The following is a 72,089-nucleotide window of genomic DNA, read 5'->3' on the forward strand; positions in this document are numbered from 1 at the left end:
GCTCAAGCTCTTCTTTTGCTCTTTTACATTTACATTTTCAACTTTTCATGAATATACCATGGAGTCTAAGGCAAAACAGTCACAGTATATCACCAGCAAATAGTAGACCCCACAGTTTTTTGAGCCACTTTGGGGACAGACAGACAGTACCCTGTTAACCTCTTGGTCACAGGTAGACATTAAGTTGATGTCCTAAAGCATTGAAACCAAGGAACTCATAGAGAAGGCAAATATTCACCAGGAGGGCCATGAATTATTTTTTGTTTTTTAATGATCTTTTCTGAAAGCTGTGAAGAGACCTTTTCCCTATAGATCATACCATGTACATGTGCACTAACAAAAGCATTAGTGATTCTTCCCTGGTACATGATGACAGTTCTTCATTTTCACCATGTATTCTGTCTCTAAGTTCCCTATGTATCCAATCATTTCATTTGGCAGTAACTGCCAAAGCCCCTTTGTACCTGGTTCCAAGTTTAATGAAGATGTTACCATCCATGTAGAACATTGCATCAGAACCTTTCTATAGGATGTGGGGATGTCCCAGGTCTAGACAGATTATTTAGACCATGTTGGTTTCCCCATACAATCATTGATGAGCATGTTTGGGTCAATATCCAGTAAGAGAGTAGCAGGATTGATGGTAGTGGCCTTTGCAACCCAGACTCCAGGATGATTCAGGAGTAGAACCTGCTACTGTTTCATACATCCAATAAAATCCAATTTGGTGTTGGGCAAGGAAGAGTGCCCCAGCTATAAGGTTATGTGGCTTAAGTTCCTGACCCAGAGTTAACTTAGTTACTTTGACTAATGATGCTAGAAACCACAGCTCTAGACAAGTGGGCCAGCCTGAGGCCGTAGGTTCAAGAGTTGAACCAGTGCACTACACGGTGATCATGCTGTCACTACAGTGAGTAGTTTTTCATAATCTTTACAGGAAATTTTCTTTCATGGACCCATGAAAAGTTTGAGACATCTGGAAGTACAGATTGCATCCAAATCACCTTGTCTAAAGTCCCTAAAGGACTGCTGAGCATCTTCCAGATCAGACTTATTGCCCTCATATGTGCTGGGCCTTGTTTGAGAGGGTTTAATGACTTTACTGCTATTTCCTTAGATGTTTTGGGAGTGGCTAGATAGTTTACCTGAACTTGACTTACCTTGGTTCAAGTGGTATTTGGCCTATAATATCATACATTTTTTTTCTAGATTTTCCAGTTCAGTTTGAGTATGCTTCTTTTCAGTAAGACATGATTTTTTTTAAATTTTTCTTTATCTGTTATTTCTCCCCGTTCATTACTGATTTTGTTACTTTGGAAACCATCTCTTTGCCTTTTAGTTAGTTTGGCTAGGGCTTTATCTATCTTGTTGATTTTCTCAAAGAACCAGTTCTTATTTTTGTTCTCTCTTTGTATCTTTTTCTGTGTTTCTATTTGAATGATTTCAGCACTGAGTTTGAGTATTCTCCCCTTCTACTCTTCTTGGGTGTTTACTTTTTTTCCAGACCTTTTTTAGATGGGCAGTTCAGTGGCTAGTATGGGATCACTCAAGTACTAGGAAGCACTCAGTGACGAGTTTTCTTTCCCTATATATCTGCATTATACATATGTGCAGTAGCAAAATCATAGTGATTTTCCAGGAATATGATGATAGACTTTTCCTTTTCAAAAAAATCTGACCATCTGAGTCAGAGTAATAAATTCTTCTCTCTGGTCCAAAGATACCTGGCTGTAAGGGCTTGGGTCCAAATCACTTCAGTTACAATAACTGCTTGAGCCCATATGCATGTGGTTCTATGTTTTATGAAGATGCTGCCAACCATGAGTAAAGTTTGCATTAGAATTTTTTCCTGGGGTGGTAAGTGTCACTAGGTATAGACAGATGCCTTGACCATGGTTCTTAACTCATACAGTCATTGATGAGTGGTATCCTTAGGGCCACAATAATCAAACCACAAGTTAGTAGGATTGTTGTTGGTGGGTTTTTCAAACCAGACCTCAGGATGCTTTTCGAGTAGAAACTGCTACAGTTCACACATGCATTAAACAACAGGGTTCCCCATGTTCCTTTGAAGCACAAATGATCTCTATGGGGTGATATGAGTTTAATATTCTTACCCAGACCCAACTTCTCTGCTCCTTTCACTACTGGTAGTAGCCAGCATAGCTCACACTGAGATACATAGGCCATGCTGAGTTATAAGGTTTCAGGGTTTGGACAGACAATGCGGGAAGATTCCATGGCTCTAAAAGTGTTTGTTTAAACACCCTTTGAGTACCTTTGTTTCAATGGACCAAACAAATCAAAGGGTTTAGGAAGCATCTGAAGTGGTAAGAGGGATCCAAAATCCACCTCTATTAAAAAGTTCTAAGCACGTTTTGTCGGTTTAATACTGTTTTGTGGATCAGTCCCCCCATTTGTCCTGGGTGTGTAGCTTAAACATCCTAGCAAAGCCCTAAAACCATCCAAGGTGTACCATACACAACCACATGTCAGTCAAACCTTATTTATTCAGGTGTTGGCCTCTCTTGACTGTCAGGGTTCCTTTTTGAGCTCCTTTGCTTCCCTCTGTTGGTATCTAATATAGGTATCCCTTATGAGCAAACTGGACTTTCTCCACAGGGTGGGCGCTTGTGAATGGTCACCCCTGTACCCTCTTGCAGCAGTTCCTCCCCAGGCCCTTTTAGAATAACTTTAGGATAAAAGATAGGGGGAGATCATGTACATACAATAAGAGATTGGTCATTAGAAACTTAAGATAAGAGGGCAGGAGGTCAGCACTTAGTGTCTCATCAAACAGGACTGGAGGAAATTTAAATCTTTGAGAAAATAGGTTCTAAGTAAGTTCCTCACTTTAACCATACTCTGATTCTTTCATTCAAAATGGAATTTAATCACATTTGCCTAAGAATAGTTTGAAGTTGAATTTTCTGGATGTACATAATGCAGAGGCACATGGTTTTTATGCTTTGTCAGAAAGGTGTTTGCTGAGGCCAGACTCTGGGAGAACATGTTATGTCTGGAGAAGGTATAAATTGGCTCGTGGACATTAATGGGGTGCTTGCATAGCTAGAATGGAAAAGATTCCTTGGTCTTTGTCATCACTGTTCGTCACTTTTTTGAGAGAGGCAAGGCAGAGCACTTCTCTTGGTTTCTCAGCTCATTCTACTGCTCACAATGGCTGGTACAGACTCAAACCCCTGACTGTCTCTGCTGGATCATGCCACTGCTACTGAGTCCTGTTTAGTGTCCTGACTCTACTGAACTGGTATCCTGACAATGGAGACTGGAATTGCCCCCAAAGAAATACTTCTAATCATGTCCACACCACCTTGTTCTGTTTACCTGTCTTTGTCTCCACCCCCATGAGTGGTGGGCTAGAAAGTGGCAAAAACCATTGAGAACCCTTAGGAAAATTAGGTTTTGAAAATTTGAAGGCTACACTGGCTGAACAGTGCATGTTTCAGGTCCAAGACAGACTACACCTATTTCTTTGGGAACTCAAACTCATGAGAATGTACATTTGGATCTATGGGGTGGATGGTCTCAATCTTCTTATGTACTTTTTTTTCAGCTCTTGGACATTCGATAATCAGAGGTCCTAAGCTAATTCACAATTTAAGTGATTCATTACGGTAAGGCCTGAGGGCATCATTATGCCTGTCTCTCTGAGAAGGGCAATATGGACTCTAATACCTTCTGTTGCTTCTAGGTCATTGCATTAATCTGAGCAAGGATAGCAGGACTCATTACTTGAACAATTATAACTTAATTATGGTTTACATCCTGTCCTGGAGTGTTATTTTCTACCCAAACCCCAGGGAATCTTTACTGCAAATCTTAGAAACAGTCCAACTCTATCTTCTGATTGGTGGCAGAACTTTCGGCCAGACAATGCCTGGTTTTTGGTTATTGGAATTCTAATCTGTGCCTCATTATGGAGATGATGAGTGTTGCTTTTCTGTTTAAACAAGAGATCTCATGCTGGGGCAATCAGACATGATCAATAAAGGTGGGATATTGTGTCAGTATCCAGGTCCATGCAATATTTTTGTTGTCCAGAGGTAATAAAAGTAGTTTTCCTGTTGCCATTTGGACAGCAATCTTTTGATCAATAATTGACCTCAAGATTCTAAAGCAACCAGTGGGTCACCTTGGTGTTTGGTTTGGCAGAACATGGGTCTACTTCAACAAAATGCCCTTCATAAGTCTGCCTTCCTCTTTAACCTGTGTTTTACTTCAGGTAAACACTCCTTCATGAGTCTACCTTAGTCGTTCACTTGTATCCCTTCAGGAAAAACATTCATTCATATGTTACCCAGGTAAATACTGTCAAAAGACAACTGACTTTCCAAAGAAGCCTGAATTTCTATTTCAAACAGTAGAACTAACTGAGTCCTAACAATAACTCTACTATACTCATAGGTCATTGCCTTCCTCACAATCAACAGAGAAGCTTCCTCCTGCAGTAAATGGCAGCAAATACAGGGACCCTCAGAGTTAATATATATAGAGAAATAAACTTTGTGTTCCCCATCGCAAATCTACCATACTGGAGTGCTGGCTTATCCATGAAATGTTACCAGGTAGATCAAGCTGCCACTGCCGTCTCCTGTGAACTGAACTTCTGATTTCCTGACAATGCACATAGGATTTTGTTCTCAAGAATTCTTTCTAAACAGATCCATTCCCCTTGTCATATCTTTTCTACATCTACTTCTCTACATCTATGTCATATCTACTACATCTGATGGGTGGTGGACTAAATGAAGGTTAAAGCATTTAAGAAACACCATTAAAAGGAAGTTTTGAAAAAAACTAAAGTAACAATTTTCCTTAGGCAGAAAAAGGAACAGTGGGTTTTCCTTTTGACCCCCAGGCCTATCCAGTTTCAGGTTCATGGTCACTCCAGTAAACATTATGTATGGGTTTGATCTCATGGGTGAGATTTTACTCAAGTCAAATATTGGTTAATTACTTCCACAAGGTTTGTTTCACAATTGCACCAACATATATCTTGGTCACCATTGCAGCAAGGTTAAAAGGTTTTGGCTAGGGTTGGTGTTCAACTTTTTTCTGCTTTGATAGGAGCAGATTACCTTCTAGTACCATGAGCACCAATCCCTTTTGGGTGGAAGATGTAGGAAGGCATTGGCTTGATTTCCCTGTGTTAAAGGAGTGATTCATCACCATATCAAATAATGAGTCCTTCTTGTCTGTTTATGGAACACAGCCATAGGCTTGCAGTGGATTGGGTTTTGGGGCCTTCCCATGGGACTCGACGAAAAACTTAGTTAGATGTAATGTATTGCCACATTAAATGATTCATTTGGTGACAAGTTGTGACCAGTTGGGTGTCTGTCTCCTTGCTTTTAGCAAGACAATTTTAGACCTCATTAATCTATGTATACACTTTGAAGTGGTTCTAAACATTAAACAGAAATTATGAACCAAGTAGGTTTAACAGATATCTACAGAACACTTGACCCTAAACAAAAGATTCTTCTCAGAACCTCCTGGTAGCTTTTCCAAAAAAGCACACAATGCATGACTCAAAAGATACAAAAGATTGAAATACTGCAATACATTTTTATATAATTTCCACAAATTTTTTCTGTATTCAATAACAACAACAGCAACAAAAAGAGAGAAAGAAAGAAAGAAAGAAAAGAAAAAAAAAAAAAAGAAAAGAAAAAAACCCAAAACTAAGCATAATCATGGAAACTAAGTAAGTCTGCATTCAATAATCACTTGGTCAGGAAGGAAAAAAAAAAAAAGAAAAAAAAAAAGGCTTTATAAAAGTTAATGAAAATTAAGGATAGCATAACCAAACTTTGGGGACATAATGAAAGCAGTGCTAATAGGAAAATTCATATCACTGAGTATCTTCATAAAGAAATTTGGGAGATGTTAAACTAGCAACTTAGCAGCACATTGGAATCTTCTAGAACAAAAAAGCCAACATACACAGAAGAGGAGGAAAGCACAGGAATTAGGGTCAACTCAGAGCTGAAATCAACAAATAGAACCAAAGGGCTATATAAAGAATCAACAGACAAAAAAGTTGTTCTTTAAAATCAACAAGATAAATAATTATTTATCAAACTAACTAACAGGCAGGAGAAATGTATACAAATTTTACAAAAAAAATGGGAAGAAAAGGGGAGACATAACAGCAAAACCGAAGAAGTAAAAAAGAAATCATAATCTACTACAAAATGTATACTCAACAAAACTGGAAAGTCTAGGTGAAATGGTTGAGTTTCTACATACAATCACAGTATGAAAGTTAATCAGGATCAGTCCCATAACCCCTACAAAAATAGAAAAAGGCATTGAAATTCTTTCAACCCTCCTGGTTTCTGCCTGATCCCAGAACTGACCTGGTCCCATGAATCTCTGTATCCAGATCACCTGGGGGAGAGAATGGGAATCTCAGATGTAGAGACAATCCTGAGATCACTGGAAGGAACCACCACTTCTTCTCACATTTCTGACCCAAGAAAAACCCAACTGGAGCCTTCTAGACACAGGAACTAAGGAGCAGTCTGGAACAGAATCCTTTAGATTTCTGCCTGCACTTTAAGCTGAGCCAGTGACACAGCTCTATGTACCCAGATTTTGCTGGGAGAAAGCTGGTTTCAGGAGTGTTGACACACAGGCATACAGAAGGGCCAAGCCACTGTCAGAGAGCAAAGACAAGCTAACTTGAGAGACCACTAGAGGTTGAGAGGCAAGTACAGGAACCTAAGCAACAGGAACCAGAAGACTACTTGGCATCATCAGACCTACTGAACAGATCTCCCAAAAAAGCAAATACTGGATATCCCACACACCAGCAATATGTGATGTAAAACCACATCTCAGGATGATGATAGAGGACTTCAAGAAGGACATAAATAACTTCCTTAAAAAATATAGGACAGCACAGGTAAACAAGTAGAAGCCCTTAAAGAGGAATCACGAAAATCCCATAAAAATTACAGGAAAACACAAACAGATGAAGGAATTGAACAAAACCATCCAGGATCTAAAATCAAAAATGAATCAATAAAGAAATCACAAAGGAGAAAATCCTGAACATAGAAAACCTAGGAATGAGAGAGCAGGAGTATTAGAAGGAGCATCATAAACAGAATACAAGAAATAGAAGAGAGAATCTCCAGGCAGAAGATACAATAGAAAATATTACACTACCATCAAAGGAAAATGTAAATGCAAAAAGCTCTGAAAACATCCAGAAATCCAGGCCCACAATGATTTAAAAAACTAAAAATAATAGATATAGAAGAGAGCAAGATTATAACCAAAAAGGGTCAGTAAATATCTTCAACAAAATTATACAAGAAAAGTTCCTAATCTAAAGAAAGAGATGCCAACAAACATCCAAAAATCCTACAAAAGTCCAAATTGATTGGATCAGAAAAAAACTTCTCCCATCATATAATAGTCAAAACATCAAATATTCAAAACAAAAGAATATTAAAGGAGTAAGAAAAATGGTCAAGTAACATGTAAAAAGCACACCTATCAGAATTCATCAGACTTCTCACCAGAGACTATGAAAGCCAGAAGATCCTGGGCAGATGTCATACAGACACTAAAGAGCAAAAATGCCAGCACAGGCTACTACAAATCTCTCAATTACCATAGAGGGATATACCAAGACGTTCAATGATAAAAAAATTTACACAATATCTTCCTCCAAATCCATCCCTACACTGGAAAATCGATGGAAAACTCCTACACAAGGGGGAAACTACACACTAGAAAAAGCAAGAAAGTAATCTTCTTGCCACAAACTCAAAAGAAGAGAACCACAATAACATAATTCAACCTCTAACAACACAATAACAAGAAACAACAATCACTATTCCTTAATACCTCTTAACAACAATGGACTCAATTCCCCTAATTAAACAGCATGACGAAAAAGACTGGATATGTAAAAGAGGACCCAACATTTTGCTGTATACAGGAAACACACACCTCAGTTACAAATACAGACACTACCTCAGATTAGGCTGGATAACAACTTTCCAACAAATGGTCCCAAAAAAATAAGCTTGAGTAGCCATTCTAATGTTGAATAAAGTTGACTTTCAACAAAAAAGTTATCAAAAAAATAAGGAAGGATGCTTCATTCATCAAAGAAAAAAAAACCCACCAAGATGAATGCTGAATCCTAAATATCTATGCTCTAAATGCAAGGCACCTACATTCATAAAAAGAAACCTTACTAAATCTCAAATCACATAATGCATCTCACAACAAAATAGTAGGAGATTGCAACACCTCTCTCATCAATGGACAGATCATGGAAAGAGATATTAAAACAGAGACATAAAAAACTAACAGAAGATATGAAGAAAATTGACTTCACAGATATTTGTAGACCATTTTCATCCTAAAACAAAAGAATATACTTCTTCTCATCAACTCATGATACCTTGTCCAAAACCCTGACCATATAATCGGTCAGAAAACAGGCCTCAACAGATACAAGAAGACTGAAATTATTCCAGGATCTGACAGGGTTATCAGATCACCATGGACTAAGGATTGTCTTCAATAACAAGTAATAATGACAGGAAGCTCATATATACATGGAAGTTGAAGAATGCTCTAATCAATGATAACTTGGTCAAGGAAGAATAAAGGAAGTAATTAAAGACTTTTTAGAATTCAATCAAAAATATAGACAAAACATACTGAAACTTATGGGACACAATGAAAAGCATGATTGCAAAGATTTTAACTCAAATCTCTGAGTGCCACCAAAAAACAAACTGGAGAAAGCAGCCACTAGCAGCTTGATGACACACCTAAAAACCTCTATAACAAGAAGGAGCAAATACACCAAAGAGGGTTTACAGCAGAAAATAATCAAACTCAGGGCTGAAATGAACCAAGTAGAAACGAAAAGAACTATACAAAGAATCAACAAAGCCAGGAGTTGGTTCTTTGAGAAAATCAATAATTGAGATAAACCCTTAACTAGACTATCCAGAGAGCACAGAGAGATTATACAAATTAACAAAATCAGAAATGAAAAGGAGACATAACAACAGAAACTGAGGAAATACAAATAATCATCAGATCTACTAAAAAACCTATTTTCAACAAATCTGGATAATCTGGATTAAATGGACAATTTTCTAGACAGATACCAAGTACCAAAAGTTAAAAACAGGATCAGATAAACCAGACAAACAGTCCCATTACTCCTAAAGAAATTGAAGCACTTATTAAAAAGTCTCCCCAGATATATAAAAGCCCAGGAGCACATGGGTTTTAGGGGAGAATTATCAGATCTTCATAGAAGACACCATGCACTAAGAATAAAATTATTCCAAAAATAAAAATTGAAGAATGCCTTGCAATTCTTTCTATACTGAAACCACAATTATGCCTATACCTAAACCGCTCAAAAGACCCAGCAAAGAAAAGAGAACTTCAGACCAATTTCCATATGAATATCCATGCAAAATATTCAAATACAATTCTTACCGTCAAATCCGAACACATCAAAAAAGATCATCCATCATGATCCGTGAAGCTAAATCCTAGTATGGAGGGATGGTTCAATATACAGAAATTCATCAATGTAATCCTGTGTAAACAAACTCAAAGATAAAAACAATATGATCATTTCATTAGATGTTGAAAAAGTACTGACAGAGATTCACCACCCTTCATTTTAGAAAAAAGTCTTGAAAGATCAGGAATTCTTATGGCCTATACCTAAACATACTAAAAAAGTAATATACAAAAAAAGAGTAGCTAACATCAAATTAAACAGAGAGAAACTTGAAGCAATCGCTCTAAAATCAGGATTAGCCAAAAGTGTGCCCACTTTCTCCCCTACTTATTCAAATATAATACTTAAAGTCTTAGCCAGAGCAATCAGATAAAGAAATGTGGTCAAAAAGGATACAAATTGAAAAGGAAGAATTCAAAATATCACTATTTGCAGATGAGGATAGTATACTTAAGTGGCCTGAAAAGAAGTTCCACCAGAGAACTACTATTCCTGATAAACAACTTCAGCAAAGTGGCTGGTATAAAATTGAATCCAAATAAATCAGTAGCCTTCCTCTTCTAAAAGAATAAACAGGTAGAGAAACAAATTAATTAAATGACACCCTTCAGCCAATCACAAAATAAAATATCTTGGTGTGACTAACCAACAAAGAGAGATTTTGGACAAAAACTTCAAGTCTCTGAAGAAAGACATTGAAAGATATCAGAAGTGGAAAGACTCCAATGCTCATGGATTGACAACATTAATGTAGCAAGAATGGTCCACCTTGCAAAAAGCAATCTGTAGATTCAGTGCAGTCCCAATCAAATTCAAGTCAATTCTTCGCAGACTTAGAAGAGCAATTTGGTTGAATAACAAAACCCAGGACAGTGAAAACATCCTAAACAATAAAAAGAGCTTCTGAGGAATGCACCCCCTGAAACTCAAGCAATATTACAGAACAATAGTGATTAAAAAACAAAACAAAACAAAAACAAAATATGATATTGCTACAGAGGCAGGCAGGTAGATCAATGGAATAGAATTGAAGACCCAGAAATGAAACCATATTCACCCATAGTCATGTGATCTTTGACAAAAAATAATACCATCCAGTGGGGGAGATAATGGCATTTTTAACAAATGGGTGCTGGTTCAATTGAGGTCAGCAGGGAAGAATGCAAATCAACATTTTGATATCTCTATACAAAATCTTACTTTCAAGTTGATCAGGACCTTACATAAAACTAGATACACTCAAACTGATAGAAATAAAAAAAGATGAAAAGCTTGAGCACATGGACACTGGAGAAAATTTCCCAACAAAAGCACCAATGAATTTATGCTCTACAAGTCAAGAATTGACAAGCAGTACCCTCATAAAACTTCAAAGCTTCTGTAAGGCTAAAGATGACTGTCATCGGGACAAACGAGCAACAAAAGATTGGAAAAATATCTTTACTAATCTACATCTGATAGAGGGCTAATATCCAAAAAATATACAAGGAACTCAGGAAGTTATACAGAGAGAACCAATAACCATATTAAATGTAGGATACTGGCTAAACAAAGAATTCTCTCCAACTGGGAATATCAAATGGCTGAGAAGTGTTAATGAAATGTTCGACTTCCTCAGTCATCAGGAAACAAATCAAAACAACCCTGAGATTCCACTTCTGCCAACAGTCAGAATGGCTAAGATTAAAAAATTCAGGTGACAAAGATCCTGGCAAGGATGTAGAGAAAGAGGAACACTCCTCCATTGTTGGTGGGATTGCAAACTGGTACAACCATTCTGGAAATCAGTCTGGAGGTTCCTCAGAAAATTGGACACTGCTCTACTGAGGCCCCAGCTATACCTCTCCTGGGCATATATCCATGGGATGCTCCATCATACAACAAAGACATATGCTCCACCATGTTCATAGCACCATTATTTATAATAGTCAGAAACTGGAAAGAACCCAGATGCCCTTCAAAGAATGGATACAGAAAATGTGGTACATCTACACAATGCAGTACTACTCAGCTATCAAAAAACAATGACTTCATGAAATTCCTAGGAAATGGATTGAACTAGAAAATATCATCTTCAGCTAGGTAACCCAATCACAGAAAAAGACATGGTATATACTCACTGATAAGTGGATAATTAGCCCAAAGCTCGAATTACCCATGATACAATCCACAGACTACCTGAAATTCAAGAAGAATGATGACCAAAATGCTGATGCTTCATTCCTTCTTAAAAGGGAAAAATATTCATAGGCAGGGATATGGAGGCAATGTTTGGAGCAGAGACTGAAGGAACAGCCATTCAGATCCTGCTCCACAAGGATATACAGCCCATATATATACAACCACCAAGTCTAGGTAAGATTGGAAGAAGCTATGTTAGCACCAAACCATTGAACTGAGAATGTGGTCTTTTTGGAGGAGTTATAGAATGGAGTTAAGGGCTGAAGGTGCTTGAAAACAGATAATAATAACAATAACAACCATCCAGTACTCCCAGGGACTAAACCACTACGAGTACACAAAGTCAGACCCATGGCTCCAGCTGCACATGTAGCAGGATTGTAGGATAATTTCATTATTCATGTAAAGGTAGGTACAAGATAGAATGAGGTTGTCATTGGACAAAAAGGAAGGATTGGAGGGAGAAAAGTTTTAAAGAGGAAGAGGAGACTGGATCAAGGAGGAGAGATGCAGCAGAGAGAACATGGATGTGGATGTTAAGATTCTTCTCTGTACATTTACAGGTTGTTATGAATATTCTTAAAGGATGGATGTATACAAGGCATTGTATGTCTGGGTAGGCAACTATATCTTATCAATTAAATTAAAGGTTATTGTGTTGTGTGTTCTTTCATGTGGTGATTGAATTAAACTCAAGAGAGTATTTGGTGGCTGGACACATTGGGCCACCACAGAATTAGGATGTTTATGTCTGGCATGATGGGAAACTGCCTTGAGAACTAGATAGGTAGAGATTGTTGCCAGCCTCAGAAAGTAGCTATTGACAGTGTGATATGGGATGGAGCTAAGCAGGAGATGATTTACTAACTGAGATGAAGACACCCAAACAGATGTCCTGGGGCCAGATCTAATGTGGGATAAAATACAGCATATTTTACCCAAAAATAATTTTACAGCAGTAGGTGGCAAATCAACATGGTCAAAGAATCCACACTAGTAAACCTAAGAGTTGAGAGAACATTTTATTTTCTAAGTAAGAAAGAGGCCAGTGCCATGTTGAATCACAATATGGCTCAAATATGGGAACCTCAAACAAAGAAGCACAAACAGGCTTTTGCAGGCTGCAGGTCCCGTGCTGTGGTAGTAGTGGCAGCTCAGAGTTAGAGATTAAAAAGCTGCTTTTATAGAAAGTTACTTAGAAAAGTGTTTCCACGATACTCATATTTCTTCTAACGTGGGCTCCATGGGAATTTTGGTTAAAATTCTAGTTAGACAACTTACTGCTTAATGACAAGTATTAGAAGAGGATTAAGTTTGTTTTTAGAAGAGAGTACAGAGATTACCTGAATCATGTGGAAAGTTTTACCCATGTTTCAGAACTCAGGAAAATTAGTCACTGATTCCAAAAAAGAGTTGTGATAAAGTCCATAACACCATGCAGAGTGAATACAGACATATATTGTAGAAGTTATTAATAAATAAAAATCTAAAGGCTCTGGGTAGAAGCTGACAGATGAACATATTTTGGACTAAAGTTCTGGGTTAATAAGTTGTTTACTTACTGGTATTAGAATTGATTGAAGGTGTTTAATTTGTTTTATGAATTACCCTGTTAAAGGCCATATGGCTCGATGATGCCAGCTAGTGAGGGTTTGTGGTTATTTTTTATATTTACCACTTCGGAAAGCTCAGGTTTGCTTAATGTGGGCTCCACAGGAATTTTCGGTTAATTTCCTGGTATGACAGATTAGAAAAGCCTAAGAGGCTCATTGTTTAACACTATTGTTTAGTGTAATTCCTTTTTTAAAATTGTTTAATCTTCATAATTGGTATAACTTTGAGTTTTATAGTATATTATTCCTCTGGAAAGAGTGCAAAATGCAAGCTTTTTTGGTTAGAGACTAAGGAACATGGTTTTTTTGGGAGAAAGGCTTTGTCTTTGTGATTGGCTCTAGACACCTTCCAGAGTTATCCTGATTAGATTTGATGAGGGAGACAACCTGAAGAACTACATTCAAGAGAATCAAACAAAAAGATATCTCAATTCTAAACTTTTGTCTTGAGAATTATATTTTCCAGAATGTACCTGCTTGGATTCCTGATCTCACTGATTTCAGCTGGGTCCAGTAAAAGACAGGAATATCGAGGTTACAACATTTGCTCCATTTTCCTACCCCCTAACCCCGAAGGATATCTCAATGTCCATACAGCTTGAAGAAGTTATTCAAGAGTCATCACCTCCAATTCCCTGGACATTTACAGGGCTGAAAGTGGTTATTCTAAGGTTGTTTATATAAGGAATATAGAATTGGTCATGAATTTAACAGAGAGGAATGAACTAGATTGATTTGTACAACCATAATCTCATTTGATAACTAAGCAAAAAATCATATCTTTACTTGGTATAGAATTTATTTGTTAAAAATTAAAGTACAAGATTTAGACACAGTCCTTCTACTGGTGACATTACAAACTTCTGAGTTAATTACACATGTGAGTTAAGGGCCAAATAGCAAATTCATGACTCTGAGTTTGTTAGAATGCTTTGAGATAATATATTAAGATAGTTAACAGACAGCACTCCAGATTACCTTATATAGATAGATGATTTTCAAAACTGTCAGAAATCCACAAAATATGAGATTTAAAGTTATTTGTCTTTTGTTGAGACATATCTGCTCCTAACAGTTCCTTTGGTGGATTTAACGCATGAAGTTGAGCATCTCTATCTCCAGGTGAAAGTTAATCCTTTTTGGCTAAACAGGCACTGGGCAGAAGCTGCCTATTTCATTTGCAGTCTAATGCTATCCACAAAGAGACACCTTATGCAGAATAGTCAATTGATAAATTTGCCAAACCAAATTATCAGGCCTTCACATTTCTGCATTTCAGGAGTCTGTCAGTTGATTCTAGGCTAGAAGGCTGAAGACTTGCACTCATGTGGTGCTAACAGAGGACTGTGCTAGTGGAGATTTGTCTCTACAGCCTCTCAGTTCTGGATGTCTGCACTCCTGGGTGTTCATCACTCTTCCCCATGGGATTTTGTGCAGGGAACTGTGGGATGGTATCAGTTCCCCTTCTGGGCAGAACCAGAAACAGGAAGTACCCTGACCCAGAGAACCTGCCTCTGTGTATCCTGAATCCACCATGCATGTCACTTGGTAGCAGAAAAAGTGGGTCTGCTCTGCTCTCAGGTGTGTCTGCACTCCTGGAGACTGTCTTCAGCTCTAGGCATGGGCAGAATCACAGGGTCCTGCCCCTGATTGCTCCTAGGTCCTTGCACCCAGCAAGGGCACAGTTGGCACTATGCATTTCCCTCTTGGGTCCTAGACTATGGGCAGAGGGTAGTCTCCTCTGGCGTCTCAGGAGTATCCAGACTTCTGAGGGTCAGCTCTCTCCCTCACAGGATGTGGGTGCAGGGAGCTATTTGGCCAGTTCAGTTCAGTCCTTGGCACAGACCAGAACTGCAGGTACTGGCAGCTGTCTGTTCCTATATATGGCGGCACTGTGCAGTTTCCCCTTGGACTAGGTATGTGGGCAGAGGTGTGCAGAGATGGCAGTATATCCTGGGGTCTCAGGATGTCTGCACTCCTGGGTGTTCGGCTCTCTTCCCCAAGGGATTTTGTTATGAATATTCTTAATGGATGGATGTGTACAGGGCATTATATGTCTAGGTGGGCAATTATATCTTATCTATTGTATCTGATATATTGTGATGTGTGTTCTTTCATGTGGTGATTTAATCGAATTCAGGAGAGTATATGGTGGCGGGAGACACTGGGTCATCACAGAATTGGGATGTGTATGTCTGGTGTGGTGGCAACCTGCCTTGGGAACCAGGCGGGTAGAGATTGTTGCCAGATTCAGAAGTAGCCATCAGCAGTGTGATATGGGATGGAGCTAAGCTGGTGAGATGATTTACAGACTGGGATGAAGATATCAACAGATATCCCAGGGCACCACAGTGCTGGATATAATTAATGGACAAAAAGAGACAGCATTTTTTTATAATTTTACAGAAACAGAGGATGGCCTTTTGTGCATCAATGGGAGAATATCCCTTGCTCCTGCTAATGCTGGACCATCAGTGTAAGGGAATGTCAGGGTGGGAGGCAGGAAAGTGGAGATGGTTGGGGAAAGGGATCACCCTTATAGAAGAAGGGGAGTGGGATGGTTTAAGGAGATTATGGATTGTAAACCAAAGAAAGGGATAATATTTAAATGTAAATAAAAATATCAATAAGAAAACACAAGTTCAAGATTGGTTTCAGTATCCATATGAAAATTGGGCATGGTTCAAGCATGCCTATCCAGTGTGGAGTAGAGCCAGTTAGCTATGTAAAGTTTAATAACCAAGCAACCACATGAAAAAAAAATAGAAGCTTCATGTTCATTAAAGAGAAGCACATTCTGCCCCTGCTCCCATTCCTCACAGCCTGTGTGCCTCCCAGGAAGTCTGCCATAACCAGACACATAGGTGAGACCCCTGCTGCAATAGCCACACCAGTTGAGACCTCCACAGAACCCAGCTGAACTGGGATCTATCCCACTGTGCCTTAACCCCATAGTCCTTGTGGTTTGCATTTTCATCTGCATACAGTTCCCTGGAGGCCTGCTTTAACCCAGGTCACAGAGCTATACTTGACTCTAAAGAGGCATGCTCTAGTCAGACACCTAGGACAGTTAAAGTAAGAGATCACTGCATGTGAAGAGGCTAGCAGAACAAGATAAGGAAGAGAATTCAATGCAATTTAACACCATCAGAACCAAGTACTCCCAATACAGTGAGCTCTGTATACACTAACAAAACTGAAAAAGCAAGATTCTAACATAAAATTCTATCTCATGAAGATGATAGAGACTTGAAGGAGGATATAAATAATTCCCTTAAGGAAAAATGTCATAAAGGAAAACACAGACAGACAGGTACAAACAATTAAAGATGAAAAAATAAATCTCTTAAGGAAATACAGGAAAAACACAATTAAGCAGGTAAAGGAATTGAACAAAATGGTCCAAAACCTAAAAATGGAAATAGAAACAAGAAAATCACAAATGGGGCAACTCTGGATATGGAAAAACCTATGAAGGAGATTGGGAGCTATAAATGCAAGCATCAGTAACAAAATACAAAAGAGAGAAGAAGAATTTGAGGCTTAGATGATACTGTAGAAGATACTGACACAATGGTCAAAAGAAAATACAAGTATAAAAAGGCTGCTAACAAAAACCACCCAGCAAATTCAGGACACAATGAAAAGACTAAACTAAAGAATAATAGTAATAGAAAGAGGTGAAGATTCACAGTTCAAAGAGGCAAAAATATCTTAAACAAAGTTATAGAAGAAAATCAAGGACATCATTAAGTTTGCAGACACATGAGTGGAACTAGAAAAATATTACCTTAGTGAGGTAACCCTGATTCAAATGGACATGCTTGGTATGTACTCACACATAAGAGATATTAAATTATTATCCAAAAGGACAGAATGCTTACAGTTCAACCCATAGACAATCAGAATTTTAAGAAGAATGAAGGCCCATATGAGCATTCCTCAATCTGATTAAGAAGGGGAACAAAATAATTATGGGAAACAGAGGGAGGGAAGAAACTAGGTAGGAGAGGGAAGATGGAGGGCAGTATCAGTTGTGTGTGTAGGGACAAAGGAGAAAAGCCCAGAGGGCCAGGAGAATGAATGGAAATATGCAGCTTTTGGGGGGTGTTGGTTGGGAAAATGTCTAGAAAGACCCAGAGACCTGGAATGTGAGAAAAGAGGGACATCATGAAGTTTGCAGAGAAATGGATGGAACTAGAAAATATCATACTGAGTGAGATAATCCAGACCTCAAAGAACATGTATACATGTATGGTTTTTATTCACTCATAAGTGCATATTTACCAAAATTTTCAGAATACCCATGATACATCCTACAGAAGGAAGGCCCAAGTAAGGATGCTTCAATCCCAGTTAGAAGGAGGAACAAAAGAGTCATGGAAGGAGGGAGAGACCTGGGTTGGAGAGGGCAGAGCTAAGAAAGTGGGTGGGGGGCATGGGGAGAGACAGGAGAGAGTCCTAGAAGGCCAGGAGATTGAATGGAAATATGCAGCTTCCTGGGGTGGTGATGGGGTTATTCTCTAGGAATTTCCACAGAACCAAGATGAGGGAGGCTCCCAGAAATCAATACAGGTGACCTTAGGCAAAATGCTCAAAAGTGGAGATAAGGAACTCGAAGGGGTCACCACCAGTAGCCTGACAAGACTCTCAGCAGAGGGATAGAGACACAAACCTACAAAACTTTTGACCAAAATGAGTCCTGTCTAAATGAAATGCAGAGATGAAAATGAAGTATAGACAGTGACCTACCCATTTTGATGTCCACCATGTGCATGCACCTATCAATTCTTCATAATGTTAATGATGCTATGTTGTGATTGCAGATAAGAGCCTAGCATAGCACTCCTCTGAGAGCTCTATCCAACACCTGACTGAGATAGATGCAGATACCCACAGAGGAACATTGAACAGAATTGGGGGACTCCTGTGGAAGAGAGGCAATGGAAGGTCCATATGAAGCCCAATAGTCAACTAAACTGAACCCCTGGAAGCTCCCAGGGACTTAGCCATGAACCAAAGAGCCTACACAGGCTTGTGTGAGGCCCCCAGCACATATGTAGCAGAAGGCTGCATGTCCGACCTCAGTGGGAAATGTACCCCTAACTCTGCAGAAACTTGATTTGCCAGGGTAGGAAGAATCCCAAGGGTTCTCTCATTTCTCTCTGAGGAGAAATGAGAGGGTATTTGGAAGAAACCCTCTGACACATTGCTAAGAAAGGGGGGCAGCAGTCTGGATGTTAATTAATTAATTAAAAACAAAATCTATTCTCAAAGGGTTAAGTTGTCAAGTGATAAATCAGGATACCCAATGTTCTCCATGTTCTCCTCTGGCCTCAGCATATGTATACATTGGTGGATGCAGCTGAACTCCCCTCCTCCCCCACGGACAAGATAGGGGATCTATTAAGGCAAATATTATTAATCCATTCTCACAAATGAAGTAATTCATTTGATCAAGAAGATTGATCTCAGAACTGATAGCACCTATAAGACAAAACTCATTTTCCAAATTTTAAGAACATAATTTCAAGCCAGTATCCTTGAAGTTGCCTATATTTCTTTGCTTCCTTTCATTTACCATGACCTAAGACATTGGTCAAACTTCCATGCTTAACTCATAGAGACACTGCTTTCTCTCTTCCTCTTTTCCATCTCCTTCCTTGAGGAAAATGCTCATATTTATAGCTTGTATGAATGGTGTTTTAAATGCTAATAAAATTGCTTCACAAGGCTTCAACCTTACCCAAAAAATTGTAGGTAACTGGGGAGAGCTGGGAGTAGGAGAGATGGTCTTACTTGGGAAAACATGGTCATCTGGTGCCAAAAGCTTAGCACTGAAAACATACATAAAAGTAACATTATTTGTACTAACACACACACACACACACACACACACACACACACACACACACACACACACAGAGTATATATAAGCTATATTTAGAAATGCATGTGCATATATTAATAAAAAAAGTAGTGTTTTAGTTCCTTGTGATTTTGTTTTCAGTACTGTGGACTGAACCAGGACCTTGTCATTAATTAAAAGGAGGCCTTGAATTTTAAGGAAAGCAGAAAAAGGTATTTACAAGGGTTTGGTATTTTAAAAGACATATTTAAAAAAAGTTAGGCCAATTAGCTATTTAGCTAAATTAGTCTAGTAGTAACCAATAATTTGGTTAACAATAGTCTATTTTAATATATCATAATACCTCTGTAGGAACTTTACCATCCAACTAAAGGTTAAGTATCTCTGGCATTGTGAAACCAGGAATGGACTCTTAAGTTAAGAGTGAAAATCTTTATGAAATTAGTCATACCATATATCTTATACCCAGTAAAAAGAAGTAGGGAGAAAACTCTTCAGGAAACATGTCCCATGTGGTGAGAATGAAGGAGTGGACCGTGTGCCCTAATGTCTTAGATTGCCTTTTGGCTATCCAAGCAGTTACCTATAGGCTGGATTGATGTTTTCTGGTTGGGATCCTGAAGACCAAATAATAGAGCTTGGACATGTGGGGAAAGTGCACATGCCACCACACGCTAAATCAACAGTTCTCAGAGAAAATGCTCCCTGAGCAACATATTAAAAATAACTGGAGAAGTCTAAAACCCTGTAGCTAGGATGGATTATGAAATACTTCTTTTACATAAATGTAGCTAAAAATTAAAGATTGGGAGAGGTGCTTGTTTTTCTGTAGTAATTGAATGTAAGCTAATAATGTCAATAACCATAATCATAATAACAACAATAAATGTTGTACAAAGCAAGTAGAAAACATGACTGAATTAAAGAAATAAAATTAACCTGCAGAAAACAAGAAAATAGAAATAAATGCAAGTCAAAGTTGCCCAACAAAATACTTAAGATAGTTGCCACAAAAAGTATGTGAAATATTTATACCTACCACAAAACATTCAATTATCTAAGCAAAAATTTTAAAAGAACATATTAATATGAGCTCATCAGAGAGTGAAAAATGCAGGCAAAAGAGAATAAAGTAAAAACCACATTAAAAGGATTCAAACTCGAGGACAAATGATTTAAGATCAATGGGTCAAAGGAGCAAAGTTGAAACAACACCAACAGGACAAAGAACACAAAAGCAGAACGATCCTAAAAGAAATTTCAAGTTTCAAGTATCAATGGGAATAGATCCAGGGAAATAGGGAAGTAATTCAGTGTCAGAGAAGCTGCCTAGCAAGCACAAAGCCCTGGGTTCAGTCAGTGATAGAAATAAAGTCACAAAGGGTCCAAAAAATGTGACTAGAGAATACATGAGAATGAGCAAAGCTTAAATGAGGAAAAAAAGGTCAAGGATTTACCAAATTTAAAGGAAAAATGAAAATACTGGTGAAAGTCAAACACATTAGAGTAGAATCAGTACCCACTGACCTACACAGAGAGAGAATGATTAAAGTGTTTGATCCAGTGACAAAGAATCTTGAAGGCAGTGAAATACAGTAACTCATCAACCAGATAGGGTTCTCAGCAGAGGCTACAGAGGTGGACATAAGAGTACAAGACACTCAAAATTCCATCAGGATGCATGTGGCAATGCTGTCCAGCAATCAAGGAAAAAATTATTCCTAGATAATCCAAAGATTTGTGAATATTTACAACCCAACCACCTATATTTAAAAGTCATGTTAGTGGGACTCATCACTAATTTAAAGTGAAAGGATCTTACTCAGCCACACAATACCATACAGAAATGTAATTTATGGCTGCAAATGTGACACAGAAAAATAGGGCAAATTTTGCTATTGTAGTCACAGTATGTAGAATATGAGGAACACAAACTATGAACTTGCTTATATTAATGATGATTTTCAATATATTAAGAGGATATTTTTTACATTAGTAACCCTAAAAGTGGAGAGGTGAAATTATAAAGCAATATGATTGTTTTTGTACAATTGAAATTAAACCATTGTCAGTTAAATTGATAAAAAAATAAAATGACTTGATAAAGGAGAAAACTCATGCAGAGGCAAAGAAGGAAAAGGGGGGCATATCTTGCTGTGGCCTGAGCTTCTAGTTCTTAGGGGTATAACAGTAAGCTGAGCCTTATTGCCTGGGAGAAACATATGGAGGAAGAGTAGGAGAATACAGAAGAAGAGGATGAATTTAAAAGGGGCTAGAAAAATACTGAACAAATGGACCCTAATTGATTACCATCATAGTTATAGGACTATTTAGGAAGTTTCCTCTAGTGAGTGCAGTAATTTGGTTCTGTCCAAGATTTCTATTCATAGCTTACTGAACATATAGGAATTGAGCTGTTTATTTTAAACCTTCATTTTAAACAAATATCAAATTAGTACTGATAATTCATGATCTCTTTATTCTAAAAGTGAGCTGAGAAGAATCAGTTGATCTTACAATGAGCCACCCTTGCCTATATTTCTCTGTTCATTGATTTCTGCTCCATTTTATCATCGACTCCCTTTTTTTTGTCTTGGGTTGGATTAGTTTTCTGTTGCTATTGCTTCAAAATGGAAGCTTAGGTTGATGGTTTTAGTGTCCTCTTTGCAAGCATATATATTTAACACTATATAACCTCCAATTACTGTTTAGCTGTGACCCATAAATCCAATAAAGTTACCCTGTTATTGTACTTTAATTAAATATATCTTTAAATTTCAGTTGAGATGTCTTCTCTTACCCATTGATTTATAAACATGACCTTTAGTTTTTGCTAGTTTGTTATGTTCTAGAACTCTTTCCATCACTGATCTCCAGTTCAATGCCACCTGTGGACTGGGGGACTAGGTGTATGATTTATAATCTTTTCAGTTAGTTAAGATTTGTTTGATGGTCTAAAATGTTCAAGAAAAAAATGCACTCTGTTTTGTTGAATGGAATATTCTATAAATGTCAATTACATAGAGCTGATTGATAATGTTGTTCCAGACACCTATAGTCTTAACGATTTTCTGTCTTCCATTGTCTATTCATGACCTAGATACTAGTATTGAAGTCTCTGTAATAATGGAATCATCTATTTGTCTTCCAACAATATCATTTTGCCAGTTGTAATTTTGCTTCCTTGTTATATGTACATATGTTCATGACTATTTGACTCCTTTAATAAAGCAAAAGTTCCTTCATTCTTAAGTCTTTTCCAATGAGTTCTTTGTATGAATTTAATTTGGCAATTATAGCTTTCTATTTCACAACGCATTTTTAAAGTATATGAGATGCTTTTAGAAAAATCAAAAATGTTATTTTATGTACTATGTTTCTCTCAATGGGTATATTTAGATCCACACGTAAGGCAGTCATTAAGTGTATGGATTTATGGTTCAGGTTCTTGACCCTTTATACATTTCCTCTTTATTTTTACTGAATATTTTTCTATCATACATTTTAAACATATGAATATGTTTAATTAGGTTATTATCCACTGGAGAACACCAGTTTGTGAGGATGCATCCATTTGATGGGGAGAACTGAGATTGCAGGTAGCCCTGGAGCTGATGAACAGCTTTAATCTTGGGAAAAATCTGCAAGTCCACAATTTGCTGATTGGCCTTGCCTGCTCTGTAATCTCATATTTCCATTTCTCTGTATCAAAGATCTCCTCCTCCTGGTGCCTAGGTTTTTGCAGCTCCTCTTCTTGAAGTAAGCATTAGTTGGTGTTTGGAATTTTAACCTTACTGATAGAGGTGTGGATAAACTTGGTTGAGAGCAAGATGCTCAGTCAAAACACCAAACCACTGTACAGGTGCTTCAGGAAAACCACCTCTTGCCACCGTGGAGCCAAGTTAAGATGATCAGGACAGTTCTAAGCGGGTCTTCAATTCTATTCCACTGATCTACCTGCTTTTTTTCTCTGTAGCAATACATACAGATTTTATCACTATAGTTCTGTAATTCTGCTTGAGGTCAGAGATGGTGATTAAGCCCAGGAGTTCTTTTTATTGTTTAGGATAGTTTTCACTATCCTAGGTTTTTTTGTTATTCAAATAAATTTGGTGCTCTTTCTAACTCTAAGGAAGAATTGAGTTGGAATTTTTGATAGGGACCGAGTTGAATCTGTATATAAACTTTCATCAAAATGACCATTTATGCTATATTAATCCTGCCAATCCATGCATGGCACTTTTTCCAACTTCTGAGATCTTCAATTTCTTTTCTTCAGAGACTTGAAACTCTTGTCATACAGATCTTTCTCTTGCTTGGTTAGATTCACCGAGATAATTTATGTTAATTGTGACTATTTGAAGTGTGTCATTATCAAATTTTCTTTCTCAGCCTGTTTATCCTTTGAGTAGAAGTAAGGATACTAATTTGTTTGGGTTAATTTATACCCACCACTTTGGTGAAGTTCTTTGTCAGGCTTAGTAGTTCTCTGGTGGAACTTTTCGGTCATAATTATAATATCATATTATCTGCAAATAGTATTATTTTGACTTCTTCCTTTCCATTTTGTATCCTTTGAGCTCCTTATTTGTTAATTGCTCTGGCTAGGACTTCGAGTGCTATATAGAATAAGAAGGGAGAGAATGGGCAGCCTTGCCCTAGTCCCTGATTTTAGTGGATTGCTTCAAGTTTATCTCCATTTACTTTTGATGTTGGCTACTGGTTGATTGTATATTGCTTTTACTATGTTGTATATTGACTTTGATTCCTAATGTTTCCAATACTTTTAACATGAAGGAGTTGAATTTTGTCAAATGCTTTCTCAGCATTGAATGAGATGATCATGTGGTTTTTTCTTTGAGTTTGTTTACATAGTAGATTACACTAATGGATTTCCACATATTGAACCATCCCTGCATTCCTGGGATGAAGCCTACTTGATCATGATAGATGATCTTTTTAGTGTGTTCTTGGATTCAGTTTAAGAAAATTTTATTGAGTAGTTTTTTTGAGCTGATATTCATGAAATGGGTCTACACAGACCTCTTTCATTTTGAGTCTTTGGGTGGTCTAGGTATAATCATAATTGTGGCTTCAAAAGAATTGGATAGTGCTTCTTCTGTTTTGATTTTGTGGAATATTTTGGACAGTATTGATATAAAAGTCTTCTATGAAATTCTGTTAAATTCTGCATTAAACCCATCTGGTCTTGGGTTTTTTTTTTGATTGGAAGACTTTTAATAACTACTTCTCTTTCTTTAGGAGTTATGGAAGTGTTTAGATGGGTTATCTGTTCCTGATTTTACTTTTGTATCTTGTATCTATCTGGAATATTGTCCATTTCATCCAGATTTTCCAGTTTTGTTGAATATAGGCTTTTATAGTAGAATTTGATGAATTTTTTTGAATTTCCTCAGACTCTATTATGTCTACCTTTTCATTTCTGATTTTGTTTATTTGAATATTGTCTCTGTGACCTGTGGTTAGTCTGGCTAACAGTTTATCTATCTTGTGATTTTTCTCGAACCAGCTCTAGTTTTGTTGATTCTTTGTATAGTTTTTTCTGATGGATTTTTTTGTTTCTACTTGGCTGATTCAGCCCTGGTTTGATTATTCCTTGCTGTCTACTCCTCTTGGATGTGTTTGTTTCTTTTTATTTCTAGAGGTTTTGGATGTGCTGTCAAGGTGCTAAATATGCTCTCTCAGTTTCTTTTGGAGTCACTCAGAGCTGTGAGTTTTCCTCTTTGTACTGCTTTCATTGTGTCCCATAAGTATAGGTATGTTTGCCTTCATTTTCATTAAATTCTAAAGTAGTCTTCAATTTCTTTATTTCTTCTTTGAAACAAGTTATCATTGAGTAAAGCATTGTTTCAAATTCCATGTATATGTGCTTCCTGTCCTTATTGTTGTTATTGAAGACCATCCTTAGTCCATTGCCCCAGGCAGCAGGGTTAAGAGTGGACCTGGGAGGAATTGAAAGAATGGGGGATAGGAAGTGCAAAGAAGGAGAGCAAGTCTGTGTTCTGATCAAGCTCTCAGAGTTTATTTTAAAAAACAGCGACTTAAGACAAGCAGGCGGGAAGGTTACCCAGGACAATCCATCAGTGCCACCCCCCTCCCTACAGCCCTAAGCTGTAAATTGCAGTTATACACTGATAAGAACAGACAACTTCAGCTAGGTGTTGCAAGGCTAAGAAGGCTGCATGACAGTACCTGGAGATAGGAGCCCATACAATAGTAGAGCATTCCTATGAGGAAGAATTCCTGAGACTGAGCATGCTTGGCTCCTGGCAGTCCATGGTGATCTGATAGGATGCCTGGGATAATTCCAATCTTCTTGTATCTGTTAGAGGCCTGTTTATGACCAATTATATGCATAATTTTAGACAAGGTACCATCAGGTGCTTAGAAGAAGGTATATTCTTTTTGTTTTGGATAAAATATTTTATAAATATCTATAAAATCCATTTGTTTCATAACTTCTGTTGGTTTCTCTATGCCCCTGTTTATTTTCTGTTTCCATGATCTGTCCATTGATGAGAGTAGAGTGTTGAAGTCTCCCACAATTATTATGGGAGGTGCATTGTGTTCTTTAAGTCTTAGTAAAGTTTCTTTCATGAATGTAGGTGCCCTTGCATTTGGAGCATAGATATTTAGGATTGAGAGTTATCTTGGTGATTTTTCCTTTGATGAATATGAATGTTCTTCCTTATCTTTTTGATAACTTTTGGTTGAAAGTTGATTTGTTTTAATATTAGAATGGCTGCTGAGCTTGTTTCTTTGAACCATTTGCTTGAAAAAATTGTTATCCAGGCTTTTACTCTGAGCTCATGTCTATTTTTCACTCTGAGGTGTGTTTCCTGTATGTACCAAAATGGTGGGTCCTTTTTATGCATCCAGTCAGTTTGTCTTTTTATTGGGGAATTGAGTCCATTTAATTTAAGAGGTATAAAGGAATAGTTATTGTTGCTTCCTGTTATTTTTGTTATTAGATAGGGAATTATGTTTGTGTGGCTCTCTCTTTTTTTGGTCGCATTGCAAGGAGACTAATTTCTTGCTTTTTCTATGGTGTAGTTCCATTCTTGTGTTGGAGTTTTACATCTATTGTCCTTTGTAGGGCTGATTTTTGGAAATGTATTTGCAGATTTGTTTTGTCGTGGAATATCTTGGTTTCTCCATCTATGATAATTGAGAGTTTGCTGGATACAGTAACTTGGGCTGGCATTTGTGTTCTTTTAGGGTCTGTATGACATTTGCCCAGGATCTTCTGGCTTTCATAGTCTCTGGTGATTCTGATAGGTCTGCCTTTATATGTTTTTTGACCTTTTTCCTTACTGCTTTTAATATTCTTTCTTTGTTTTGTGCTTTTGGTGTTTTGATTACCTGGTCCAATCCATTTGGAGCTCTGTAGGCTTCTTTTAAATGTTTATGGGCATCTCTTTTTTAGGTTAGGGAACTTTTCTTCTATAATTTTGTTAAATACTTTAATGGGCCCTTTGTTGAGAGTCTTACTCTCTTCTATTCTTATTATCTTAGGTTTGATCTTCTCATTGTGTCCTAGACTTCCTGAATGTTTTGCACTAGGAGCTTTTGCATTTACATTTTCTTTGACAGTTGTGTCTATGTTTTCTATGGTATCTTTTGCCCCTGAAATTTCTCTTCTATTTCTTGTATTCTGTTCTTGCATGTATTACTTTTGATTTCTTCTGTAGGTTTTCTATCTTCGGATTGTCTCTTTTGTGCTTCCTTTATTGTTTTCTATTTCCATTTTTAAATCCTGGATAGTTTGTTCAAATCCTTCATCTGTTTAGTTATGTTCTCCTGTTATTCTTTAAGGTATTTTGTGTTTTTTCCTCTTTAAGGGCTTCTACTTGTTTGCCTGTGTTGTTCTGAATTTCTTTAAGGGAATTATTTATGTCTTTCTTAAAGTCCTCTATCGTCGTCATGAGATGTGATCCAAATGTTGCTTTTTCTGGTGTATTTGGATATCCAGTATTTGTTTTGGTGGGAGAACTGGGTTCAGATGATGCCAAGTAGTCTTGGTTTTCTGTTGCATGTTCTTGTGCTTGCCTCTTGCCATCAGGTTGTCTCTGTGTTAGCTTGTCTTGCTGTCTCCTGACAGTGGCTTGACCTCATTGTATTCCTCTCTGTTGGCACTTCTGTATACTTGTTTCTCTCAGCTGGATCTGGGAACAGAGAGGTGCTTCTGGGTTTTGTGTCCTGAATGTTTGTGTCTCCGGGCAGATTGCCTGGAGCTGTGGGACAGGTTCAGTTCTGGGGCAGGCAGAAATCAGTAGGTTCCTGCAGCTTAATGTTCCTATGTTCCTGTACCCAGAGGGCACTAAGCAGGCTCCTCTTAGGCCAGGGATGGATGTGAGCAGAAGTGGTGGGCTCCCCTTAGTTCTCAGGATTATCTGCCCTTTATAGAGTCCAACTCTCTTCCCTACAGGAATGAATACCGAGAGCTGTTAGAGCAATTCAACTCTGGGTGCAGGCAGAAACTGGAAGTGTTCTTTCCCAGAGGACTTCTGCCTTTGTGTTTCCTGAGGTCACCAGGTGTGTCACTTGGAGCAGAAGTGTTTGTCTTACCTTTGCTCTCTGATGTGTTGGCACTCCTGGAGACTGGCTTTTGGCTCTGGGCTCAGGCAGAAACCAGAAGTGTCCTGTCCCTGACTACTCCTAGGTTCCTATGCCCAGAAAACATAGAGAGGACTAGGCAGATTACTCTTGGACTAGGAATGGGTAATCACAATCTCCCCTGAGCTCTCAGGATGTCCACACTTCTGAGAGTCCAACTCTCTCTCCCATGGGATTTGTATATAGAGAGCTTTGGGAGTGGTTCAGCCCAGAATGCCCTTTTGTAATACATAGCAGATTAGGAGCACCTGCAGATTCCTCTACTCCCTTCTAGGCTTAACCTTAGACTCACCTTTTGGCTGCAACAGTGGCTGGGGGCATCACCCAGCAGCAGTGGTGTATCTCTCTGCCATCTTGGCTGCAGGTTTCTTCTCCTTCATTGTCAGGCTTCTCAGCTTTTCACCCGCCATCTTACAAGATGGGAGAGAACTAAGGCAGCCTCTGTCATCCAATTTTATGTCCTCTTGTAGCATATCAATTCAATAGTTAAAAAGCCTTTTTAGGCATAAAAATTTTTTGCTATTTATTTAATTGGTTTTGGCCTAACTTCAGATAACACCATACTGCCTTGAATAATGTAAGATCTTTGCATTAATATTAGAATTCATCAGGCTTTCAGTGTCCCCTTCCCACGTTTGTGTTTTCACAACTATTCAGTCAACTAGCGACCCATAATATCAAAAAATTATCTGTATTGAGCATAAATAATTTTTCCATCATTGTCATTCTTTAGAAAAGAACAGGGTAGTAACTATTTAAGCAACATTTACTTAGTAATATATTTATCAGTCATTTAAGATGTAATAGTACAGAAGCAAGTTAGTGTTCGTTCCCATCATCTACATTTTTTAATGGCATGATAATAAGGAACTGTATCATCCTTATTTATTCCCAACAATCTTCTTCGTAATTTTGTCACCTAAATATTTGTTCTTTTTTGTTCAAGGGCTTGTTTTACATTTCCCTTCAAGCCCGTTCTGTTGTCAATAAACTCAAGTTTGCTGGTAAAGAATGTTTCTGTTTCTCACCACTGTTTAGGAATAATTCAATTGGATGCAAATTCTAGGTTGACAATTTCTTTTTCTCCCATCAATTCAAATCATTCTTAGCCGATGTGTAAATTTCTGGTTTCTTTGGAAATGGTTGCATTATCTTATGTTTTTCTAGAAGCTTTTCTTGTGGAGAGGATATTTTGCTGAATAAACAGACACATAATTGGGCATGTAATGTTTTTGCTGGACCAGACACTTGAAGGGGTATGTATTGTTTTAGAAAGAGTAGGCTCTTTGCGTTTGTAATGCTGTGCAAATCTTCTCTAGTCTTTGCTAGTCCTTGCTTTGGTCCTTTCTGAACATGATACTTCACTGGTCTTCAAGAATTTGCTAATCTTCACTTGTCTTCACTTTGTAGAGAGAAATTTGCCAAAAGAACTTCTGTAGTAGTTTGTCTGAATCTCTTGTAGATGTGGTAGTCTGGTGACTCTTGTAGATTCCTCAGAAACTTGTGGTTTCTTCTGGATGAAGTTGTTGCTATTGATTCCTGCTTGGTATTTGCTATTAGACTGGACTTTTGGTATCCCGACAACAAAGAGTTGAATTTGCCCTGAAATATAACCCTTTTTTTCTATTAACTTTCTCTCTCCCCTTCCTCTGGCCAGTGAGCTAGAGGGGTGGTTGAATCATTCTAGAATCCTAAATAAAGAAGGTTTTGAAAAAATCAAAACCTACACTCAGCCAGTTTTTTCTCTTGTGTAAATTATAATTCATTATAGTTATAATTATTTCCATTTATGGTTGGCACTCATTCATTGAGCAAAACCTTGTTTTGTCTCTCTGTGCATATGATTGGTTCCAGATTTGGGGGTGGTAACTCACCAATGGAAATCTTTTCAATTGATAGTTTAACAAAAAATTTATTTATGCTTTGCCATCTCTCAATATTAGTGGAGTTTTAATGTTTATCTGTAGAGCTGAAAACAGATGTAAAAATCCTTTCATTTGTCATCTTAACACCCCAGCAACAATAAAGCTTCTCTTTCTTTCAGAGTAAAACCAAAACATACTCTTGAAAAGTATAGTCGTCTTGAAAGGTCCAGAAAGGATAGATTACAGAATTAATGGGCCTAGAAAACCTGAAGTGTTGAAGGGACCCCAATTTAGATCTATCAAAAGCTTTGTGCTGTGTACATGAGGCACTGAAAACATCCAAATTTAGGAGTATTATTTGTGTATATCTCCCTTCAAAGTTGACCCCTGTCATGTTATCTATTTTGCACACACATAGACTAAGTATACAGACACATGTCACACAAACGTAGATGCATGTGACACACAACAAACATACAAATGAGAGTTCTGAAATTTACTTAAACAAACTAATCTAACATTGAACCACTATGTCGACTCATTGCCTTTTAAATTCACTTAAAATTATATGTATCATTAAAACAATTATGATAATCTTCAAGTATCATAGAATAAGGACAATTCTAAGTCATTACCTTTATACCACTCTAAGTTTCATTATCTTCCACATTAGAGGGCATTGTAAACATTGATTGCTGGAAGAGATCTTTCAAAAATCTTTGGCTCTTGGAAAGGTCATTGTTCAATATCTGATATATTTAGGATATGGCTGCTCCTCAGCCAATAGGCCTCACAGTGAAATTCTGATGAATGGCCTGGGCTCATTGGCACATTCTCCAGAAATATATATTCCTAGATAGTCACACTCTGAGGTAACAATCCTCTATAATCATTGTGCAAATCCAATGTCAGTTCACTGATTCTAAAGCTCTGAGATTCATAGAATATAAAATTGTTGTCACAGAATTTTAATCTCACTAACAAATTGCTTTTTACCACATTGATATGGCAATTCCAAGTTGTACCATCAAAACAACTCTCAGACATTTCCCACCCTACAACCCTAATCCACCTGAAAATTTTGTTTTCAATGCCAACTCCTCTACTCTTCATGTTGGCCAGTTTCAGATGTGCTCTCAAGTGCCATACGTTAATGCACAATTATAACTGTGGTGTTTACCCTCCACAACTTCAGGTACAGGAAACAGGTTTAGTGAAACAACATTTCTAGATAGATATTGGTGCTGTGTGTTGTTTAAATGTTCAATAATGCAGAAGATATTTCTTCCTTCAGACTATTGAAGGGTCCCTTGTTATTATTTATGTGACAGACCAGTGTCCTCTATGAATTCATCTGCACCATAGTAGTTAGCCTTGACCTGAGGACACAAGAAATAAGAACAACAGCCATTAGTCTGCACACAACTGTTATTCCAGAGAAGTAGTTCCCACCCTGAAACTAGTTAGAGAAAGAGACAAGCTGCAAAAGGACTTTGAATATGAATTATGACATTTCCCTCATCTTATTATAGTCATGCCTGTGGTTGTCTGGCCTTAGCAGTTGCTTTTTTCTATCAGAGAGCTTTCCAAGTGATGAATAAACAATCAGATATTTTAACAGTTCAATGCTGCATATGGGCATGGGCCATTTGTCAGAGTGCCAACCATAACCACCTCAAACACTGCACTTGCTTAAAACGACTAAGCAGAATTATTGATATGGATGCTTTAAGAGATGAAAGATAACTATATTTAGCTTTATGGACTGAATTTACTTGAACACCAAAATACTACTTAGAAGCAAATATTTAAAAGAACTTCCTAATTGTAATTTTTTGCATATTCTTGTCTGTTAAAACATTTTACAATATTATATGAGGTTAATCTATGTCCTTTTAATGAAAGCATGTAATTTCATACATTTCCTATATATTAATTGGATTAACTCCATATTTTTTTTCATTCTGGAAATAGAACTTAGAACTTCATGAGATATAGACAATCCTCATCTTTTAATCAATCGTTTTGTTTGATTTTGTGCAATACTTGTATATAGGCATACTGTTTCATTGTTATATTTATAGTTAAACATTAGTGGATCACAGGTTGTTACCCAGGGTTTTGCTGCAGGAAACAGACACCATTACCAAGGCAACGTTCATAAGGAGAACATTTAATTTGGGTAGACTTACAGGTTCAGAAGTTCAGTCCATTATCATCAGGGTCAGTACGTAGAAGCATCCAGTAAGGCAAGGTGAAGGAGGACCATCTTTATCTGAACACTGCTAAGAGAAGACTGGCTTCCAGGCAGTTAGGACAAAGGTCTTAAAGCCCATGCCCACAGTGACACACCTACTCTAAAGAGGACACACCCATGCCATGTTAAATGCTGTTGTCCAAACCAAAAGTTGTGACAATGAAATCAATTTGTAAAACCTCTCTCCACACAGTGTGGGCACCCAGCTATATTCTGTATAATTCTCTTTACTTTTCAGTGCATTCTCTTTCTTGCTTTTTGATTCTGTTTAGAGTTTATAATGATTTTCTGCATGGAAGTTGCATACCATAGGAACAAATTGCATTTTAATTAAAAATGCTTCTGTAATATTTGACTATATATATGTGTGTGTGTGTGTGTGTGTGTATGTATGTGTGTATGTATGTATATATAATATAGTAGTAATAATACCACAAATATTTCTGTATTCATGTGCTTTATATTAATTTTACCATAATCTGCTAATTGTGCCATATTAATTTTGCTTATACCTTACATAATTTAAAAAAAATTTAGTGAAATAAAAGTTAACCAAATTGGGGTGTTAGAAACAATTAACAATAAATGATGCATTTTAAAATTACACTTTTAGTGTGAGTGTGTGTGTGTGTGTGTGTGTGTGTGTGTGTGTGCGCGCGCACACGTGCACATGCATGCACGTGTGTGCGTGTGTGTGTGTGCATGTGTATAACCTTATACACATGTGGAGGTAATAGGCCTACTTGAAATTGGTTGCCTGTGTAGTAGTAACCAATTAAATTCTTAAATAGATTTCAGTGGTGGTGGTGTTTCTCACTACCTGCCCCAATGTTCTGGGTTCCCAAATGAAAGATATATACACACAGCACATATTTTGTTATGTCTAAATTATCTCAATGGCTAGGCCACTTCCTAATCTCCATGTGGCTAATACACTTCCTTCTGATATTCCCAACTTATTAATTACTAAAATCTGCATTCCATCTTTGCTACCCTGAACCCTCATGGGCTGCTCTCCCTAGCTCCTACATGGCAGCTATGCACTCTGTCCTGCACCTTCTCAGGCATAGTTTCTCCTCTCCTTCACCTCTTCTGACATGGTGGATCTCCTTCTATCTTCTCCCCCCCCACTCTCTCTCTCACATACTAATGGACTCCCTTTTGTCTGCCCTGCCCAGCCATTGTCTAGCAACTTTATTTACCAATCAGAACCAACTGGGGTTCTTACAGTGTCTTACAGGTAGATGTGTGGATTTGCATGCAAATAATTGTAAGGACCTAAGTTAACATGATACAAAAGCATTAGGCCAAACCCACTATATTTCCCCCTTTTTGTCCAATTAAAAAGGCTCCTGTCTCTCAGATTTCGATTGAACATAATTATAACAATTATGTGAATTATAACGTATGGTATACATTTATAATATCTAGTCCATCTTATCTAGCAATTTAGATAAAAATACTCTATCATCTATCCTAACTTAAAGAGTTTGCAATTCTTTACCTGAATTATGTTTGATTTTTAACTTTCAGTAACATCTGAAAAACATCCTTTCAAATTTAGATCATCTTCCTTAATACCAAACAATTTATCTTTGATTATGAGACTATAATTAGTCATCGACCTAGTCAGAGATCCGAGAAGGAAATAAATATTACCTAAGTATATAGGAAGCACAATGACATAGCTTCTAAAACTATATAATTTGTAGAGCTAGCTGGCTGCCTGGACAGTTGCCTAATTTCTTATAATGTTGGAGGATCTGTTTTCAGCCTTCTGGGCCAGAACCATCTAACAGACCTTAAGTGAAGCAAAAATTATGAAGAACTATTTTACCTTGTCTTGGCAGAGCTGAGGAGTCAACTGTCCTACAGCTCTTTGCCCTTTTTCAGACCGTATTTTTTTTGTTCAGATGAATTTGGGCAATTTTGCTCAGCAGGTACTTTCACAATTGAAGCTAAATCCTGCCTGGAGATAATGACATGCAATATCTTCCTTGAAGTTGAATGGGGATACTGTCAGAAACATACATGTATCATAGTCAAGTGATCTTTAATAATGAAATGACATTAAATGCCATATTCTGTGGATCTCTGATGCTTTTCAAGTTGATCTATATAGAGAGTATAACTCAAATAGTCAAACATTGATTAATTTTAGTTATTCACTATTTGGAATAAACTTTATAACATTTGTTGTAAGTTACTTAATTATAATCTAATACACTGTGACTTTTTTCTATCTATATTAACTTGCATTACATAATCATCCCAAACAGTTTGTAATAGTGCATCAATGTAAAAGTACTGAGTTTGTATTCTTAAATGGGTTGTATTGGTACAATGCATATGTTATAATAATATTAATTTGAAATTTTGTATCAATAAACAAAAGATTTACAAATAATGAAAACATTAAACCTGTATCAATATATAAATTCTGTACCAATATAAGAATTTAATCTTCCAAATCCCATGGGGAAGGGAGTTGAACTCAGAAGTGGGACAATCTGAGACCTCAGGGGAGACTGCTACTTTGCCCACTTCTGCTCACAGTTCTTTGTTCTAGAGGAACCTGCATAGTGACCTCTGGATACAGGAATATAAGAGCAGTCAGCGGCCAGAATCTGCTGGTTTCAGCCTGTGCCTGGAGCTCCTCCAGATCCTGTGCCCCTGCATCCAGATCACATGGGGAGAGATTATACCTGAAGTGCGGATAACCTACAGAACTCAGAGGAGACAACTACTTGCTGCCCCGCTCCTGACCCAGAGGAAACTGCCTAAAGCTATCTGCCCTCTGGGCACAGGGACTTAGGAGCAGTCAAAGCAGGACACTTCCGGTTTGCCTGCACCGAGAGCGGAAAGCCAGTCATCACAGCACCTACATACTGAGAGCAGAGGTGAGATGAACTTTTCTGCTCCAAGTGACTGCCCTGGTGGCCCTTCAGGACACACAAAAGCAGTAGTTCTCTGGCACAGGACACCTCTGGTTTTTGGCTGTGCCTGGAAATGATCTGAACTGGTCACACAGCCCCTGCACCCAATCCCAGGTGAGAGAGTTGAACTCCCTGAAATATGGAAGCCAATCCCTGAGATCTCAGGAGAACTCAACTTCTGCCAACTTCTGCTCACATTTCACAGGCAGGCAGATAGATCAGTGGAATAGGATTGAAGACCCAAAAGTGAACCTCACACCTATGGTCACTTGATTCTTAAAGGAGCTAAAAACCCAGTGGATAAAGATAGCACTTTCTAACAATTGGATGGTGTTCAACTGAAGGTCATCTTGTAAGAGAATGCAAATCGACCCATTCTATTGTCCTGTATTGTCCAAGCAAGTACAAGTGGATGAAGGACTCCATATAAAACCAGATACACTCAAACCAATAGAAGAAGAATTCAGCAGGGTCTCGAAATTAAAAGTATAATTGGGGAAATTTTCCTGAACTAAATACAAATGGTCATGCTCTAACATCAAGAATTGACAAATGGGACCTCTAAAAACTGTAAAGCTTCTATAAAGGCAAAGGAAACATCATTAGGACAAAATGGCAACCAAAAAAGATTTGGAAAAGATCTGTACCAATTCTACCTCAGATAGAGGGTTATGCTCATATACAAAGAAGTCAAGGGATTAGGGACTCCAGAGAGCCAAATAACTCTATTAAAAAATGGGAATACAGAGCTAACAAAGAATTCTCAGCTGAAGAATATTGAATGGCTGAGAAACACCTAAAAATGTTCAACTTCCTTAGTCATCAAGGGAAATGCAATCAAAGTAAGCCTGAATTTGCTTCCTCACACCAGTTAGAATGGCTGGAGATCAAAAACTCAGGTGACAATCAGTGCAAAGATTTGGACAAGAGGAACACTCCTCCATTGTTGATAGATTACAAAGTGATACAACCACTCTGGAAATCAGTCTGGAGTGTTCCTCAGATATACTTCTCCTGAGCATATACCCCCTGAGATGCTCCAACATACAACAACAACATATATGCTCCACTATGTTCATAGAAGCCCTTATAATAGCCAGAGGCTGGAAAGAACCCAGATGCCCTTCAACAGAGAAATGGATACAGAAAAATATTGTACATCTGGCTACAAATGGGTACTCTCAGCAATCAAAAAAAAAATGACTTCAAGGAAATTCATAGACAATGGATTGAACTAGAAAATATCCTGAATAGGTAAACAATCACAGAAAAATAAGCTCACTGATAAGTGGATATTATCCCAAAAGCTCAAATTACCATGACGACCAAAATGGGGATGCTTTACTCCTTCTTAAAAAGGGGGTGAACAAAAATATTCATAGGAGGATATGGAGACAAAATTTGAGCAGAGACTGAAGGAATAGCCATTCAGAGCCCTGCCACACCTTGGGTATACAGCCCATATTTATACAACTAGCAAATCTAGATAAGATTGATGAAGCTAGAGGTGCACGCTGACAGGAGCCGGATATAGTTGTCTCCTGAGAAGCACATCCAGAGCATGTCAAATACAGAGGCAAATGCTAGCAGCAAACTACTGAACTGTGAATGGGGTTCCTTGGAATTAGAGAAAGGATTGAAAGAGCTGGAAGGTGTTTGCATCCCCAAAAAGAACAAAAATGCTAACCATCCATTGCCCCAGGGACTAAGCCACTACCCAAAGACTATACTTGGACTGGACCCATAGCTCCAGCGTATATGTAGCAGAGGATGGCCTTTTGGGCACCAATGGAAAGAAAAGCCCTTGGTCTGCAAGACTGGACCCCAGTGTAGGGGAAGTGTTGGGGAAGCTAAAGGATTTGAGGAGGAGGGGAATTCCCTCCTCTAGAAGAAGGGGAGGGTGTTGGGATAGGGACTTATGTCGAGGGCATCAGGAAAAGGGAAACATCGTTTGAAAAGCTAAATAAAAAGTATCCAATAAAAGCAAAAAAATTATAACCTTAATTTTGCATCAAATGTAAAGATTTCTTTACTGATTTAAGGTATGCAATAAAATGTTTGCTTAAGAGTAAATTTAGTAATCCATTCCCATACACCTAATTTTTTTGCAGTATTACCTCACCCCTTTTCTTTCAAACCCCATTCCCTTTATTTAGAAAAGAAGTATAAAGAAGAGAAAAGGAAAGATAGAAATTTCAAGTCTAAGTTCCCTAGTTTTCTCTGTCAAAAATTATTCCTATTTCCAATTATCTTAAAATACAAACTACCAGATACCTGAAACTGGGATTTGGCATGACTGCTCTCCATAGCTGCTTCTTGAGGAATTGGAGCAATGAAATATTTTAAAGGGGTGAGGAAGGGTAGGAATTTGGAAAAATTTGTTATGCTTAATAAAGCTAGATTTAGCATTTGTTGTCCAGTCTATGTATGCTTAGAAAGTTCAGGGCCTGACTGAATTTTGACAGAATCAGTCTGATAGACTGGATGAACCGAGTTTATTGGGAATCAGCAATTATTCCTGAAGCTGTTCTGGGAGTAAATCTCTGAAAACAGTTTCAGGTGAGGCAGTCATTAAATGAGTTGCAACAGTCAATCCTCTCAGCATCCCGGAGGATGAATCTTGTTAGAGCTGTATCTTGCAATGTAGAAATCATACAACCAAATTTCTAATACAATAAAGGTATTTATATGAATTGTGCAAGGTGCACAAATCAGTTAAGGATATTTTTTGCTCCTTGTTTAGCATGTCAAAGAAAACTGTCTTTTTATGAGTTATGTTGACCAATAAGCAATTGTAATACAGGTTCACTCGTGCCATGTGAAGGATGGCATGATGAATCTTAAGGATTTCTTTGCCAACAAGATTTATTGGCTAATTCTAGCTGAAGCTTTGGCTAGACTTTTTTTTTTAATGTCTAAACCAATTTTAGGAGTGTTTGCATGTGGAGGGATCATGTTACCTGTTTGGTCTTCTTCAATTTTTCTTTTCTGGCTGTCTCCCCTTATCAGATATGATCCATATCACTTTGGAAGACGTCCAAAGTCTGTTCTTCATTCCTGTTAACACAAACACAGAGCCTCTCCTCCAGAATAGCATGTTCCTTGGTCCAGCAACCTGAAATCATCAAAAATACAGGTATATTCAATTTAGAAGCCTACTTTTTCTTTAGGCCTACTCTATTTGACCTCTCTCACAGATGATTTGTAATACCTTAATCATCAAACATATACCACCTGTATTTTGATAATTAAAACAACTCAAAGCAATTAAAACAATCTTAAACAATTATTATTATTCACTGGGACAAGGCTCCCTATCTCCTGTCCTTGTTCTTACATTTGAGATCAAAGGACTAAATTAATTTATTAATCCAGGCATAATTTTAAAAATAATTAGGCAATTTTCATTTATTTCTCCCTTTTGTGGAGATTAATATGTCCATATATATATATATATATATATATATATATATAATATCACCTTTTCACTTTTATATGAATTGAGGTAATATCCTTTCCTATTTAACGTCAATTAAATTCCCTTCTATTTACTGTATAAGCTTATTTTCAGGCAAATAATGTGACGTATGCCAGTGTAAGCAATCCAGAATTTCCATGGACTCTATGTTCAAAGAACTCAGTTACTTACAATAGCATTGATGTCTTAACTTTGCACTTATTTCTATTCTTTTTATCTGATTGCAGGAAGCATGTAATCTTGCTCTCTGCCATCTGTGCAGGCGGCCTCCTTGCACAGCAGGGGTCCCAGAATTTCTGAATTTCAAGATCTCCCAAAGTAGCTTAGATGCCTTTGAGAAGGGCTCAGGCTGGATCCCAAGCCTGTCACTTAGCATTGTCAGGGTCAGCTTGGGGGAATGCAGCCTTATCCTACCTTATGTCATTAGCTCCAGAATTATGTGTGTCAATTTAGCATGTCCTATGTCCTAGTCTTGAGCTCACTGGCTTGGGAAAAACTACACAGCTTTTCTAAGAAAGTAATTCTTCCTACCTCCTAATCTTAAATGAAAGGCATGTGTGCTCCATTCAGGAATCTTCAATTAATTTTTAAGAGAGTCCTTACTTACACATTAGACACCATTTGTAGTAGTACCCAAATAAATTCTTTAACAGATCCTAGAGGCAGTGGCGTTTCTTGCTACACACTCTAATGTTCTGGGCTCCTGAATTAAACACTCACATACAGCCTTTATATTTTGATATGCTTAAATCAACCCAATGGCTGTGCCATTTCTAACCTCCACGTAGCTAATCCACTTCCCTCTGCTATTCCCGAGTTATTACTTACTAAAATCTATATTCCATCTTTGTTCTCCTGGACTCAGTGGGGCAGCCCTCTCAGAGTTGCTCTCCTCTGGATCCTACATTGCGGATACGCTCTCTGGTCTGTACCTTCTCAGGCATGATGACTCCTCTCCTCCACCTCTCCTAGCATGGAAGACCTTTTTCTTCCTTCTCCCTCCTGTCTCTCTCAGGAATCCAAAGTGCCCTGCCCAGCCATTGACTGCTGACAACTATATTTATCAGTCAGAACCAACAGAGTTCCTTAGTGTTTTATGTGTGTGGATTCTCATGCAAACAATTTGGGGTACACAATTTAACATAAGACAAGCAGCATTAGAGCAAACCCAGGACCCTCTTGTTCTATCATGTGGGTCCTAAAGCTCAACCACATCTTCTTAGACACGATGGAAAGTAATTTTACACAATGAGCCACCATGGCTACCCATTGACAGATGCAATTCATGTTGAGTTTTAGGAAAACTTGTTTTAAGATGATAGATTTAGGAGGTTGGAAATTTAGGTAGTGTTTCAGAAAAAGATGTTAAGTTACAAAAGGAAGGTAAATCAAATTAAAACAGTAGTTATGTACATGTGAGCACAACTATAATCTGGTTTGGTAAACTAAACATACACTTTCAAATACTAACTATCCAAGCTGAGAGTTGATGATTCTTTTTAAATTGAAGCCTTAATAATTTGGCAGTGACAGAGAATCATAATGGCATTTTCTACAGTGTGTGATTATAACGCATCATGGCAGTAAAGTGAAACATTTTTAAATAAATTTTAAGTTGTTTAAAAGATGACAATATAAATATAAAATTTATCATCTAGTTTTCATGATTTTTGCGAATTCTAACAATTATCACTTTTTGATCACAATAATTCTAAAAGCTCCAAAGTTTTAACTTCAAGAAAAATTTGTTCCTGACATTGGCTTAATTTATATATAATCATTAATTTATAACAAATCACATTTTTGATCAATTTTGAAAAACATATCAGGCAATAATAATGATAAAATTAAATTGCTTAAAATGGATATTTCTTATCCATTCAAATGTTACACAGTATTTTCATAAGCTGTCTTAGCAAACTTTAAAGAAAGGTAACAAGATAAAGTAAGACAATTGTTCACATGAAATGTGTAAGTCTAAGTTAAGATATAATCATATATTATACATTATCAACACTGAACATCATATCTTTTACTAGACACAAAGATGTAAAATCTAGGTTCACTAGAAGATTGTGTGTGTGTGTGTGTGTGTGTGTGTGTGTGTATGTGAATCTATTCATCATCTCCTTTTTTCTTTTTCTTTTTCTATATATCATTTTTTGTTTGAGGGTTAATTAAGGTACAATAGAAATATCTTTATTGTATACCTGTTACCATAGCCACTGAACCCCAGTTTCTTTTCTGATGCTTTCAGAAAGTGATACAAAAAAATAAATTTTAAGTGGTACAGTGTTTATTCTACTTACAGTTTATAGTGCCTTATTGCAGGGACCTCAAGTTAAGAAATTAAAATTGATTGTCCATACCCTGAGTTGAGCAAAGACAGAAGAGGTGCATACATGTCCTATCCAATGGTTATGTCCTTCTCTATAAGCATATACCCCAGGATCTCTATTCATTACGTGGTGCCGCCTGCAGTTAGACGAGGGCATTCCATGCCAATTAACGTAACAAAACTAGTGCCCCACAACATACCTGATCCAGTCATTCACTCTTTGAGACTTGTCTTGATGTTCTTCACTGTAACAAGCTGCCAATTAAAGCTAACCATCTGACTGTGTTAGGACTATTTTGATCTATGTAAAATGACAACTGTTCACCAAAAGCTTAAGAAACTTATCCAATTCTGCACTTAAATAGCCATATTCCAGAAACATGGCTTTCTTTAAATTCACTAAATAACATAGTCTGTTATGAAATGGGTTATACAATCTTTTACAGACAAAGAAAAGAGAACCTTACACTTTAGTTCATTTAACAACACACATACATATGCACACACACACACACAAGCACACACACATGCACACACACACATGCACACACAAACACACACACACAGACACACACGTTGTTGGGTACATTAGGGGAGACAGTCTATAACAAATTGATGAGCCTTTTTCTCCTAGATGTCAAATACCAATTATCTTTTACAATTATTTTTAGCTTTAGGGTTGGAGGAGCTTTAAGTCCACCTAACTCAGTAGTATTTTTAGCAGAATTTTATCTATTAGCACTGAGACTTTTAGATTAGATGCAGAGGTTGAAAATAAATGGCAAGTAAAAAGGCTCATGACAACCCAAGGAAGAAACTTATCTCTCCATAACCACAATGTTTTGAAGGTCAGGAAATACCAATAGGTCATTGGTCCAGATGGTAATTTATTAGAGCCAAGCCATACAAGTGTCAATATGTTCACTCATGATATGTATGTATGTATGTATGTATGTATGTATGTATGTATGTACGTGCATGTGACTGTTCAGATTTCATATATATTAACAATAGTGTCTCTTTTCTTGTGACATAGGAAACTAAGTGACACTGATGAATATGTCATTCTTAGGGTCAGTAAATTTGCTTGACTGGCCTGCCAGCTATATGACTTCATTTGACTCTTGGTACCAACCAAATTCCATCCATAACCATTTGTTTCTGGTTTTATAGTTTCTAATATAGAGATAAAAATGAACTTCCTGGGGAGGCAGTAGGATTCGAGTTTTCTCATCTGCATAGTGGAATAATTTCTACTTGATTATTTGTTCATTTTTATTTATTATTTTAAAACTATCTTATATTTATTAAACTTAGTTTTTCCATCTATGTTTGGCAAAATATAAAATACTTTAAAGATAATTATAGAGTTAAAACAGGGTTTTATGGGGCTGAGAGATGGTCCCATTAAAGACTAGACCCATAACTAAACGCAATACCCTTTTTCTATACATAATTTAACTGACAATTTGTATATGTATTCATATAGGCATCTTGGCACTTTATAAACTTTTATACCCTCTATCAAAAATATTATATAAGTACTATAGATAAGAATGAAATTCACATTGAATTAAAATTCTCAGATTTTTGAGCTTTGAAGTACCTTTTGAAATTTAATGTATTACAAACAAATAAAAACCTCAGTATATATATTTGCACTATTATTGAAAGTCTTAGGTTTCTGGGGACATTTTCGAAGTTAAAAAGAAATGAGAAACAGAGATTGATCACTTAGAAAATAAAGACTCCTAATAGTAATACTGCCTTTCTACAGATTCAACTGATGTAGTTTATAAGTCCCATTACATAATTTTATTGTGATTTATATCTTCAGTTAATTAAATAACACTTTTAACATTGGACAATGTTAACATAGCAGCCACATTTTTACGTATGTTAACATATTCAAACATATAAAGGAATTCCAACCCAAAGATGATAAAGGAGGTGCACTAAATGAAACCTTTAGGGTTTAATTATTTTATAAAAAAGCATCTAATAAACATGTACATTCTATTAGGTAGAAATCACAGATACACAGAAAGGGCTGGCGTCCTCTAAGGTTTTAAACGGTTGTTCTCTTAAACAGCAGTAATGTTACTATAATATATAAACACTCACTGATTTTTCTGATTATCACAACAATGATTTGATATTGACATTTAGAAGATAGCATTTAGAAATTGCATATTTTAAGAGCAAAAAACAGTACTTTCTCCCCACCCCCTGCTGGGTATCCCTGCCAGGAAATACTGGGAGATTTAAATGAATTGTGAACCAAGAAATATCTGAATGATCTTTTGATAAGATGTATTGTATATATAGGCTGTATAGCCCAAACATCGGATGGGAAATAATTGAGCTAGAAAGAAAAAAAAAATAAATAAACATCTTTATACTGGGCTTTAGGTACTGATATATGAAAATCTTAAATATGAATGAGCATTCACTAAGAGATATACTATCCAGCATATATATAGTATTCCTTCTATTCTACAGTTTAATCTATCCAAAATGATCAGAAAATGAGATTATTCTATTTTACAGAGAAGAACATAGAAGTTTCTAGAAAAGGAACAATTTCCCAAGTACTTAGAACTACTAAGTGTGTACTCCAGGGAGCTGAGAGAGACAGAGTTGGGTCAGACCTCCATTGCATCTACCATTCTTTTCCCACCAAACAATATTCCACTTAACATCCTGCACATCTACCTACATCATTAAAGTAAAAAAGAGAGCCCCAGACCCAAGATCCACTAGGCCATATTTTTGTAGGTGATGAATGAGATGTTGAAGCAGAGTTGTTCCAATGGGAGTGTTTTTTAAAAACATTTGAAAGATTTATATCTCCACAGAAACCTCCCTACAGTGAATGGGTTTTGCGCTTCTGTTTCCATGATCTTTTTATTTTTCTTTCTGGGAGTTCATTCATATTGGCCCGTACTGAACACTAAGAGAATGACATAGTTTCTTCCAAACCTATAAAATCACTGAAGAATTAGAAATGATTAGTTTTCACAGCCATTTGAAATGTACTATTAAATAGTAAGAACTAATTTGGAAATTCAAACTCTATGAATAGCCCATTACTGTAATTGGTTTTGTGCAACAAATGGAATATGTTCCTTCTCGGGCTTTAGAAATGAAATAAATTGAATATAAACTAGATTAGCATTCCCAAAGTACTTTTAACACTTTGTGTGTTTAGCACTTCAGAGATATTTACAACATTATGCTCCCCACCATGTCTCATTCTTTTTGTTGCTTTTCTTATTAGAAATCTGGTAAACATATCTCCAGGAAGATCAGAGATGCCCAAGGTAAGCAAACCACATTTTTACAGAGTTTCTTGTATAAATATCACATTACTTTTTGTTTTGTTGCATGAATGCAGGCTATTAGTGTGTATTAATATGGCCATTAAAAATGACCCAGTCTTCCATTTCAAGGCAATCTAATATATATGAATCACTTGGGTCTTAATATATGTTCCTGTATGTATCATTCTTTACTAACAACATTTACATTTCATAGGTACACAGTCTGATGGTTGCAATAGCCCACTTCTTTAAATATCTAGAGACTTAAAGTCCCAGGACTGTGATTTTCTTTATTGTCCGTATTCTAAAAAGAAGAAATCAGGTTAACTGAGATAAAAATCAGCCAGGTAAGGAACAAAAGAAATTAATATTCACATGAAGTTGTTGAGGATGGATTCTGTAGATGCTAAAGTCAAGCAGCCTGAAAATAAAGCTGTAAGTTTCGTAAGGTAGTGGCAGGTTTTACAGCTAAAACTACAGTGGGTTGTTAGGAATGTGTCTAGAATATTGAGAATTATAATGATGTAGCAAACATTGGATTCAATTTGTAAGAAAGGCCAGGTACAGTCTCATTAAAACAGACTTAGGGGTTTTCACAAACTGTTACCAAGACTAGTAGACTTCATTTCATAATTTCATTTTAGTCCAAGATCACATCTGCCTGGGTCTGTTAAAGTCTTTGCCTAAAACCAAGAACTTTCACCATTTTCTTTTTTGTTTTTTTGTTTGTTAGTTTGTTTTTTGTTATTTCGTCTTGTTCTATTTGAAGTAATATGTTGTTATGTAGCACAGGCTGGCCTCAGTGCTGAGATGACAGACATATGCTCCCTACACAGCTTCTTTTCTTTCTTCATATCAGAAAATCTAATAATGGCAAGTAAAAAATAGCTACAATGTTTACTGTAGTACTGGACAATTTTCTACAAATTAGACAGAAAACTACTCTGTGTAGTTGTTTCTCAGAATATATAAAATTTAAAACAGATTTCAGGGGTGGAGAAATGACTCAGTGGGATCTCCAGTTCCCAAGTGTTTGTGGGATCTATGATCCCACAAGGCTGGGAATAGCCCCAAGACTGGGGCTGGCTGGTGGAAGAGACAGGACTATTCCTAAATCTAACTGATTGATCAGCCTACTCAGATCCATAAGTTTCAGATTAATGAAAGATGATTTTTTATTTTAATTTTAATTGGTTATTTTATTTATTTACATTTCTCAAATGTTATCTCCATCCTCAGTTCTCCTCCCAAAAGCTCCCCTATCCCACCCCTCCTCCCCCTGGTTCTATGAGGATTCTCTTCTAGCATTCCCCTACAGTGGAGCATCCTTTACAGGAACAAGGGCTTCCCCTCCCACTGATGCCAGATAGCCATCCTTTGCTTAATGTGCAGCTGAGTCAAGGGTCCCTCTGTATATATTCTTTGGTTGGTGGTTCAGTCCTGGGAGCTCTGGGGGGGTCTGGTTGGTTGTTATTGCTGTTCTTCCTATGGGGTTGCAAACTCTTTCAGCTCCACCATTCCTTCCACTAACTCCTCCATTGGGTCCCATGCTCAGTCTGATATTTACTGCAAGCATCAATATCTGTATCGTTAAGTATGACTGGCAGAGCCTGTCAGGAAACATCCATATCAGGATCCTGTAAAAGCAAGCACTTTTGGCATCAGCAATAGTTACTGTGTTTAGTGGCTGCATATGGGAAGGATCCCCAGGTTGGGCAGTCTCCTAGATGGCCTTAAAGTTGGTAAAGAGCAATTTGAGGATAAGCACTTGCCGTTAAATTACCACATGTAGACTCCTGTAAGTGCACATGGTTCTCATGCACACACACACTAAAATGGAAAAGTACATATACCAAAACACATTCATTTATACCACACCCCACAAAATAAAAAATCAACACATATAAAATTTTAAAAAATGGTATTTCAGCTTCCCTGATCAAGAAATAGCCTCCATATTGAAATTGACACAATAGCAATATCTACTTAGAAGGACTTCATGGGATGAAGAATACAGTTGCTATGATAATTGTATCACTGCCTCTTAGATAGATGATCTTAGTATATTTCTTTACTTGTAAACACTTCTTAATAAAATAAGCCACTAAGCAGTTTCTCAAATATAATCTGAAAGTTCTGTATAAAAAATTAACGTTGACAATTACTTTTAAAGTTTGAAAAAATATTTTCTAAAGTGAGTAATGCCTACATTTTTCTTATACTGTTTTCAGTGAAAAGTAGATGATTGTTTTTGGAACTTTATTTGAAAAATGATGGATGAAATAACCTTTAATATAAGTGTTATATTATTATTAAAATAATTATTCAGTAAATTATAAGTAAGTATAAATGAAAAATGAACTTAGTATATTGGAACAACATAATTTAAAATGTTGCTGATAAATTTATTTCTTCTTCTGAGACAAATCTTATTATACCATGAAATAAAGACAATAGTTTTCATGAACTTAAATGCATTCATATATTAGTAGAAAGTCCTCTTCCTAGTTCAGCACTTTTCCATTTGCATTGAGTTTTCATTAATTCTTTTTATTAAACGATTTCAAAGTTATTAGATTTATAATTTTATTTTATGCATATTATTGTTTTGTCTTTATTTATGAACATGCACCACAGGTATGCCTGGTGCCCATGGAGTCAGAAATGGGATCAGATCACCAGGACCTGAAGTGACAGATGGTGGTGAGCTTCGTGCTGTTGAGTGCTGGGAACCATCCCTATTTCTCTGCAGTAGCACCAAGTGCTTAACCATACAGTGATCTATTCCAGGCCAATATTTGTTAAGCATTTAAAAGTAAAGGAAGATAACATAATGCTAATTTTTGACTATAATTTTTCAAAAATTTAAACCTATTTAGTATGTTTTCCCAAATTTCCTTAATTTGTTTTAAATGTTGGAGGAATTTTAACATTTAATAAATCCAACCATGAATTAGACCAGAATTATCAGAGCATGATGGAAAGTTGTAGGTGGATACGTGAGAGAATTGAACTGTAAGCTAGCCCTACATGTCTTAAGCCTTCTTGGGGCATGAGAAGACAATGAGTGCTCAGATTAATTTAAGGGTTAGGACTGATTGCAGCTTTCAAACCTGATTACAGGCAGTCATTTGCCCATTGATCACTGGAGTGTTAATGTCTATTCTAACAATTCTTCTCGATCCGTAGAGATACCTATGTTTTAATTCTTTTTTTTAGATCCAATTGGTAAGACATTACCCACTTAAACATACAAAAAAGCAGTACCATCCATCCCTTGAGAACATTAATAACAACCTGTAAATACACAGAGCAGAATCTAACATCACCTGCCATGGCTTCTCCTCTCTCCGTCTCCTCCCCTAGTCTCCCTTTTCATCCCTCCTCTTCCTTCAAACTTCCTCTCCGCCATCCTTCCTTCTCCTCCAAACAGGCCCCTCCTTCTATCCTGTACCTACCTCACCTGTGACATCATCCTACGGCACCCTTTTGTCTAATTAAAAAAAAAACTTTCTCTCATATAAGCTTGAGGCCAACCTATCATTTCGTAATTAAGAGCATAAAATATATCAACACCCAGTCCAAAAACTATATCAGTTAAACAGAACATTTATTATCCATTCCCACTTAAGAAAGGTTTAAATCCTTGTTATATCTTGGCTAGCTTGTATACCACCTGATAACTATCCAATAAAATATGTATATTTAGGTTAAACAGCCTGATAGGCTATGAGACTATAGTCATCTTCAACCCTGCCAAAATCTGGAATGACCAAATATCTATATACATAGGAAGCCTAACACAGCTTCTAGAACTGGAGAGGTTGTAGAGACAAATCTCTTGCTAGCACAGTTCCCCCTGTTAGCAACATGTGAGCATGTTCAGCCTTCTGGCCCAAAATTGACTCTCTGAAATGGATTTTGAAGGGCTGATCACCCTGTCTTGCAGAGTTTATCAGTCAACTATTCTTACAATTTGTCCTTTTTCGGCCAGATACCTATGTTTTTAAGTCTGACATTTATCGGAAACTAACATCTTCATCTTGGTTGCCCACTTATACTCCAGGTTTCTTTGTGTTCTGTCATGTAATGTTTTGATCTATTGTTATTTCTAGGAGGCTGTTGATTTTCATGTATGCATGTTATTAAATCTTACTCATAAACTATCTTTGTATTGACTGGATAAGTGGTATTGAGCACTAAACAGTTTCTATATTGAACATTCTTGAATTTCTAAAATATATTACTCTACTATATGAGATTTGTGTGCAGATAATTGAAGATGAACTGAATTGCTGTTTAAGTCCCATCATGCATGTGGCTCCTTTGTTTCCAACAGCAATTTTTTCTGACATGGGAATTTAGTTTTCTTTTCTTTTCTTCTTGATTGTAAGTGCTAGACACTTCAGATATTAACTTTCTAGAACTCTAAACAGCCTCCTCCAAGCCTCAGAGAAACTCTTCTGAATCTATTACTTCTCTAGCTTTTCATTCAGTCCAACTGTTGCCTAGCCCACAGCTATTTGCTTGTTGTATGGCTCCCTATGTGGCAACTTGTAGAGGAAGTTATTAAGAAACCAAGTACTTTATGGGGTTACCTTCCATCACTTTTTAAATTAACTTTAGCAGTCAGAGACACAATTCTTTTTTATAAAAATACTTATGGTATCCTTTACCATCATATCATAAAGCTGCCATTCTTAATATTACTGCAATACTGAGGTTCACAGGAGTAAGCAGGGCAAAAATAATAGTTGAGACATGGGGAAGCAAGCAGACCAAGCAAAGAAAAAGGCAATAGTGACAGCAAGGTGGTGCCAACACACATGAACTTCATCCAGGAACAGCACTGCAAAAACAGTTCCCCTGCATTGTGATGTTTGAGGGGAAGCTGATCGGAGAGGTTTCTCCTGGAATAGAAACAGTGCTGGACTCAGGAGGAGAAAACTCATGTCAAGAGGAAGTCACCATCTATGAAATACTCTGCATTTTCCCCATATTACTGGCTAAGAATTTCCAGGAAAATCTATAACAAATCCTCTTCTTTTGACTTCCATTAAAATACTCATTTTTTTCTAAAGTAGGAAACTACTTCCTAAGTGGCCTTTGGTGGTCCCTCCATTTAGATGTAAGCAGAGTAAGCTTGTCTAACCAGAGCCAACTTCCAAGACTAATGTCCAAGTTCTATCTATCCTAGAATTATTTAGCAGAGCCATGCATCCCTAAGGTCTCAATGTTGCTGTCCTTCAACATGCATGCACATTTCTTAAGAGAAAGAATTGAGTCCACTGAACACTGGCTCTAAAGTTCTATTATTTTGAGGGCACCTAAGCAGAAATTCAGCCTTCAAGAAGCAAAAGGAGAGGGAAGGACATAGCTGAATCCTTGAGCCATAGCTTCTACAGTCCTGCAATGGAGACACACCTTTTCTGACTGGTAGTTTTTTTCTAAGAAGAACTATTGTTTATGCTTTATCAAAATTAATTAGATAGAAATCAAATTGAGGATTCATTTCATGTTTATTTCATTGTGATGATCTGAGTTTCAAACAACTATTATCTGTACACTTTACCATTGTACAAATGACAACGCCTATATGTGTTGACAGATATAACATGGGGACTATGAGAAGCCATCACTCAGGTACCCACTACACGTCTGTGTAGGTGAGTGTACAATGTGAGGGCTGAGAAAAAGGCCTTTGGAAATAGGCAGAGAACTTTGATAGGTTCAACCTAAGTAGTAGTTTAAATACTTAATTTTGAACCAATTAGATCTTTTTATCTTGGTTATGTAAGGTAATCTATATGATCCAAATATTTTTATTATAAGCTGAAGATAATGGATTTCCTCAGAAGATCACTTTGATTGAAAATGTATTTATTATTACTAGCATTTGGTTAACAGGTTCTATTATGGCGTTTGAACTGATGCCAAGTTCCAAAGGAAACAAAAGGGCAAATTTTACAGGTGCTTATTTCCAGTCTGTTTTTTTTTCAATCATTTTGAAGCAGATGTCAAATTAATTATCCCCATTTAGTCTAGAAGATAGACTAGAGAAACACTAAAATTCCCCCAAATTCACCACTTAAAAGAAATTCATATTATCACCTGAGGTACATGTTTGTCTCCTCAATTAGTTAACATTGCCTTATATTTATTTGTCAGTGAGAATAGAATACATGTGTCATTGGCTTCCCCATTTTAAAGGCCATAATTTGGCAGCTTTAAAAGGGGAACAAGAATACCCTTGGCAGGGAATAGGGAGGCAGAGTTTAGAACAGAGGCAGAAGGAACACCCATTCAGAGCGTGCCCCACATGTGGCCCATACATATACAGCCACCAAACTAGATAAGATGGATGACAGGAACCAGATGTAGATCTCTCCTGAGAGACACAGCCAGAATACAGCAAATACATAGGCGAATGCCATCAGCAATCCACTGAAACGAGAACGGGACCCCCGTTGAAGGAATCAGAGAAAGGACTGGAAGAGTTTGAAGGGGCTTGAGACCCCATACGAACAACAATGCCAACCAACCAGAGCTTCCAGGGACTAAGCCACTACCCAAAGACTACACATGGACTGACCCTGGGCTCCAACCTCATAGGTAGCAATGAATAACCTAGTAAGAGCACCAGTGGAAGGGGAAGCCTTTGGTCCTGCCAAGACTGAACCCCCAGTGAACGTGATTGTTGGGGGGAGGGCGGTAATGGGGGGAGGATGGGGAGGGGAAGCCAATATAAAAGGGGAAGGGAGGAGTTAGGGGAATGTTGGCCAGGAAACTGGGAAGGGGAATAAGAATCGAAATGTAAATAAGAAATACTCAAGTTAATAAAGATAAAAAACAAAACACTGCCATAAAGCCATCATAAATTGAAATGAAGTTAAGGCTACATTTATTACATCTAATATGAAGAACACTACAGTTCTGTAACGCAATGTGCAATGGAGGGCCAGTTGCTCCTTGGAAATGTGTGGCTGACTGGGAACCGTGTCTGACTGAGGCTGATGGCCAGTGTTTTGAAAGAATATCATCCACCATTTAACTAGCCCACAAAAGAAGAATCAGAGAATCAGAGAATGGCTTCTTCACACAATCAAGTACTAAACTACTGAAAGTTAAAAGATATATGCAGAGGACCTGGTGCAGACTCATGCAGGCCCTATGCTTTCTGCTTCAGTGTCTGTGAGATTTACTCAGCTTACTCAGAGGGCCTTGATCTCCTGGGGTTCTCTATTCTGTCTGCTTCTTACCCTTTCCTCCTCATTTTCCATGGGATTCCCTGAGCTATGAGAAGAGGGATTTGATGGAGACATCCCATTTACAGCAGTAGATTCTGAGGTTTCTCTCTGCAAAATGTCTGTCTGTAGATCTCTGTACTGGTTTGCATCTGTTGCAGAAGGAAGTTTCTCTGATGGTGACTGAAAAGGTCAGTGGTCTACGAGTATAGAAGAACATCATTAAAAGTCATTTTAAAATCCCTTTTTGTTTTTTTTAAAGATTTATTTATTTTATTTATATGAGTACACTGTAGCTGTTTTCAGACACACCAGAAGCAGCATCGGATCCCGTTACAGATGGTTGTGAGCAACCATGTGGTTGCTGGGAATTGAACTCAGGACCTCTGGAAGAGCAGTCAGTGCTCTTAACTTTTGAGCCATCTTTCCAGCCCCTTGTTCTTTTAAGATTACTACTCTTTGTTTTTACTCTAATTCTCTGTGCTATCTAGTCTCTAATTCTTGGTCACTCGAGAGGTGTTGGGTGTGAGCTCCATCTCATTGAGTAGGCTCACAGTCAAAGCAGATATTTTTTGATTGCTACCACAGATTTGTATCACCAATGTTCTAGCATATTTTGTAAAAAGCATAGCATTGGAGATCAAAGATTGTATGGCTTGGTTGGTGTGTACATTCCTCTCTTGGTACCCTGAGATGTACCATCTCTTAACAAAAACACCAGAAGGTAGCAATGAAGATTCATGTAGGCACCAGCTTGACCTCTCTATATTCAATGAGTTCTATAGGTGTTTTACTCAGCAATTGAACCTTGTTGGTGGAGAGCAAATATTATCATGGCAAAAGCCTAATTTTTTTCTGTAGATTTCTATGGGTCCCCTTTGGCCAGCAACTAAATTGAATGTAAACCTGATCTGATCCTGGCGACTTGGTTTGGTGACAATAGATGACAGTTGAGGCTCAGTCTTCATCCTTATTTGGAGATTTCACTTAGATCACCTCCATATTCTTTAGGAAATTTCCACTACATTGTTTCCATTCAATGCCTAAAATCTCCCTTTATTCTAGGCCTCTCTCTCCTCATTTCCCCTCTCAATACAACCTTTCTTCAACTTTCCACCTGACATTCTTGTTCCCATGTCCCTGCCCCTAACTACTCAGAAAATCAATAACTTTCCCACCTCACAAAAATATCCAGGTGCCACTTGGTGCTCCCATGTCCCTTCTTCTATTTATTTTTATTGGATATTTTTTATTTATTTACATTTCAAGTATATCCCCTTCCCCAGTTTCCTGTCCATAAACCCCTTAACCATCCCCCTTCCAATTCTTCTATGAGAGTGCCCCCCAAACATACCCACACCTTCTATCTGCCCTGCCCTGACATTCCCTAACACTGGGGGTGGAACCTTGACAGGATCAAGGGCTTCTCCTACCATTAGTGCCAAACAAGGCCATCCTCTGTTACATATGTAGCTGGAGCCATGAGTGTGTCCATGTGTACTCTTTGGATGGTGGTTTAGTCCCTGGGAGCTCTGGTTTGTTGGTATTATTGTTCTTATGGGGTTGCAAATTCATTCAGCTCCTTCAATTCTTTCTCTAATTCTTCCAATGAGGACCATGTTCTCAGTTCAATGAGACAGTCATATCAGGGTCCTATCAGTATGTACTTCTTGCCATCAGCAATATTGTCTGGGTTTGGTGACTGTATGTATATGGGCTGGATCCCCAGGTGAGACAGTCTCTGGATAGCCATTCGTTCTGATTGATCTGGTTAGGACTTTGAGTACTATGTTGAATAGGTAGAGAGAGAGTGGACAGACTTGTCTAGTCCCTGAATTTAGTGGAATTTCTTCAAGTTTCTCTCCATTTATTTTAATGTTGGCTACTGGTTTTCTGTATATTCCTTTTACTGTATTCAGGTATAGGCCTAGCATTCCTGATCTGTCCAAGACCTTTAACATGAAGGGGTGTTGAATTTTGTCAAATGCTTTCTCTGCATCTAATGAGATGATCTCGTGGTTTTTTCCTTTGAGTTTGTTTATGTGGTAGGTTACATTGATGGATTTCCAAATATTGAACAATTCCTGTATCCTTGGATGAAGCCTACTTGATCATGATGGATGATCATTTTCATGTGTTCTTGGATTCAGTTTGTGAAATTTAATTGAGTATTTTTGCATCAATATTCATAAGGGAAATTGGTCGGAAGTGCTCTTTCTTTGTCGGGTCTGTGTGTGGTTTAGGTATATATGTAATTGTGGGTTCATAGAAGGAATTGGGTAGTGTTTCTTCTTTTTCTATTTTTTGGAATAGTTTGGACAGTATTGATATTAAGTTTGTAGGTTTGATAGAGTTCTGTACTAAACCGAACTGGTCCTAGCCTTTTTGCATTGGGAGACTTTTAATGAATGCTTCTATTTCTTTAGAAGTTAGGGGACTGTCTAGATGTTTTATCTGACCCTGATTTAATTTTAAATCCTGAATATTTAATTTTAATTTCCTGGATATTTAGCGTTAGGAGTTTTTTCTATGTTAATTCTATTTATCCACGTGTATAGAAGATCTTTGCACTTCTGTTATTTTTTACCATTACTTTCTTTAAAAGTTTTTCTTTTATAGTCTTACAAGTCTTTCACTTGCTTAGTTAGAGTCACTCTAAGATTTTTATATTAGTTGAGGCTATAGTGCAGTCTGTGTGTCATTTGTATGTAAGAACAGTATAAGTTTTTTTGAATTAAATTTTATTCAACTACTTGGCTTTAGCCAAGTATTTATCAGTTGAATGTGTACTGTCATAACATCTAAAATAATGATACTTTTATTTCTTAGTCCAAATTGTATCTTCTTGATCTTCTTCAGTTACTTCCAGTACTATTTTGAATAGGTATAGCAAAAGTGGAAAATCTTGTCTTGTTCCCAATTCTCTCCATTTAGATTAAAATTATTTATGGGTTTTCTGTAAACTGTTTTTACTAGGCTGAGGAATAGTCCATGTATCCCCAACCAACTCAATTTCTTTATCATGAAGCAGTATTGGGTTTTGGTCACGCTTTCACATTTGCAATGATTAGGCCTCTACTTCATCCCAGTTTTTATAAAGTAGATCAAATTTATTGAATTTCAAGTATTGAGCCTAGCATTGCATCTTCTGGGATAAGCTATTTATTCATTCTGATGATCCTGATATGTTCTGGACTCCATTTGAAATTATATTTTGAGGTTTTTGCATCTATGTTCAGAGAAATTGGTCTATAATTTTTTCTTCACTTGGTCTTTATGTAGTTTGGGTTTTAGGGAAAACAGTGGCCTGATAAAATGAATTGGGATATGTTTCTCCTGTTTTTATTTTGTGAAATATTCGAGGTGTACTTAAGGCTTCAACATAGGAACATGTGGTTTTTAACAAATGTTATCTTAATTTTCTTTGAAGGAAGCCTGTGGTTTTGCATTGACATACATGATAGTTAGGAGCTTGAGGAGCCATTTGGGGAACAAGATCTCCATTCCATGTCAGGATGGGGTTTCTCCCAGGTTACTTGGAAGAAAGTATTCAAGCGTCTGTTGTTGTAAATTATGTTCACAGATTAGATACTGAGAAATGTAGTAGCCTCCAGAATATGTTTCTTCCCAGGATCCCCTCTACTGCCCCTTGATATCTAATATAGTGTATCCAAATGACTCTGTAATGAAAAATGACTTTTCATTTTCCTTTTGATAATGGAGCATACCTCAAATTCTGTGTTTTCTATGATTTTTAAAGCTGGCAGATTTTTTTAAAGGCCAGGTTTTGCTCTATGCCTTTTGTGCAAAATCAAAAAAAGCCAATTACACTTAAAGTGCCCTGTCAGCTGAGTAATTTATTGAGTAATAATAATCTGTTCAATTATGTGTCAGCAAAATTCATAAGAAAAGTTCCCGTAGAACAACCACTGTGTTGGAAATTCCATATGGCCTGACGGTCATTCATGTATTTAGATTATGCTTTTTAACTCTATGCCTATGTTTGAGGCAATATATACAGGCTCAAAATGAAGCAAGTATTTTAAAATGTTGTATGTGAATTAAAAGTCTATTATTTTGATTATGTTTTGAAAACTGATATAAAAATTGGAATACAATTGCCCTATGAAATTTTCTTTACTATGTGACACCTATTATGGAAGATTATACTGAGATGTAAACAAAAAAAATATTAGTAGAAAATTATAATGATAATTTCAAGACATTACTATTTATGTGTGTTGTTATTCTTATTAGATTATTACTATGTTTCTTGTTTAAAGGTATTTTGTATATTCTTAATACATATAAATAATCATAAACATTTATTATATGTATTTTTTCAAACTTGTTTTCAAGGACAGAATTGTTAGATACCAGATGCCCAAATAGCAGCTCTAGCATCTGGATAAACTTTTATATTAGCTATATATAAGGCAAAAAACATTGAGATTATTAAATATTGCCATGAATAGAGAAAATCATTTTTAAATGGTGAAATTGTTAAAATGTTTTGGATTAAATGTTTAGAAAAAATTTTCAGTCTATAATTAAGTGAAAAGCTAAAATAAATGTATGATTAAAAAAGATTTTATACAATTTTCACACACAACCAGCTTCACAAAAGATAATAGATAGAAAAAACGCCAACACAAAGGAGGAAAACTGGCTATCCAGAAAAAAAGCAAGAAAGTATCTTGCAAACAAACCAAAAGAAGAGAGGACACAAACATAATCCTACTCTCTACAACAAAATAAAATGGAAACAACAATCAATATTCCTTAATATTCTAACATTAATGGACCCAATTCCTCAGTAAAAGACATAGACTAACAGAATGGATATGTAAAGAGGACCCAGCATTTTGCTACACACCAGAAACACACTCAGAGACAAAGACAGACACTACCACAGAGAAAAAGTAGGAAAAATTTTCAAGAAAATGGAAGCAAGAAACAAGCTGGAGTAGCTATTATAACATCAAATAAAATCAACTCAACTAAAAGATATCAAAAAAGATATAAAGTAGACACTTCATATTCATCAAAGGAAAATCCAAGATGAACCTCAAACCTGAGTATCTATGCTCCAAATGCAAGGGCATGTACATTCAAAAAAGAACTTATTCAAAGCTCAAAGCACACAGGTGCACCTCACACAGCAATAGTGGGATACTAAAACAACTTTAATCTCTGTAAGGGATAGACTATGGAAACAGAAAGAAAACAGAGACAGAGAAACTAATAGACATAATTAACCAAATGAACTGAACAGATATCTATAGAATATTTCCATCCCAAAACAAAAACAAAGATCCCTTTCTCAGCATCTCATGGTAATTTTCCAAAAACAGCAAAGATTGTTTAATTAGATACAAGAATATTGAAATAATCCATACATTCTATCAGATCACTATGGAAGAAGGTTGGCTGTTTAAACAAAAAAATGACAGAAGGCTCACATACACATGGAAATTGGAGTAATGCCCTATTCAATAATAACTTTCAAAGAAGAAATAAAGAAATTAAAGACTTTTTTAGAAGTTAATGAAAATGAAGTACAACATACCCAAACTTATGGGACACAATGAAAGCAATGCTGGGAGAACACTCAGAGCCCTGAATGCCTTGAAAAGAAAATTGAAAGTATATATATTAGCACCTTTTTGGCAGCACATCAAAAAAGTTTCTAGAACAAAAAAGAAGCAAATGCACCCAGGAAAGTGGAAGGAAGGAAATAATCAAAACTCAGGGTTGAAATCAACTAAGTAAAACAAAAAGAAATATAATAAAGAATCAACAAAAACCAGAAATTGGTTATTTACAGTACCAACAAGACAGATGAACCCTTTAGCAAGACTAATAAAACTCTTGTAAAACCAAATCCAAGAACCCACCAAAACGATCAACATCATCATCTAGTAGGTTTCATGTCAGAAATGCAGAGATGGTTCAATATACAAGAATGCATCATCTGTAAGCTACTGTGTAAACAAACTCAAAAAACACACAAACCAACAAAAACAACAACAACAACAAAAAACCCAACATGATCATCTCATTACAGGCCACAAAAGACGGACAAAATTCATCATCCCTTCATATTAAAAGTCTGGAAAGATCAGAATTCTACACAAATGTTGTAAAAAAGAAATAATAAGCAACCAGTAGCCAAGATCAAACTAAATGGAGAGAAATTGAAGCAATCCCAATAAAAAATCAGGATTAGACCAAATTGTCCTCTGTCCTATCTAATAGCATAACAAAGTCTCTAGCTTAGAGAGCAATCGACAAACCAAAAGGGGTCAAAGGGAAAAAATGAAAAGGAAGAAGCTATTATAATAACTTTGTGGATATTGCTTAGCACACCACGTTGACCCCAAAAAGTTCCACCCAGAAAACCATTTTCGCCTGATAAACAATTTCAGCAAAGTGGCTACTATAAATTAACTTAAACAAATCAGTAACCTTCTTCTTTTCAAAGGTTAGCTAGGCTGAGAAAGAAAGTAGGAAAATGATTAATTCCTTCTCACAACAGTCAAATAAAATAAAATACCACAATGTGAATCTAAAAAAGCAAGTGAAAGATCTGTATGAAAAGAAATTTAAGTCTATAAAGAGGGAAATTGAAGAAGATTTCAGAAAAACGAAAATATTCCCATGATCACTGATTACAGGATGAAAACGGAAATGACCATCTTGCCAAAAAGCAGTCCACGGATTCAATGCAATTACATAAAAATTCCAACTCAATTCTTCATAGAGTTAGAAAGAGCAATTTGCAAATTCATTTGGAATAACATAAAACCCAGGGTAGTGAAAACTGTACTCAACAATAAATGAACTTCTGGTGGAATCACCATCCCTAACCTCAAGCTGTATTTCAGAGAAAAAGTGATAAAAACTATATGATATTGGTACAGAGACTGGAAGGTGGATCAATGAAATAGAATTGAAGACCCAGAAAATGAACCCACACACCTATGGTCACTTGATCTTGGACAAAGGAGCTAAAACCATCCAGTGGAAAAATGAGCATTTCCAAAAAATGATAGTAGTTAGACTGGAGGTCAGAATGTAGAAGAATGCAGATCAATCCATTCTTACTCACCCTGTACAAAGCTTAAGTCCAACTGAATCAAAGACTTCCACATAAAACCAGATACATGCAAACTAACAGAAGAAAAAGTGGGGAGGAGCCTCAAACACATGGGTACTGGGGAAAATTTCCTGAACAGAAGACCAAATTGTTAAACTCTAACATCGAGAATTGATAAAATGGGACTTTATAAAATAAAGCTTGTAAGGCAAAGGACACTGTCATTAGAACAAAACAGCAAACTATGATTGGGAAAGAGATCTTAGTAATCCGAAGATCTCATAGAGGGATAATATCTAAAATATACAAAGAAATAAAAAGTTAGTCTCAAAAAATGGGGCAGAGAAGTAAGCAAGAAAAATTTCAGCTGAGGAATATCTAATGAAAGAGAGTACCCAAAGAAATGTTCAGCATCCTTAGTCACCAGGAAAATGCAAATCGAAACAACCCTGAGATTTACAACCCCACACCCAGCCTTCAGAATGGACATAAGATCAAAACCTCAGGCAGACCCTCAGATGCTGAAAATAAGGATGTGGAATGATAGAGGAACACCCTCCATTGTTGGTGGCATTGCAAGCTGGCACAACCACTCTGGAAATCATTCTGAGGTTCCTCAGAAAAACTGAATATAGTACTACCCAGGACTCAGCTACACCCCCTGGGCATATACCCAAAAGATGCTCGAATATTGTCATAATAATAATGCTCCACTGTGTTTATAAAGCAGTTTCTTTTAATAACAGCTGAAAAGAAATACCCAGATGTCCTTCAACAGAGAAATGGATACAGAAAATGTGTACATTACACAATTGAGTACTACTTCAAACAAAAATATGACTTGATGAAATTATAAGCAAGTAAAATGGAACTAGAAAAATACCATCCTGAGGAGGTAAACCAATCACAAAAGACACACATTGTATGCACCACTGATATGGATATTAATCCCGAAAGTTCATCACCCAGAATACAATCCACAGACCATATGGAAGCCAAGGAAGAAGGATGCCCAAAGTGGATGTCAGTCCTCTTAGAAGGGGGGAAACAAAATATTCATAAAGGAAGAAATATGGAGACAAATTTTGGAACAGAGACTGAAGGGATGGCAATTCAGAGACTGCCCTTTCTAGAGATCCAGCCCATATACATGCAGGTACCAAACCCAGACAATAATGCTGATTCCAAGAAGTGCATGCTGACAGATGTCTGATATAGCTGTCTCCTGAGAGGCTCTTCCAGAGCATGACAAGTACAGAGGCGAATGCTTACAGCCAACCATTGAACTGAGAATGGGGTTTTCATTGGAGGAGTTAGAGAAAGGATTGAAGGAGCTGAAGAGTTTTGCAATCCCGTAAGGACAGCAATACCAACCAACCAGAGTTTCCAGAGAGAATAAACCACCATCAAAAGTATACACATGGTGAGACCCATGACTCCAGCTGCATATGTAGCAGAGGATGACGTTGTTGGGCATTAATGGGAGGAGAAGCCTTTTGGTCCCCAAGTCTGGACCCCCAGTGTAAAGGGACTTTTTCAGGCAAGGGGGAGGCGGAATGAGTGGATGGATGGGTGAAGGAATACCCTCATAGAAGAAAGGGAGGAGGATCGGATTGGCTGTTTATGGACAGGAAACCAAGAAAGAGAATAACATTTGAAATATAAATAAAAAATCCAATTTAAAAAAGAGGGGGAACATATAGAGCATTAAAATGAAATCTAAAAAAATGACACAATGTAAATACAAATTAAAATTAATGCCACGGTTCAAAAAAATGAAATGATTTTTAAAATTAAAGATAGGTTTTTGTGTGAAGACACTGCATGATTTCCCTTCATGTAATACATATTTTATCAGTACTAAGTTGAGCAGTTATTTCTATTGGTATAATGATCCTTTTTACCAAATATCAATCCAATGCCAATAGATATTATCAAATTTTGTTATGATGAATGCCATATATTAAGGTATCTTAATCTCTAATTTTATACAAAACCACTAATTTTTCAGTAAAAGAAATTATTAGATTTACACCTATTATTATTGAAATATTATATGAAATATCTATGATTATTGTATTTATCCAACAAAGTATTTGTATCATATCTGTGATATCTAAAAGTCGGCTTTTTTTGTAAAGTGTTCTAAAGCTAGATTAATATTCCATACATATGTTTGAATATAATACAATACTGTGTAAATACTATGTAAATGTGATTTTGTCAGCTGTAGTTTGGTAGAATATTACTAGACATTTAGTTTATTTTTCTTGATTTTTCTAAATTGTTTATATACAAAGTCACATTCCTCTTTAAACAAAAATTTTTGTGTTGCCTGTTAGCACTTAGTACAAAACCTTTGAAGGACAAAATCCTGAGAAATTGTTACATCAGCTATGGCGTGTTTTTTAATGAGCATACAATATTATATATATCAATGACATTCAGAAAGATGATAAGTATGATTTTGTATAAATAATAATTAATAATTTAATAGTTTGAAAGCTACAAATGAAGCTGCCTGATAATTTTAATTATGATTACAATTCTAAAGACTTTTAAATAACATTTTACTTAAAGTAGAAAGTCCATTTAATTTTATATTTATTTTCTTCATCAGAAGCAAGCATTACGAAAGAGAAAACAACTTTCTTCAGAGGTACTGATGTCTTCTCCAGGTATTCTTATTTCAGAGACTAATACATCAAGACAAGGTAAAACATTCGAGATGAGTCACAAAATATGTATACAGCTGCAGAAGGTTGAAAAAATAACGTAAGAAAAGATTTATACATAATTAGGTTGGCTGTAATCAAAAGAAGGCTGCTTAAAGACTTTCTAATTCTTTATATTCAAAATAAAATATTCAATGTTCCTTGAATATTAATCTATTTTCAGTATAGTTTGTAAAACATTCTGTCTTTTAAAAGATGTTTTATGTTTCCCAGTAACTTAGTGAGCCTCTTCACTGAATCAGAGCACATTTAGGTCTCTGTTTGGGTTGAAACAGTTTTAATGGCCATGTTAAAGCTCCGATTTAATAGTTCTATCGAGGTGCAGTGCATACCAAGTAATAAATCTACTGATGGCTTTTAGCAATGCAAAAGCATAGCTTTCACCTTAAAGGGGATAAGAGATCATTGTTTTGTGGAGCCATGTCTGAATGACCATGGTCAGGGAACAGAGATTCAGGTTACCCAAGTTCTAACATGCTAACAGTTTGTTTTTTATAATAAAACAAAGAAAGACATGATTTAAGACAACGTTTAAGTACGCAGGTGGAAACATCAGGTAAGAAGGTTGCATTGAGAAAAATATCAGCTGTAGATGTCAGATTCTGTTTGAATACACTTTAGCCTTTTAGTTTTGGAAACTGGCGTTTTGTTAAATTCATATATTCCACAAGGTTTTACATGTTTGTTACAAGGATCTGAGTCAGACATATAGGAACAAAAAGGATGTTGTTAAGAAGGCTGAAAATAGTCCTGGATAAATGGTGATGTAGCTTTAAACCTTGGACATTCCTACTTTTCTACAAAGACCCAAATTCTCATCAGTTAATCATCCTTGCAGAAAGCTCAGTATAATACGTGGTTACTTCCAGGCTTTGTTTTCAGTGATGGTTATTTTCAAAAAGTAAGTAAGTTCTATAATCTTCAGTAAGTAAATCTTTAAAGCTTAAATATTCCTCAGTCTGATGTTTTCAGAGTAGGAAGAAATAACTAATAATTATAAACATTTTGATGCATCCATGTTCCTAATTATAGTCTGATCATTTCTGATGACAAGTAATGAGTTCAGCCAAATCCTTAGCTAACAGCGCCACTCTAACAGTTAAGTCCTGAATGTTGATGCATTAACTAATCTAGAAATACTGCATGCAATGGAAATAACTAACCTGCTTTTTGTCAGTTTCTACAACTTCTGTGAAATTCGGATTATGGTCATTCTAATTATTTTACCATTCAGAGATCGGATTCTTCTTTATAACATTTCATAACCAATGAGTCAAGAATGCTCTTAGAAGGTAAATTTCAAGAACATTACTTTTTCTTTACGTATGTTTCTGTTAGTTGTGCTTTGTATTTACTGCAGCTGTTATCTATTGTGATAAAGCTACAAAAGCTCACCCTTTCAATTACTAAGTTAGTATATCAACTGACGCCACAGGAGGCCAAATTTAAAGCTTACTTTTAAAGAGAAAGATATAGAAAATCATTCAGTTTAGATGCCAAAGAACTCAGATAAGTTCAGAAAGAATGGCAAGTATTTCTCCGAAAACTCGATATTCTTAAAAACATGAGAATAGATTTCAGGTAAATGCAACTTAATACCCTTCCCCCAGAATATTCAATTACTTAATTCTTTTAAAGGGAATGAACTTTTGGGACTGAATCCCAGCATCTGTGACATTCCCAATCATTAGTTATGAGACACAGTCCCATGAAAAAAATCATTCTCATCCCAGTGACAAGGAACAGTTATAACCAAGCCATAAAAGTCTTTGGAGAAAATAACCATAATCAGAATTAAAATGGTGGTACATAGCAATTATCCCAGCACTTGGGAGGCTGAAACAGTTCAATAGCATCCCAGGTTATATGGTGAGCTAAGAAAAACAGTTGGACTGCTGACAGGGAACTAATACAACCTTTGTGAAAATTAGTATGGAGGTTTCTATAAAAATAGAGGTAGATCTAACTCTGTTCTCACTTCTGGATATTTCCCTGAAGAATCAAATATCACAGAAATATTTATACATCAATATGTGCTGCAGTACTATTCACAGTAGCCTAATTATGGAACCAAGCTAGGCATCTAACAACGGATTCTAGAAAGGAAAATATAGTGACCCTTAAGCTTACACCAGGAAACTCTTAGAACTTACTCACATTTTCAGCAGTGTAACAAGATACAAAATCAGTACACACACACACACACACACACACACACATACACACACACACACAAACAAACAAAAAGCATAGTAATATTTTATGCAACAATGATGAACTTTCTGAAAAGAAAATGGGGGTTATCAATCATCTCCAATAACTTCAAGGCAAATAAAATGTAAAAACTATTAATAAACTTAACTAAGTCAAAGATCTCAACACTGAAAACTTTTAAGCACCCTATGAAGAAATTGAGAAAGACATTGGAATGTAAAATGAGTGACCACACTCATGGATTGACAAAAAATTATATAAAATGTCTGTATTACTGAAAATGATTAATGGAATGAATGTAGTCTCCATTAAAATCCCAAAGGCTTTCATGACAAAACTAAAAAATGCATCTCTTAAAAGTCACATTGAGAAGTACCAAAGAAACTAGATAGTCAAAGCCACTCAATGCAGAAAGAGATCCTCTGTACACACCACAATACAGATTATACTATACTATACTATAATATATATATATATATATATATATATATATATATATATATATATATACACACACACACACACACACACACTATAGAACCGCACTAACCAAACAAGATAGTTATTGGCATGGGGCTGGACAGGAAGGTCAAGTTAATAGATACAGGATCCTAGTGTAAAACCACCAAGCTATTTACACCTATTTTTTGACAAAAATTTCAAGACTACACATTGAGAAATAAATGATGATAAAAAACCCTGAATATCCAGTGCTGATTGAAGAGCCTCAGCCCTTGTTATTCTGTTTAGGAAGTTGTCTCTCATATCAGTGAGTTCAAGACTATGCTCTACTTTCTGTTCTATTAGATTCATTGTATCTGATTTTAGGTTGCCATCTTTGACCTACTTGGACTTGAGTTTTATGCATGGTGATAGGTATGGATCTATATAATTCTTCTACATGCAGACATCCCGTTAAACAAGCACCATTTATTAAAGATTCTTTCTTTTGTCCATTGTATTGTATACCAAATGGGACCTCATGACAGTAGAAACTTTCAGTAAGGCAAAGGAGACTGTCAATAGGATAAAACAACAGCCTACATTTTGAGAAAGGAGTTACACCATTATTACATTTGAGAGAGCACTAATAACTAAAATATATGAGGAACTCAAGAAGTTAACCTCAAAAAGGCAAGTTCTGGGGTACAGAACTAACCAGAAAATTCTTAACAGAGGATTGTTGATTGACATAAAAATGCTTAAAGAAATGTTCAATGTCCTTAGTCATCAGGAAATGCAAATCAAAAATGACCTGGATTCTATCTTGTACCTGTCAAGATCAATAAGATGAAAAACACTAGTGATATAATATGCTCTCGAGGATGTAGGGAAAGGAGATAATTCCTCCATTGCTGGTAGGAATTCAGACTGCTACAACCATTCTTGAAATCCATCTCATATTTTTCAGAACATTGAAAATATTACTATCGAGGACCCATCTATATTACTCCTGGTCCTACACACAAAAGATGCTCGTTCCAAAAACCACAAGGATATGTGCTTCACTATGCTCATAACAGCTTTATTCATGATAGCCAGAAACAGGAAACCCAGAAGTCCCTCAACTGAAGAATGGATAAAAGAAAACATGGTATATTTATGTAATGGAATACTATTAAGTTTTTTAAAAAGACAAAGGCATCATATATTTTGCAGGCAAGTGGATGGAACTTGAGAATATAATCCTGAGTGAGGTAACCTAGACTCAGAATATATGCATGGTATATACTCGTTATTAGAGGATATTAGCCATAAGGTACAGAATATCCATGCTACATTCCACAGACTCAAAGAAACTAAACAAGAAGGAAGGCCCAAGTAAATATGCTTGAGTCTCACTTAGAATAGGGGAATAAAATAATCATAGGAGGATCGAGGGGGAAATCTGAGTGGGAGAGGGGGAAGGGAAATCAGGGTTTTGGCATCATGTATGGGAAGAGACAGGAGAGATGGTCAGGAGAATCCATGGAAATCTTCAGCTAGTAGGGATGGGGGAAAGTAGGAGGATTCTCAGCAATGTAGCCGAGACCTGGGATGAGAAGCCTCCTGGAAATCAATGACGGTGACCTTAGATGAGACTCACAGCATTGGAGATTTGGAACCTGAAGAGGCCATCTCCTATAGCCAGGCAGGAATCCCAGTGCAGCAATAGGCACTTCAACCCATCCACAAAATTTTCAACCTAAAATTTATCCTGTCTTCAAGAAATGCTGGGGAGGGACATGGAGCAGGATCTGGGACCAACAAATAACCGGCCCAATTTTAGACCCATACCATGGGCAAACCTCTGTACCTGACACTATTAATAATATTCTGTTATGCTTAAAGACAGGAGTCTGTCATCTTAGAGGTTCTACCCAGCAGCTTACTGAAACAGATGCAAAAAAACCACAGCCAAACAATGGATGGTGCTTGGAAACCATTATTGAAGAGTTGGGGGAAGAATTAAAGGCCTAGAAGTTGATAGGAATTTCACAGGAAGACCAACGGGGTCAACTAACCTGGCCATTTGTGGGGGAGGGGGTCTCAGAGACTAAACCACTAACCAAAGAGTATACACAGGTTAGACCTAGTTCTCCTGCACAAATACAGCAGACGTGCACCTCTGTCTTGATGTGGATCATACAACAATTGGAGCAGAGGGCTATCTTTAAAGCTATTTATTACCTGTTAGCAGAATGCATTCCCCAAACTAGGCTGTGATGTCTGTCCTCTGTTAGGGAGTGTATGACTAGCCCTACAGAGACATGATGTACCAGGTTGCATAAGTAAAATATTATTTATAAAGTGCTGATGGGAGTATCAACTGGTGTGGCCACTATGGAAATGAGTATGGAAATTCCTCAAAGTCTAACACAAGAATTCCCATGTCATTCAGCTCTAACACTCCTGGCTTTGTACAGGAAGGACTACATGTTAGCAGCCCATAGAGATCATTATATATCCATATTGATTGCTGTACTATTCTTAGTAAAAATAATGCAGCAATCCTAGATGTCCATAACAGGCAAATATATAAGAATAGATGATACACATTCATGCAGAGGTATTCTCTCATTTGGAGAAAGTAAACTAATGGAACTAGAGATAACCAAGTCAAATGAGATAAACCTTAGTCAGAAACACAAATACTGCAATCAGGATAAAAAGTGAACAACCTTTTTAAAAGAAAAGAACTGAATATTTACATTGAGAAGAATGAAATTAGATCGATATACCAAACTGGTACCAAAATAAGTTCAAAAGGAAAGAAAGATCTTAATATAAAACATGAAATGTCGAAACTTAAAGAGAAAAACTTCTCATGCTTTACAATTAGCCAAAGACCTGAAAAGGACTCTAATAGTATAGTTGAAAAGACCTCAAGAATTTACAAAAATGATTTTATGAAAACAAAATCCAATTGCTGCCACCCCTCTTACCACCCTCACGTAGTTCCTTCTCCCATTCCTCCCCTTTTCTTCTGATAGGATTGAGGCCCACGACTCCATGCATGGAATCTTTCGCAAATGGGATCCTGATCTGCTCCCCCACCCCACTCCTTCTCCCCATTTCTGTTTATGTATATAAATGATAATAACTTATCCTATTTCTATTGTTTCCAGAGAAAATTAGATTTGAACCATTTAAAACTTTTAAACTATGTGTCTCAATATGCATATTTTCATGATCATATTTTATCTTTTGTATTGTATACATACATACACTGAGCCTTCTGAAAGGATTTTTCTTTTCAGAAATATGTATTTTATAATTATCTTGGTAGGACTGCATCCTGATATCTTACTTGTAATGATTATAAAACTATCAGTTCATAAAAATTACGTATCAAAACTTCCTTACATCATTTCAATATTACATTCTTAGAAAAATGTAATGTTCAGCATCCTTAAGAATGAATCTCCAGGTATCTTCCTAAATGTTCTAATCAGAGAACAAATGAGAAGACACTCCTAAAATGTCCCTTACTCCTCATGGTTTGTTCCTTTCCTCTTCCTAGTTCACAGCAACAGCTTATTACTTCTTTCTACAAGAGTTGCCTTTTCTAGGATGCGATTCAAAACATGGACTATGCAACACTTGTGTCTCGGCCTTCCATTGCACTTAATATAGTTGAGGTCCCCTGCTTGCTTTATACATTGGAAATATCCTTTCAATCTGAACATTGTCTTACTGTAGCAACACAGAAATTATCTGCATTTTTACTGAAAATGTTTTCCATTAGTGATAGTTACGAGAATGGTGATTTACAAAATTTCACACACAATTGTGGAAGGGCTTGACAATTTTAATGTCAAGTAGCAAATGGGACTTGGAACGGCTTGAATACTAAGCGCACGTGGCTTTGCCACACTTTATTCTCATATTACAGGAGGATCTAGGTGTCCTGCGTTCTCACTATCAGTAGCTATTTCCATTTCTTCATGACAACAATCATGCAATAAGGGACGGATTGCCGATTACTACCATTATAGCTACTATTGTGACCCAGTAATGCTTACATTAGGATAATTGCATATTGTCACAGGCCACGTTTGCATTTACCTAATGAAAGTAGTTAGTCTTTTTATGTGCTGTGCTTTTTACTTTCTTTCTGCGATTCATATTTCTAAAGTATTTGCTTAATATGCTGTTCATATTTATTTTCTCTTTTTGTCATTTCTGTTTAAACTTCAGGAATCTTTGAATAGTCTATGTTTAAGTATTTCATAAAATGTTTGCCCTTATTTTTCTTTTACAGAAAAAAAAGCTTATCAATGAAGCTATTTCTAATCTCTGTTTTAGAGAAGAATATAGTGCCCAAAGATGACTATGAACTCTTCCCAGAAACCTCTTAACATCTTAACACACTACGTGACACGGTAGACTTGAAGATAAAGCTGAGATAAGACATTTGACAGAGTCCATTTAGCTTGGAGTAACTGGTAGGGTCTTAAAAAAATGTCTTTCAAATTCAGATGCCACTTTCTAGCTGTGCTATACAGAAACAGTGGTGACTGTGGGAGGCTAATCAGAGAACAACGGTGCTGCTGATTGTGTACATAGAAGAAGAGACCAAAAGTTATTGGTTAGTTCTGAAATATAAATTAGTTCTGAAATATAATAATGTAATCTCCAATATCACTTATAATTTTGAGTTATACTTCTGTAATATATACACAAAAATTGCCCGCAATTCTTTCTGGTACACAATGGATAATTTTTAAAAGTCATTGACTTTTTTCTACATTTTCTGTTGTTCTACTCCCTATTTTACGATATAACTGAACAAGGAATTTTATGGTTTTGGAGCATTTATGTTTTGGAATCTTTTACAATCATTCATTATCAGAGATAGTAGAAGGCTCTTGATGCCCAAACCTTATTTCAAAGTGATGGGAATTGCTACAGTGACAGATTGAACATCTTGTAGCTTTTAAGTAGAAGATTAAGGATATGAAATTATTCTTTTTAAGAACACATTCATTTGGTTTGTACAGAAAACCATTCTTTTTATGACTTGCATTTAGGAAAATTGGTGAATAAAATTGGCCTCATTACGTGCACTTTTGGCGCAGTGATATATGACATTTATTGCACATTTATAATTTTCTGTGAAGCACTGTACTTCTCTCAAATACCAACTCAATAGTTCTCAGAATTTTCCTATGGGAAAAATATTATCACACCCATTTTACAAATGAAGAGAAAATAAGTAATTTTTACATTATTAGATAGAAACCAAGTGGCAAATCTCAAATTTGCATTGAAAAGGAAAATGGTTACAAAGTCCTTAACTATTATTCTAAAATATATGTGTCATTAGAGGGATGAATAGATTTTAATGGGAAGGAACTCTATTGACAGATGATAAAGAATGACAAGGGAGTGAGGAAACTCTCTGAGGTCTGAACAGGTATGATATCTCTCAAAGTTGACAGAGAGCATATTTCAAATTTTACCTCCATCCCAGAAGGACCAAGTACTTTTACATTCAATCTAACACTTTTAGGTTACTGTATGAAGGAATACACTAAAATGAAAGTTTGGAAAGGTTACTTTCTAAATAGAAATCTCCAAATAATAAATGAATGAATGTATAAAATTCAGAAGTTATGTTTACTGACTGTAAAGGTCGTTCAGGAGTTGAGAGCAAACACATGGATGCAAGCACAGTTTACCGCATCCACATCAGGGTACTTTCAACTGCCTGGACCTCTAGCTCGAGGGGCTCTGTCACCTTTTCCAGCTTCTGTGGGCAACTTTGCCATACATAGACTCACAAATAATAAAAATTTTCATAAATAATATATTTTAAAAAGAAAATACACATTCGTGTTGAACAATATTTAAGATACAATTTACATTCTTGTATCTTCATACAAATAAAAAAAAAAACACTGATTTATAAATATTCTAAAATATGTGTTCTATAGAACTGATTCAGAATTCCCAAATGCTGTATATATTTTAGTCCTTTATTCACATGTATGAATGTTATCTGTGTTTCTGTGGAATTAAAGTATTTATATTTCTCAATGGAAGTAACTGTATACAAACAGGAACTTCAGGAAAAACACAAATGAAAGAATGGAAGGTTCCCACAAGTACAGGGTAAAAGAAAATCCCTAAGTTAATTTCATAGATATGAGTGGGTATCTTTGTTATTATAAATCCTAGTAGATGAGAGATTATGGATTTGTAGAAAAGTATCTTGAAAGAAGAAGCATATGACTCCTCCATGACTTTTAATTTTACCCTTTTACACAGCATCACATCCTTCTGCACAGTGGTATATGGATCATGTTGGTTTGTCTCTAAGCAACTACAGAATGAGGATGCTGTGCTTGTATGGGTTCCTCATCAGAAACTGTTTTGTCCAGTGTCCTTAGACTGTTTTTCCTTCCTCTTCTATATAAATCCCAGATTGTTTAGGTGATGGGTTTGATAAAGACAACACATTTAGAATTGAATTTCCTAAACTCTTTTGTTCTCTGTGCATTGTTGATTTGTATGTATCTATATTGATTTCCATTCACCATAAACAAGAAGGTTCTATGATGAGGTTCAAAGTGTGGCCCTCATCTATTGGTACATCAATATGTCATTAGGAGTCATTCTATTGATATGTACCTTTAGGGGAAGAGAAGCATTGTCTTACCCTAGCCCAATGACCTGTTTTATTTTGGATTCTTGTGTACTTTAATAGTGTCAGGTATGAGCACCATACCATGGATTGGGCCATAAATCCAACCAAAAGGTGGTTGTTGATTTATAGGGATTATAGTTTGGAAATATTACCTTTCCTCTCTAGTAGTATGCAGAATACCTTCTAGTACCATGAATGTCAGTTGGGTGAGGCTTCCAGCTGGACATCAGCTCAACTTCTCAATCTTGATGACATAATCAAGTGTTGTCTTTAGCAAAAGGCTTTGTTTGCTTCACCATTCATTGTGTAGAGCAGCTAATAACCTTGGCAGTAGCCTGTGATGTTTGGGGGCGGGACCCATATGATGTCTATGGCTAATGACTCAACAAAATGTAATCCGTTTCTGGCACTGAAGGTTTTACTTGATATGTCTCGTTGGGACACAGTGTCCCCAATTTTAGGGTGTAATTCAGAAAAATTCCTGTCTTGAATGTGTATAATTTATAAAGTTGCAGGTTTCCATATGTTTATTCAAAAGACCATTAGTGTTCGTGCCTTTCCTGAACATACTCCCCTCCTTTTCTTGTCCCTCCTATCTGCATGTGCATTAGCTCCTCCTATTCCTTATATTGCCTATCTTTTATGTCTTCTATCGTCTTTATGTTGGCATAACACCACGTTCCATTTCAATTTCCTTAGGAGATCCTCTCCTCTCCTCTGATCGTTCACTACATACCTAACTTCTGCTGTCATTAATATTCTAGTACCCACTGAAACTTAAAAACTAACATCTACACATGAAAAAATAGTGCAACATATTTTGACAAATTAAAAATAAACCTGTTACTTAACTAAACGGAGTTCTAAAAAAAAAAGTGAAACACAAATGAATGTTTCAGAAAAAGTTCAATCCCCTTAGCCATTAGGGAAAAGCAAATTAAAACAGCTTTGATATTTCATCTTACTCTAGTCAGAAAGGCCAAGATCAATAAAACAAATGACAGTACATGGTGGCAAGAATGCAAGTAAAGTTATTTATTGCTGGTGGGAATAGAAACTGATTTCAATGACTATGAAAATTAATGTGGTGGTTTCTCAGGCAGCTGAGAGTCAATCTACCTCAAGGTCCAGGTATATGACCCTTGAGTAGATCCCTGAAGAGTCTACATACACCTATAAAGACACTTACTCATCTGCATTCATTTCTGCTCTATTCAATATACACAGAAATTTGAAAGAATCTAGAAGTACCATCAACTGATGAATATAGCCATTCCTCAAATTGACCAACATTGACTACATTGGACTCGATGAATGGTGCCATATCTGGGGTTCAGTGTTCATCTCTGCTGTTGGCAGACCTGGCATTCAGCAGCATCTGTAGCCAGGTCAGCCTTGGTAAGTGGAAGTCCATGTTTTGAGCCCAAGCACAACCACAATGGCCACTTTGTTCACGTGCCTATTGAGCAATGACTATGATTGCTGGGGAAAGAGGTTGACTGTCCACAGAACAGGTCATTTTATCCACTTGTTATATTACAGAGTAGGAAAGTTAATATATCCCTGAGGAAAAACTGGAAAGGTATACTGATGGCTTTACCAATTGAAAACAAACTGCTTCTGGTGG

Source organism: Rattus rattus, chromosome 13, assembly GCF_011064425.1.
Source record: "Rattus rattus isolate New Zealand chromosome 13, Rrattus_CSIRO_v1, whole genome shotgun sequence".
NCBI lineage: Eukaryota > Metazoa > Chordata > Mammalia > Rodentia > Muridae > Rattus > Rattus rattus.